The sequence below is a fragment of the Ahaetulla prasina genome, chromosome 2 (genome assembly GCF_028640845.1).
Source record: "Ahaetulla prasina isolate Xishuangbanna chromosome 2, ASM2864084v1, whole genome shotgun sequence".
Lineage (NCBI taxonomy): Eukaryota > Metazoa > Chordata > Lepidosauria > Squamata > Colubridae > Ahaetulla > Ahaetulla prasina.
Genome location: NC_080540.1, coordinates 138,260,450 through 138,332,538, shown reverse-complemented (window position 1 = coordinate 138,332,538; position 72,089 = coordinate 138,260,450). Strand labels below are relative to the sequence as shown.

Below are 72,089 nucleotides of genomic sequence, written 5' to 3'. Positions count from 1 at the left end.
ATGCTTGTGAAAAACAAAAGGAGTGTAACTGGGACTTCAGGATCTTGGAGCAAGAATAGAACCTCCTGAGATCCTCTACAGGGGAACCTTGAAGACTAGCCAAAAGCTGTAACTGGTCCAGAATTCAGCAGCACGTACAGTTTTGGGTTCCCCAGGATTTACCCAAGTAACACCACTTCTCAGTGGCCACCCCAGCTCTTTAGAATAACTTCTCATCTGAGACCTGTGGGATCCTTACACTTTTGACTTTCTGGAGAGCCATAAAGATCTGACTCAGAGGTGGGTTCTAAATTTTTTTACTACCGGTTCTGTGGGTGTGGCTTGATGGTCATGTGACAGTGGGTGTGGCTTGATGGTCATGTGACCGGGTAGGCGTGGCCAACTCAATGTCTCTCATGTCAAGGGGTACCTCGCCTGGCCCCTCCCCTCCCAGCCATTCCTTGTCATACCCAGCCTCAACGTATCTATAGTTCTGCAAAAATGTTGTTCACCTTTTTTCAACTTTATTATCTACATACTATAGATCAGGGGTCTCCAAACTTGGCCACTTTAAGACTTATGGACTTCAACTCCCAGAATTCCTCAGCCAGCTTTGCTGTCTTAAAGTCTTAAAGTGGCCAAAGTTAGAGACCTCTGCTATAGATGCACTTTCATGGACCACTGAAAGGAGGAAATAGCTCACATGCTTTGCCCAAGAGTGTGATAGGCAACAGACTTTTAAGGGGCTGCTAAAAAGAAGGTGGGGGGGAAGTATTTTCCAAAGTACCAGAAGGCAAAACAAGAAGCAATGGATGAAAACTCAACAAAAAGAGAAGCAACCTAAAACTAAGGACAAACTTCTTGACAGTGTGAACCTATATAGGTTTCAGTCATAATTTCACATATAAAATAGCCATTCATGTAATACAACCTGCATATTGTTCAAAACAATCATTAGTATTATGGCTGATGTTTGACAGCAAGCCTAAAATCCCCATTCTCTCCCCACTCCAGGGGAAGGTTACTTCAGAATCCCCATTTCCTCCCCACCTCACTAATCTGTTCTGGGAAGGAATCAAACTCCCCCCTCTTCATTTCCCAAATAAAATATCCCAGATAATTAAGGAATAATCAAGCTGCTAGCAAGGAACCTGCCTGGAATTAAACGTTCCTGCCAGCTGCATAAAGGAAACTTTGTAAGCAGAAAACAGTTACCGGTGCTTACAGATAATATAAAGTGGAAGCCGGAAGTTCAGCTCCATTTACAAGCAGGCAGAAAACTCATTCAAGACAGGATACTTCACAATGGAAATCGCCCAAACCTTTTTAGAAATACAAAGCCCATGTTGCACAAACCCCAAAACTTCAAAAAAATTGAACCATATAAGAATTCCTTCTCTTATCCAATTTGTTGTTCAGCTGACCCAGAAAGGAGCTTCTAGCCGCTCTGTCAATTTAAAACGGCAGCATTTCCGCCACCCCTTCTTCTTTGCCAAGCGATCTCCTGGCTGAGAAGCGAATCAATCAGTTGGGAGGCTTCTTGGCTTCTCAATTTAAAGGGATAGTGTCTTGTTGTTTTTTTCTATTCTTCCACGAGTGAGTCTTGATTTTTTCCTTCTAGCTGATCAGCTGGGAGTCGGGAGGCAGGAAGAGATTGGGGGCGGGGCCAGGCAGAATTTTTACTACCGGTTCTCCAAACTACTCAAAATGTTTACTACCGGTTCTTGCGAACTGGGGAGAACCGGTAGCAACCCACTACTGATCTGACCTCAAACATTAGACTAAGATGGGTGGTTGCTTGGTCTGGCACCCAAAAGAAGGGTACTTCTGTTTTTAACTGAATGATTATTGATTGTTGTGAGTTGCCTAGAATCATGTTTCACCATACATGTTCCTCAAATAAGTAATAAATGAATAACTGAGTTATTGCTATAGTGAATGATAGGAGACTCTGGATTGTTTGATTATAGTTATGGTTAAAGTTTCAGGTTTTATGTGGCCAGCTATGGATTTTGTGACCTCTTTAGTTTTGTTGTTGTTGTTGTTAGTTGCAAAGTCGTGTCGGACCCATTGTGACCCCTGGACAACGTTCCTCCAGGCCTTCCTGTCCTCTACAATCCTCTGGAGTCTATTTAAGCTCACACTGACTGCTTCAGTGACTCCACCCAGCCACCTCATTCTCTGTCGTCCCCTTCTTTTGCCCTCAATCTTTCCCAGCATTAGGCTCTTCTCCAGTGAGTCCTTCCTTCTCATTAGGTGGTCAGAGTATTTGAGTTTCATCTTCAGGATCTGGCCTGCTCTTAATTGCTGTCAACTACCAAGAATCCGGTTGATTGTGGCAGATAATATTTGATAAATACATGCATGCATATGTACCACTTGTACCAGAGACCATTGCCACTTCCTGCAGTAGTTAAGTATGCTTTTGTCTTAGATGATTCTCCAACTAGTTTCAGAAGAATGTTTCTCAGTTGTCATATTTTATTAAGAAATAAAAGTTAGATATCTTTATATATATATCTTTATATATAGGTCTTTGGTTATTCAGGTTTTCTCCCACGTAAAATTGGAAGTGTCTTGCGACGTTTCAACGAAGTCTCATTTGTCATCTTCAGGCTTCAGCTTCGTGCTTCTAGGAGCAATGTGTGATCGCAGCTGTTTCTTCCTTTTAACTGCTAGTGGGGGTTTGAACTGATTGGGTGGGAGCTTGGTTGTGCTCTGATTGGATGGGGATTGTTTTGTGCTCTGATTGGCTGGGTGTGTGTCCTGTTTGGGTGGGGGCTTGGTTGTGCTCAGATTAGTCTGAGTTGCAGGGGGATTTGAAAACCTCAGAAAACAAACAAACATACATACATACATACATACATACATACATACATATATATATTTATATATATATATATATAATTAATATAAACATTCCATCTTCCACTCAATAATCTGGGTACAAATATCTCTGTGCAATAGCCATCAAAATTTACAAAAGTATTCATTACATTGATAATAATTCTCTTACAATAGTAATATTGAGCATAATAAATATGTTCATTTTTTCCAACTAGTTTCAGAAGAACGTTTCTCAGTTGTCATATTTTATTAAGAAATAAAAGTTAGATATCTTTTGTGGTATTGGAATTGTACAGGTGTCTACATCCTCTCCATCAAATACTTTCTTTTTGTGCCTTTTGAGTCTGGTTTTTAACTGCTGGTGACTGCCTAAACCAGTCCCTGCAGTTTTCTAGGCAGGTTTTTGGAAGTGGTTTATCATTGCCTCTTTTCTAGGGTTAAGAAAGAGTGACAGGCCCAAGGTCACTCAGATAGCTTAATAATTAAGGTGGGACTGAACGCAGAGGCTGACTTTTGAGCAGCAGAAATGAGATAAACTCACAATCTTTTTTACACACAAAAAATCTGCTTCTTGGTTATCTTCGCTCTAATTCGGAAATGGCGATCATTTTGCTCTTCTTGATATTCCATTGCACTGAAATCCAACAAGCAGGAGTCACAAAGGCTTGTTCATCCTCTGCAAATAATTGCACGAAGATTCTGAACGGTGCATGTCATGGAGGCACCAAGGAGTTAAGCTCAGCTGTTGAAGAGGCTTCACTCTTTCCCCTGCTCTGTCAAGTGCACCATGTACTTGTTTGCACCCACAGATTGTCTTGGCTAGCAAAATGCATATTGTGTGAACATGAAGCTACGTTAGGCCTGGTGACTCACCCGAGCCAGGAAAGACAATCCTCTCCTTCTGCCGACATTCCTCTCATTCCAGGGCCAGCTGTATGTGTCAGGCCTACTTTCCTGTTGGTAAACTGGGCTAATTGTTTTGTTTTTTTAATTTTTTACAAAATGTAACCCCCACCCCACCCCTTTTCATTGCTGAGGAACAATCCCCAAACCTCCCATTGTTGGAATGCTGACATAAACAGCCAAATATAGAGAGGAAATCTGTAGCGGTTCCTATTTCATGACATCTGCTGTTTCGCACAGAGGCTGTGCCTACTGCTTATAGATATATTAAATCAGGTTCTAAACATGACAGGTTTAATCCGCATAACCAAAGACAAGAAGTGCATTATACTCCGCAATGTACAGTTGTACCCATTCTATCACAAACCGATCATGTTCAGCTTTATGTCTGGTACGTTATGTCCAATGCATTCAACATAATAAACTGGATAGATTACATTTGATGCCATACAATACACGAGATGTTAGGCAAGATGCCCTCCTGATAGAGTCTGTATCCAATGAAGCATATGGAAATCATGCCTTTGGCAGGGATGGCAGAATCGAGAGGTAGCATTCTTGAATGATTGGGATCTCTCGGTTCTATTTTCTGCAAGAAAACAATTTACCCACATATATATTCGCCAGTTGCGCCCCTTCCTAGACTGGGACTCCTTACACACGGTCACTCATGCCCTCGTTACTTCCCGCCTGGGCTATTGCAATGCTCTCTACATGGGGCTCCCCTTGAAGAGCACCAGGAGGCTCCAGCTAGTCCAGAATGCGGCTGCGCAGGTGATAGAGGGAGCAACTTGTTGCTCCCACATAACACCTATCCTGCGCGACCTGCACTGGCTGCCGGTAGCCTTCCGGGTGCAATTCAAGGTGCTGGTTATCACCTTTAAAGCGCTCCATGGCTTAGGACCGGGCTATTTACGAGACCGCCTTCTGCCACCGATAGCCTCCCAACGACCTGTGCGCTCCCACAGGGTGGGCCTTCTCAGGGTGCCGTTGACCAAACAATGTCGGTTGGCGGCCCCCAGGGGGAGAGCCTTCTCTGTGGCGGCACCGGCCCTTTGGAATGAGCTGCCTCCGGGGTTACGCCAACTCCCCGACCTCCGGACCTTCAAACGTGAACTTAAGACTTTATTATTTCATTGTGCGGGACTGGCCTAAGCATAATTTTAAATTGTAATTTTAAATGGGTTTTATGTCAGGCTTATGACCTTTTAGTTTTGATTCAGCCTATTTAAATAGTTGTTTTTAATTATATTTTAAACTTGCTGTTTGTATTTTGTGTTTTAAATATGGCTGTAAACCGTCCTGAGTCCTTCGGGAGAAGGGCGGTATAGAAATTAAATTATAAATAAATAAATAAATAAAAAATATGATGCTGTACAGAGAATAAGCAATCCGGTGAGTTTTGTTTCTTCATAGAAGCTCAGATGAGCTGGCGCTATTTTTCTCAGCCAGTCAAGACACAGAATGCAAAAAAGACTTTGCAACCTTCTTAGCAATATTATGAAGGAGGTTTTCAGGGCAACTTGTCTCCTCTGAATATCTCATGATCTTCATCCCCGATTTTGCAACCTTCTTAACAATATTATGTAGCAGCTTTTCAGAGCGCCCATCTCCTTTGAAGATCTCGAGATCTTCATCACTGATTTTTACATCTATTACTGTGCCCAATTATGATCAGAATGATCTTGCCAATGGTGGAGATTAAAAAGTTAAAAAGAAAGTCAACCTCCCTCCACTCTCCCTCCTCCAACTCCATCTTATCTTTGAAAAGTTTGGGGAGACAAAAAAACAACCTCCCTAACCCACATGCTAACGTCTAGGGGATTAGGGGTTTTATATTGTGGAATTTTAATGGGGAGTCACCATACAGCAGCCATATAAATGTGTTTAATAAATAAATAACAGGCTGCGGCGCTTAGGAACAATTAAACAAAGGAAGCAATCTCATACTGTGTACTGTTATATAATGTTTAAGAGGCATAGCTTAAGTTTTCCCAAAAAAAAGAAAAACCAACCGTTCATCATTTATCTTTGGAAGGAGGGGAACCTTGGGTTTGTGGGGAGGGGAAGGATGAGAATCCTCCCTTAGTTTTCCTTGCCAGGATGGACACCCCCTCCCTTGCCCTCAGGGCTTAGAAATGTCAACATGAAGGGCACCCAGGGGCCTTGTATCTCTGCAAAGATTCTCCCACAGAGGGGCCAAGTTCTGTAATGTTTAACATCCAAACAAAGAGGCCTGTCTTTGCGAAAGGAGCGGAGCTGCCCAAATGGTAACTACCTGGCCCTGTTATCTCTGCTTGCCTTCCAAGACCAGCCTCGGCAAGGTTGAGCGGCTTGTTTAATTTTTAACCATGTTGATTGCTGTTTGGGAAAAAAGGGGTCTTTAAAACACACATGTGTGCAGAACTGAACTTCCAAATCTTCAGACAGTGCTCTCCTATCACAGTGCTCAAACAATCCGGCGGGGAGGGCAGAGAATGGAAAACCTACAAGGACTTTTGACAAAGCAGCCCACCTCCATCTGCCTCAAAAACCTAGGAGGAACCTGCAAATCAAGAATCAAGATTATTTTCTATAAAATAAAATAGATAAAATTGTCTATAAAAAGTGAAGCCCAACACATTAAACTGGAGGGGCTGACCCCTTGAAGGAAAGTAGCCAACAACAACAAAAAAACCCACAGAATTTTGGCTAAGGTGCAATGGTCATTTGCTACCACTTGTTATTTAGTTCTAATGTTGGTGGATTACCATAGGTTTGTTCTTATTTTCCTGAAGGAAAAAATTAAGTCGCAAAAGTAAAGTAACAAAAAAATAAAAAACCTTTAAACCTTCCCTGAGTCTGGAGGAATAAAGGACAGTTTCATAAGGCTAATTAATGTTATTTGATTTTTGGTACTCCATATTTTGGGGCAAGCACCTAATCTGGAGAGACAGCTCCCAAAATTAAAGTAGGAGTAACTAATAACTTCCCCACCCTGCTAATTAAGGTACTTGAGAATCCAAAGAAATTTGAGTTATTAGGAGCAGAAGACAAGAACTGTCTTCTATCTATTCTCCCCACCCCAAATGAATTAAAAATGAACAAAACATGGGGCTTTCATAACCATCAAAGCTCAGTGGTTGAATTAGCCCATCTAATAGCAGGGCCAGTCTTGGCAGATAAAGACCAAAATGCTTAATCTCCCCACCCCACCCCCCCGCTTCTCCACCCCCCCCCCAACATCCAACATCAACCCAACGTTTTCAGACTTCATAAATTATTCCTCAGGAGCAACTCTTTTTCTGCCCAGTACCTTGTCTGACAATTAAGGAAGTAGTTATGCATGCCAATGACATAAATCATTTTGCTTTGTTTTGCCTTTTAAAAGAAAGTAATTGTTTGCCATGTGTTGGTAACATTGCTACCTATAAAAAAATGAAACCGCAACAAACAGTATTTGGAATAGCACCCCCCCACTCTAGCTCTCGTCATGAGGCAAATAAGCACTTGTACATAAGGCTCCTAAGCCATTCCCTTCCGCCTCTTTGATGGGGCCAGGATAAACCCTCAGGGCAGGTGGGAATTTGAATCAAGTTGAGCTTTGAACTTGCTGGATGTCCTTTCTGTGTCAAGGGAGCTGTCTTTGAAATTATCAGAGCTTAAAACTATTTCCCCATCTCCGCGGAAACCTGAAAAAGCGCTTAATGCTGTAATTACTCCCCATTTGACAGAATAGACAGGAGATGTGACAATATTAGTGCCACGCTGGAAATTTCGGCTCTATGTTTCCTAACCATTCTCAGTGTGACAGGAAAGAAATGGCTTGCAAAAACATGATTCAAAGAAGAAGAAGAAAATGCGGAGTGATACTAAGTTCTGCAGTTGTGGTTGATCCTTGTACCATCATTTCGTCAGTTTCCATCCCGGAAACTGTCACTACCTAGCCTTCCATCTCCCCCGCCAGCAGAACTGATGAAGCTTCTTCTTGGATGAGAAGTAAAATGTTTTCTTCATCTTACTCAAGGAAAAAAACGGTCCAGTTGCCTTTTAAAGAAAAAAGGACCTTTGAGACAACTATGACCTGTGTAAGAAAGGAAGGAGTTTCTGGGAGAAAATTCATAAATGGCTAGAAATGATAACTGAGCAACATACTGAGTTCAAACCAGAAAGGTGCCTCTTAGGTATATTGTCGGAAAGTTATGACAAAGCAACCAACTACTTAGTGTTACATATATTGATGGCAGCTAGAATTACATATGCTAAATATTGGAAAAATGTGAACACCCCACCAGATGATGACATAATTAGGAAAATTTGGGATTGTGCAGAAATGGACAGATTAACTTTAAAAATTAAAGATAAAGAAGACTCAAAATATTACAGGACATGGAATACATGTTATGAATGGCTAGAGACAAGAGGCAGAAATGAGAGGGAAGTTTATGAATGTCAGTACAACGAAGATGTATAAAACTATGGATATAATATGGAGAAATTTGTAAATAAGCTAATGTAAGTAGAAACTTAGTTGAAGTTTTCTTTTATTTTCTTCTGATGCTTTTTGTTGTATTGTTGCAATTACTGTTAACATAGTACAATTATAGTTATTAGCATGTATGTTATTTATCATTGATCTCTCTCTGGTTGTACTTTATTTGCATTGTTATCCTGATATGGCACTGTCTTTTCAATAAAATAAAATTTAAAAAAAAAGACAACTATGACCTGGATGACTGAGAACCTCCAGACACCCCCCCAAGGAAGAGTAGCAGAAACTCCTCCTGTGGGGTGTTTTTGAATCATGAAGCATAGAAATCTGGAGAGGTTGCAGAAGGACAGTACAAAAGCATCAGTAGCCTCTGCAATCTCACACTGGGAAAAAGTCCACCCAGAAACGCCACCCAATGAAATCCACATACTCTCAGAAGATTAAGCAAAAAAATCCCAAAGCCTCTTTTTCAATGGAAAAAAATGGTCCCTGTATGTAGAAAAGAGACTACAGGAAATGGGAGAACAGATTGGGGATTTCCCCATTACATTTTTTGAAAAATAAATGCGAAGAGCCATCTAAATAGAGATATAGCTATATAAAAGCCAGTCTCTAGTATCAACTTAGATTTCGTATGTTGCACAACCGCATGAGATATGCCAGCAGGGACTGACAGGGACAAATAGGAACAAAAATTGTGGGACAATTCGCCACGGCCAACTCGTTGCTGCCATCTCACCACGGCCATCTAGCCGCGGGACAATTCGTCACTGGCAATTCCACACGGGATAACTCAACACGATAAATGTTATCCACCACTGTTTCTTTGACATTATATCCCATTGACAAAAATGCAAATAATGTCAAACAAACAGTGGCGGATAATATTTATCGTGTTGAATTATTCCATGTGGAATTGTCTGGGTGAGTTGTCCCACAGCAAGACAGCCACGACAAGATAGTCACAGCGAGTTTGGCCGTGGTGAATTGTCCCATTCTGAAGAAAATGCAGTTTGTAGGGTGGGTGGGAAAAATCCAGGAGATAGTCTTGTGCCACTATTTTACTTTTTTATGAATCAATTAAAACATTCTGCCTCCTTTCACAGTTTTCTGGTTGTTTGATGGTGTTAGAGGTATCATTGCACGATGTAAGCTATTTCTCTATGGAGATTCTCAGTCATCCAGGTCATGGTTGTCCCAAAGGTGCTTTTTCAAGAGGCAACTGGACTTTCTTTCTCTCTTTTTTTGATTCAAGTTTTTTATTTTATAACATATAAAAATTCCATTTTCAATTAAACAGTGAGTTGTCTGGGTACAAATAGTCTTAGGAAATGATAATCAAAATGTTTACAACAGTATTCATTATATTAGTATTGATAATAATAATAATAACAACAACGATTTTTACTTAACCATTTTAACATATCTCCCTTATATCATTGATCCTTTCAATATATTTCCCTGTTTTTAGTTCCTGTTTTTATCGACTAACCATTGATAAAATAGATCCCAGGTCAAAAAGTACCATATTTTTCAGATTATAAAACGCACCTACCTTTTTTGGTGAGGAAAACAAGAAAAGAAATCTGCCTCTGCCTCCCAGCATTTATGCCTTGTTGCAGCAAACAGCAAATAACCCGCTTTACTTTCATTTTTGTTTTCGGCATAGCTTGATTAGCACAAGAAAAAAAAATCTGCTCCCAGCAATTTACCTCCTTGCAGCAAGCAGCAGAGGCCCGTGGAGCAATAGGCAAGGGCAATCCTTACAGCCTGAAACAGCTGAGAGTCAGGGACAATCAACTTGTGCTAATTAGGCTGTGCTGAAGCTGAAATGGGCAGTTTCTTCTTGCTGCTTGCTGCAAGGAGATAAATTGCTGGGAGGCAGAGGCCAAAGGGTGGGGGCCAGTGGGTGGGAGGGGTTACATTCGGTGTATAAGCCACACCCAAATTTTCACCCCATTTTAGGTGGGGAAAAGGGGCATCTTATACTCCAAAAAATATGGTATTTAGTTTCTTTCTTTTCCTTAATTGTAAGTGTTAGCCTATCCATTTCTGCACATTCTAGAATTTTTTAAATCACACTTTCATCTGTTGGGATCTCTTCACTTTTCCATTGTTGTGCAAATAGAATTCTAGCTGCAGTCAGTACAGCTAAAATCAAAATATGCATTCCTTTTGTTATACTTATCCAGTGCCCAACAAAAATATTTCTGGTTTCAAATCAATGTTGTTTTGATTTGTCATTTTTTCCAACCATGCATGTATTTTTGTCTAATATTTTTTTGCTTTTGGACATGTCCACCACATTTGATAGTATGAACCAGGTATCTAACATTTTGCGGATTTATCCTTAAAACATCTTTGCTAACCTTGAAGGTGGAAAATGCCATCTATAAAACATTTTATAAAGATTTTCTTTGTATGCAGCAGACATTGTTAGTTTATAATTTATATCCCATAGTTTCTGCCATTTATCTAACTCAATCGGATAGCCAAAATTTTTAGCCCATGCTATCATTGTCTCTTTTACTTGTTCATCTTCCATCTTAATACTTAACAAATAACTATATATTTTCTTTATTAGTTTTTCATCTGTCCTGTTAATATAAATTCTGTTAATTTTTTATAGAAATCATACATGTTAGCATCTTTCTCATATCTGAATTGTATCTGCACATGTGACCACCATATTATCCGAATCCTTTGACCACTCAATTCCTGTTTAGTTTCAAATTCCCCCTTTTCATTCAAAATATCTTTATATCTACCGTAGTAATATGCTCCATATCAATAAAATTTGGATGAATCAGTGGAGAGGCAACTAGATTTTCTGTTTTTTTCTTGGAAGACATTTTGTTTTTCATACAAGAAGTTTCTTCAGCTCCTAAAGGATGTAAGTTGTTCTGAGTAAAGCTGCCCTTTGCAATTGACTGATGATGATGATTTTGTCAATGCTGATGGTGTTCAGGGGTTGCTCCAGTTATTTTGGGATTGCACCTAAAGTGCCTATTACTATTAGTACTATCTTTGCTTTCTTTTGCCAGTCATTCTATTTCTATTTGCACGTCTTTGTGTTTTGTTATCTTCTCCAGTTCTTTCTCTTCTTTTCTGCTGTCTCCAGATACTGTCATATCCACTAGCCAGACTTCTTTGTCTTTTTTATTGAAAATTGTTATGTCTTGGGTGTTACATGGCAAGTGCGGAATTCTAAAGTCCCAGAGCACTTTAGCTTCCACATTTTCTATTACTTGCTCAATTTTATGATCATTATTATTATTAATTTAAATGCCACCCAGTGTTGTGGTCCACCAGCAGCCTGAGGAGAAGGCAGCAGAGTTGGACAATGAGGAGGCTGGGGAGGACAATGGGTCAATCCTGGAGCCAGCTTGGCCAAGGGTTCTGCGTCAGAGGCAGAGATGGGGCCAGGGCCCTCTGGGAGCAATGCATGACTTCGGAGCCTCTAGAGGCGGACAGCAGAGAGGCAGAGGAACAGGAGGAGCCTGTTCCTCGTGCACACATGGGAAGAGCTGCCAGAAGGCAAGAGCAGCTAAAGTAAAAAGGATGACTCAGGAGTAAGGTCAGGAGATGATTGGCTCCTCCCATAAGACTTAAAACAACGGCTCTTGGGCTCTTTGTAGGAAAGCAATGTTGCTACAATTGTTTCTTGTTGGCGTCTCCTGTTTCTGAACTTCATGGGGCTTTTCCAGTGGTGGGTTTCCATTTTTTTTACTACCGATTCTGTAGGTGTGGCTTGGTGGGCATGGCTTGGTGAGCGTGGCAGGGGAAGGATACTGCAAAATCTCCATTCCCTCCCCATTCCAGGGGAAGGATACTGTAAAATCTCTATTGTCAGGAAAAGCCTTTGGCAAGGTGCCAAAGAAGACAAAGATTTGTGATAAAGCTGAAAAACTTTTTCTGAAGCATTTGTTTTGGAATTAATTTGGACTAAGCTGAGAATGAAGTAATTCTCAGCTGTTCTAATAAACTACATTTGTTTAGGACTGATTGTGTCTGGTAATAACTACTTGGGCCTAGGTCACAACACCCATCTCACTATCCAAAGTGACTCTGGAAGGGCCCTTGTTAACCCATTTAGGTGCATGGCAAGTGGCAGATTGATCACACAAAAAAAGAAAAAGGTAGAAAAGGACCTGCCACGTGTCAAGGGGGAAAATGTGAAAGCTGCTTGGTTTCCTTCAGCATAGAAGAAAAGAGAATTGCGCTTTGAAAACATGTTTCCAACTTACTGCCCCTAACATCTGTTGTAAGAAGAGAGGTGGACATCTATTTTTTAGCTTTTTTTAAAAAAAAGGTGCACATAGCACAAAGAGGCATGGTAGCGCAGTGTTTAGAATGCAGTACTGCAAGGTAACTCACTGCTCACTGCCAGGAGTTCAATTCTGACCGGCTCAAGGTTGACTCAGCTTTCCATCCTTTGGAAGTGGGTAAAATGAGGACCCAGATAGTTGGAGGCAATAGGCTGACTCTAGAGAGGGCTGTAAAACACTGGGAAGCAGAATATAAGTCTAAGTGCAATTGTGACATAAATATTTGCTCAAATGTTCTTTGTTCATGTTCTTTATGATACTGTTATAGACAGTCCTCAAACTGGGACTCTAGAACAATCTTTCCCAGGCCGATGTTCTCTAAATGTACTAGATACATCCACCTGGGGTGGTTGCAACAGCTAAAGACAGATACTGGTCTTGGTATTTTAATCTAGTCTTGTTGTTTCAATATGTTTGATTTAACTAGATTTTCTTGTTTGCTCTATGGCGTCTTTGGTTGTCATGGTCTTCCAAAGGATCTACACCCATATTAGATTGCATTAAGGTTCATTTGTTATGCCCTGACTTGCAAGTCGTTGTACTGTACTGAAAAGAATCTTTATTCAATGTGCATCTAGCTGAAAGGCAATGCAACGTGGAAAGATAACTAAGGGGACCAGCACAAGCATTTCCCCCCAGTTTGCAAGTAACTCCAGGCCTCTGTGATCCCACGACGTTGCCTGTGTTCGATTTCCAAACCAATTTATTTGCAGAGCAGCTGAAATGGAAGTAAAGCTAGCGTTTTATTTTGTAACGCTTTCCATTGCTGCAATTCCAGGGCTCTTCTGGGCAGTCCATGTCGCCACTGGAAAAAAAACTGCCTAACTCCACTCCCAACTCCGGAGCTTTACATTTCATTCACAGGAAATCCTGGCTTGAGGGCTTCTGAGATCAACTACTTTTTGTACATGTGCCCAGACATATACACCCTTCATAAAATAGGATATGGTAGTGGCTACTGATGTTATTATTATTATTTTTTTATGTGGAATGGGGCATGGGTGAAATGCTGCCGGTTTGGACTGGATTGCGCGATCCGGTAGCAATGGGGGCGGGTAGTTTGGAGAACCGGTAGCAAAAATCACTGCCCACCCCCCTGCCCATGCCCACCCAATCGCCCGGTCCCCACTTGCCTACTTGCTGCTTCTTTCGGGCTCGCTCCTGCCTTGCTTTGCTTCAGCTGCTGCAATCAATTGCATCAGCTAACAACTGAATCTGCCTGCCTGCAATCCATCTCATTGGTGAGCAACTCAATCTGCCTGCCTTGTCCTTCGAACTGGGTAAGTAACTGGGGAGGGGGAGCTTTAAAAAAATAGTTAATTGGGGTTTTTTAAAGAGTTTTATTTTTTTTTTAGACATAGCAATTAACTTTAAATTGCTACGTCTAAATTTAAAAGGAAGTTTTAAATTCAACTGCTTTTATCTAAAAATATAAATAAAATAATAAAATATTTGTGCAGCTTTCTGAGATTTGGTGTGTTTCTGTAGTGTTTCACTCTAACTACACAAACACACAAAATCTCACGAAGCTGTATGTGGCATTTTGTGTGTGTGTGTGTGTCAGTTGTGTTGTGTTGTGTGTGTGTGTGTGTGTGTGTGTGTGTGTGTGTGTAAAAAATGAAAGTTGATTTTTGAGCTTTTTGTGGCTGTGTGCTTGTTGCAGGGGTCATTTTGGGCGAGGTGCAGCTGCTTTTACATTGTGTGTGAGTCAGCTGTGTTGTGTTGTGTGTGTGTAAAGTGTGAAAGTTGGTTTTTGGTACCTCTTATTGTTATGTATATTTTGTTCATTATTTTTATTATTTATTGTTATTGGCCACGCCCACCCAGGCATCTGACCACCAAGCCACGCCCACCAATTAAGCCACGCCCACAAAACCGGTAGGGAAAATTTTTAGATTTCACCCCTGGAATGGGGGAAGAATGTTTTTAAATATCAAGATCTGCAGTAGTTGGAATGAAACAGTAATTTATTGATATTCTTATCTCCCCATTCCCCTAGAAGACTAGGGATTAACCTAAAATTGTTCCTGAGAGTTGTGGAAGTGAAAGCATTGGCCATGTTCAAGGGCCATAAACAGTGGCTCTCCAGAGATTTAAGCAAGTATGTTCCTCATTATCTGGTAACTCATCCTTTTTTGACTGGAAATGCCAGGGTTTGAATCGGAACTTTTTGTACACAAATCATATGTTCTTCTGTTTCCATGCAGATTTCTTTAGTTTGATATCCTTCCCTCTCCCTCCTCCCTCCCTCTCTTCTTCCTTCCTTCCTCCTTTTCTTCTCTTTCTCTCTCTCTCTCTCCCTACCTTTTTCCTGCATCCTTTTGGAGTAGGATGTGGAAGAACCAAAATACTGTAAGTAGTCTCAGCCTCTCTGTCCCAGCCACTGCAAGGATGGAGACTGGATCCAATCCAAGAGCCAGACCCAATATTTCACCTATCTAAATTCAATGGGTGATGTCAGGGGGTCAAGTTTAAGGTTGACAGTCTTCATTCCACTCTGCCAAGAAAGATGGGAAGCTACCATTCTTAGTTTTTTGTTTTGTTTTCACACAGAAAAAGTCTCCTTGCAGGATAAAACAGGGAGCTGCTATCCTCTCCTATAAACTGACAGAAAGCACTCCGCCCTTACCTTGCATGGAGTGCCTTCTGCTTCTCTGTTTGGAGAAAAGGACAGGCAGATGAAGCAGAGTTGCCTTCACAAGCAAGCACACTTAGAACTTTGGCAAAAATGGCCTGTGTCGAGTCTGATGGCCATCGCCTTTCCTTTGAAGGAAGCACTGGGCGGCTGAGATAAAGCCTTGCCTGCAAGAATATCTGGGTGCTTGCAGGTAGCCTGCAGATGGGTGAAGCTGAAAGGTGGGGGGCGGAATCTTGCTGGAGTCCCAAAGGACCAAGAGATGCAATGAGGTCACATAGAAACTACAAATAGAGGGGGCAAAATAATATGGGTTTTCTTTATTATGTCAGATTTATGAGTGTGTTGTAAAAAAGATGACAAGCCAATTCAGATAAAGGATGCTCTGGATAATAGGCTGGGGTGGGGGGAAAGGTCCATGTTTGAGTTCACCCTTAGCAGTGGAAACTGACTGGTGGACTTAATTTTGATCGCTCTATCTCAATTCTGACTCATTTACAGGATTGTTTGGGGAGGGGGGAGATTTGTTTGACAGCCCTTGGCGTTCCTGGAGGAAAGGGGAACATACATTGAACAAATAATTAATAGATAATAAATAAACAATGAAGTAAGGAAAGCATTATCTCTCTTTCCAGTTATATTGGAGCAATTATTTTAAGTGAAATAATGCAGGAATGGTGCTGTCTGTGTGGAATTTTTTTTCAGATGGCCTGGAAAAGTTATCCTCTCTCCACATGCTCTGCATAAGCACGCCCTGGTAGTTAGCTTGCCTGCCACAGTTTCCTGTCGCCTCTGCTACTGCCTGATCCTACGGCAGAATTTGGCTTGGGTGTGCCAAGCACATTTGTCTGCCTCACTTCTGTGAAATGGGAAATTGTAGGATGTGGACCTCATGAAAGGTTTCTGAATACAATTCAACCTTTATTTTTAAAGCCTTTGCATGCATATTTTGTAAATAATGGTATTGTGTATTTTATATTGGGTTGTAAAATAGGATTTAAATGAGTTTGTCAGTAATTTAATTAAACATCGCAACTAAAAAGAAAAAAAGCTAATACAAGTTTTTTTAAAAAAAATTAAAAACAAAGTGCTGAAAAGAAAAAGCAGAAAAAGAGAGAGAAAAGAAAAAAAGAAGAATATAGTAAAGAAGAGTCAGTTTGGTCTTAGTGATTAAGGCACCAGGGTACAAATCAGGAAACTGAGATGTAGTCCGGCCTTAGCTATGAAAGCCCGCAGGGGACCTTGGGCCAGTCCCTCTCTAGGAGGAGCAAGTTGTGTTAAATCCTGCCTTGAATTACTTGTAAAAAGAAGGACGGACGGACGGACGGAAGGAAGGAAGGAAGGAAGGAAGGAAGGAAGGAAGGAAGGAAGGAAGGAAGGAAATAAGAAGAATGACTTCCCCTTTCATAACAATATGTATACATATTTTAGTAACTTAGCACTTTCTGAAATGATCTCTTCTTCCCATATCTCATTGATAAACAACTCTTTAAATCCTTCTTGTTCAGTTCAGATCAGCAAAACTTACATTAAGGGTTACCAGAAATAGTAACATATTCATTTTAACTCTCATCAAATAAACCAACTTTATATTCCTTCCTTGCTTTTAACAAATTTCACTTCTTTTCATTTTTTCATTCTCTTCCCACAAATTCTTCAGTTTTAACAGTCTTTTTTTTTTTGTAAATCCAATATAAGAAAATTATCCAGGACCCATTTTTGATTTGTTATTTGTATATATCTTTTAATTATTAAGACATCATCTGGTTTCATTTGTATATTCAGTATAGTATCTTTTTCCATATTATTCTTGTATTCAATAACTTTTTAAAATCCATTTTCAGATCTGTCTCTGTCTTATCCAGTCACGGCTTATTCCTCTTCCATAGCATATTTTAAACATAATCTGTCTATAATGATAAGACTCTTAAAATTAATTTTGGGTGCATTGTTCACAAATATACTTCAGTATATCTAGTTTAAAATATTTTGCTTCATTCTGAATTAGTAAGTCAAATTTAAATGTTTTCCTTTCATTGTAATCTTTAGTTCCTTCTGGTTCCCTCTACTGTCCAACCTTCAAAGTCCCATCCTATCACCTTTTTAAAAAAATTATTCAAAGTAAAAGCATTTTCCCATTAGAAAGGTTATAATAATTAATTCCAAACTCTTAATTCAAATCCAGCTGGATCCTTGGTCCATGTGTAAATTTCTAAAATCAACATTCTAATCTCCCTTTTACTGATTTAAAACAAAATAAGCCCTTAAACATATTTAAAACTTCCTTCATTAGACTGAAGGAAACTCACCTGGTATTGTAAAACTTATTGATCCAAGGTTCCCCATAGCGGAAAAGCAGTTAGCAAGCAGTGAACAAGCAAACCCAGTGTCTTTAAAAGTGCTTACCATGCTTTGAACAGGATGGCTATTTCTTCATCTCCCAGAACCCTGCTGGAGACCACTATCTTGTTGTCTCCTGGAGCACTTGTGGGTGATCTCAGGTCCTCTCCATGTCCAAAGAGGAATTAAAAAGAGCTGGTCTACTTGCTGAATTTTCATTCCATCATGGTCATCATTTCCACTTTGTCTTCAGTTTGCCATTTCATCCCCAGAAATCATAAGATTAAAATTTGGCAATGAGACATTATATTTCCAGCAGAAGGAAGAATTTCTCATTTTAGAAGCAAAAATCTTCAGCCATGGTGGCAGGTGTAGCTTTTATTGCCAGCTCCATCTAGAAGTTGTATTAAGATCAGTTCTTTGGATGGTCACATGGCCAATTTGGCATTTTCTTCATAGTTTGTTAGATAATAGCCAACTTTCAGTTTCAGTTTCCCATGAGCTTGAGTTAGGACTATGTTTTCTCTAGTACTGATTCATATTGACCCTCCAGTGATGTAAGAAAGTGAAGAACTCTCAAATACCGCCACCTTTAATTTGTCTCTAGGGGAAAGCTTAGAAGGTCTCCTTCAAATATTCTCCTAGCCATTAATTTCTTAGAAAGTGTTCACCAACCACCTATTTTGCACCTCATAGTGCAATAGAGGGGTAATAATTCTAACCTACTTTACAGGGTTGTGGTTAGCATTCCTGGCAGGGTAAAGATGAGACATCTTGAGCATAACAAATAAATATTAAAAATTAATATTAGCCATGCCTGGCCACTTAACAACTGCATTTCAGAAATGCTATCGAAGCCAAAAGATGAGAGCTGGTTTTTAAAAAAACAAAACAAAAAGCTGACAGTTGAGTATTGGATCACTGCACAGAAGGAAGAAATGAAGAGATACCGTATATACTCGAATATAAGCCGATCCGAGTATAAGCCGAGGTCCCCAATTTTACCCCAAAAACTGGGGTAAACTGGGGACTCGAGTATAAGCCGAGGGTGGGAAATGAGGCACCTACCGGTTGGGGAAACCTTCCCTCCCTCAGCTGAGAAGGCTGGCGGCTCCCCCGCCCCGCCCTCTCACTGCACCGGCAGGGCTTCCGTCCGGTAAAATGTGAAAAAAAGAAAAAAAAAAAACTCGAGTATAAGCCGTATATACTCGAGTATAAGCCGAGGGGCTTTAAAAAAAAAACAAAACTCGAGTATAAGCCGTATAGACCCGAGTATAAGCCGAGGGGACGTTTTTCAGCACAAAAAATGTGCTGAAAAACTCGGCTTATACTCGAGTATATACGGTAGTTAAATTACTTATTTATTTACAGAAATATGTTTGCCAGTGAAGTGCCTTTCCCAAGCAGTGTATTGAGGACGGTTATGCTAGTTGCACAGACGCTTGTGGAAATAAATATCCTGTATCTATAGTGAGGGCATATTTGGAGACTATTCAACTATTATTTTTATTTTTCCTCTTAGTAGTATGGTTGTTGCTGCATCTCCTACTAGATTTTAGAGTTAAATAACATGATGCTAATAAAAGTACTTCAGATCCATGTGGACTAATAGTAACTTCCTGGATATATATATGTAGTTTTCTGGCAATAAATTAAAATAATTTGCTGTTGTCTTCTTCTGGTTTTTGGCTTCACAGCATAGACTACAGCCTTGGCTATCCTGATGATTCCTCTATTCAAGTGCTTACCATATCTAACCCCACATAGCTTTTTGAAATAGGTTGACTTATTAGTATGCTAGTGACATCAAATTCCTAAACGGTTATGGGCTGGACATAAGAAAAGAAATCTAGATAAGACAGAAATAATTCTAGTGGTGAGCTATAACTCTAGGACTGTGAATGTTCTGACCTGTTCCAGATGGTGGTCACACACTTTGCCATCTTGAGATTAATTCTAGATTGTTCCCTCATCCTTCTACTCTGAAGCCAGAAGCACATTTTATCAACTTTAGCTGATACACTGGCTGCCTCCAATCCTAGATAATAATGACCTAAAACCAGAGATTCATGTACTGATAACCTCCAGGTTTGATTTCAATTATGTCCTCTGTATATCTTTCAGAAATTTCGATAAATGAAAATCCTAGACCGCTAGCGTGGTGTCTGAAATAGTCCCTAAAGACCATGTGACAGCCATTTTGAAATCCTTACCTTGGGTATCAGTTTGTTTCTAGGTACGATATGAATGCTGCTTACTATTCTTAAAGTCCTAAATGGCTTGGGTCCAGACCATCTAAAAGAACCCTTTCTCCTGCAAGAGTCTTAACCACCCACTAAGATCCACCCAGGGAAGCTCACCTTCCAGTTAGTCCTGACTGGAGGGATATATGGGGTCAAGCCTTCCCTTTGATTATGCTGCATCTGTGAAATCCATTCACCAGTAGGTATGTGCCCTTGAAGAGGGCTTTAAAAACACATCTTTGTCAATTGACCCACATTCTTTAATTGTTCCATTTTTTTTAAACACTTCTGACCAAAATGACAGTATTTGTTTATTCATTCATTCAATTTCTATAGCTGCCCATCTCAGTCAACGATTCTGAGCAGTTTACAAATCCAAAGGTATAACAACAATTGAACAATAAGAAACATCTTAAGCAATTAAAAAATTAATACCCACTCCAGACAATTTTGTAAGATTTAACATTTTTAATATATTTTATCTATTTAAAATTGTTACAAATAGTCTTTATGCAACCATCATCAATACATGCCAGTTGCCAAGCATCTGAATTTTGATCATGTGACCATGGGGGAAATGCAATGGTTTTAAGTGTGAAAAAACTGTCACAAGTCACTTTTTTCAGTGCTTTTGCAACTTTGAACGATCACTAAACGAACGATTGTAAGTGAAGAACTACCTGTACTTGGTTTTGGATATCCTACACATCATGAAGGGTAGCCCAAAAATCAAACCAAGGCAGTCATTTATTTGTTGGGTTTTTTAATGGATCCAAAATGCATTTTCAAATCACTGGCTCAGGAAAAAATGCCGAGTGAACAACTTTCTACATTAGGGATGGGAATGCCTTTGTGAGGGGTTACAAATGGTGTTACTTCGAGGTATAAGAAATGACACATTTGAACTTTTCTGATTATTATTTTTTGCAGGTTTTAAAATATAGTAGTTAAATCTATTTTATTGTTTTTGAGGCATGAACTCGGAAACTTTGAGTGGTGGTCTAAAAAGGGATACAGCTATCACCTGCCCCTTGTCCTGTGAACTTCTCACTAATGCCTAAAGAGCAGCAAAAATACAGATCTCTGTCTCTGATATAAATCAATAATTGGAGGGATATATTAGCTGGAAATAATATAAATTTGAGTGATGCCAAGTGGCACCTACTGGTACAAGTGTTGCGAAAAAAGGAAAGAAAGACTCAAGGCTGCATTTCATTGGGAGGAGGATTTTACTCACATCCCTGGGTCATTTTTCTTGTAAGACCTCTCTGTATTTCACCTCTACTCCAAAGCATCTTTCATTGCCAGTACGGCCCAACAATTGTATCATTCAATAGCTTAAGCAAAGGACCTCAATTCTTTAAGCTACTTTCTCCCCAAGCCATTATTATTATATTTTTTGGCACTCATGTGGCCTTCTAGATGCCTTGCCTCCTACAGTGATTTTGGACCCAGTTTCCCATGTGACTCAGAAATCTGGTAAACAGATTTGCTCCTCAGAGGGAGAGTGAAGGAAGAGGAAAATGATTTTCTCAAGACGTCACAGTCAGTGGAACTAGAAATCAGGGGCAGCTCTATCATTAGCATTTGTGTCAGAGAGCAGCTTGGAAAAGGGACCAGGTGCTGGAATGCTCTCCTTGATACCATTTGCAAATGGAAGATACAGTGGACTCTCTGTCCTATAGTCAGTACTGAAATAAAATCTAACCAATCAGCTTTGAGGCATCGAATGAAAGTTGGGAAAGCTGAGTTCTTTTGTCTTCTTATGACATGTTTTGGGCTGGTCTTTGCACTTTCAAAGCTTATGTGCCTCACAAAGGGTTAAGAAGGAAGGCAAGCAAATGCATTTAAAATTGGCTGCAACCTAGCTAAGTGAAACAGAAACAGGTGTGCAATGAAAGAAAATGTGCCGGCAAGTCTATTTGTGCACATCCATTTAGGATGCTCAGCTGCTTGAAACAGGTGCACACCTCAGGTAGATATGCCATTTTGTCAAGCTTTGGGCTTCATTGCATAGCAATCTACCCCAAGGATTCTGTCCCCAAACTTTCAAATAAAAAGGAGTGAGCCTATATCAAGAACACTGGGGCAAATTCCAGAGTCAAACGGCAGAGCAGGGTGGCATTATATGGTGGCAAGAAGATGAGGGTGGTTGAAGGTGAGGCTGAGTTTGGATTCCTAATTCAGTAGCCCAAATGTTTGATTAAGGCCAAGTCTGGAAGCCATTTGCAAAAGAAATGATTTTCACCTTGATACTCAGGTTCACATGTGATATCAAGGTTCATCCCAGTTTGGCTTTACAAAGAAAAGAGCTTTCTTTCTTTTTTTTTTTTTAATCAGCTTGTCTAAAGACACACATCATATTCTATTTTATGGAATGGTTGGGATTTCGCTCATCCAGAAATTAAACTTCTAGTGACCCATTTAATCTGCTGAAGTGAACCATCCTAGATCCAAGGGTTGATGCTTCCACCTGTGCACTAAAGACAATGGGGGGGGGGGGGAAGGAGAGAGACAATCCGGAACATCCTCTCACCTCCTTGTGTTTAAACTTCAAAGCCCACAATTTGCAGCCAGGCAAACAAATTGGGAACACATCTGCAGGACATGAAGTTGCATAAGATGGATGGTAAGCAATCAGGGTTTGGCCTGCTGGTTTTGATCAACCAGAACTGAAGCCTCAAATTGCAGCCGTTTCTGGCCGATCTCTTTTGGTGGAGCTGCAATGAAAGGCACTAAGTTGTTTTTCTGCTGGGTGCCTCTAGATATCATCCTCAACTGTAGCTGGAAATAGGTTAGCTGTGATGGTTTTTCCCAAAGGGAGGGACCATTTCAAGGATGGGAACTTTTGCTTCTTAAGAGAAAAAGAGCAGAGTTGTTATTTTGTTTCAAAAGCCTGCCAAACCTGTTTAACCAGAAGATGAGATAACTATGGGTGGGCGTGTATGTCTTATGTGCAGGGTTATGGGCCATGGATATTCAGACCTCTGTCAATAGCTTTTCTTCTGCTAAAAATGCCAATAGCATTTGCTGCGGAGTTTCTATCATACCCAAAACAAATTATATAAAGTACAGTGTGCTTAGGCAAATAAAATGTAAGTACATTCCGTTGCAAGTTTAAAATAATATTGCATGTATTCCTCCTTCGCTGTGGTGGCACCGTATTTTCCATGGTTTTCTTCCTCCAAGCATTTTCAATGACTTTTGTGTTAGCATAGAAATTCTCAAACTATGTGTTGGGAACCTTCAGGGAGTCACAAACAGCTGAGAAGGGAGTCCTGTTTTAGAAATGACAACTCACTTTGGAGTATTACTAACTTCAGTGAAACCACTAGTTTATTGGGCGAGAGGGAGTATGGATATATGGATGCATCAGTTTAGATTGCAGCAGAATCAGAATTTAAGAAAGGCTGCATTAACGTTTTTAGAAAGCTAGTCTAAAAATATTCATTAGAAGATAAGCCCCATTGACTTACATAGCAAGTATTAATAATTTCGCCAATCTGCCCTTCCATGTACTCCTCTGATTGTAAGACACCTCTCAAGTACCTATGTGCAACTTTCTTTAGCTTGAGAACAATTCTGATGGGAAGATGACTCTGTTTACAGGTGGGAAACATTTTAGATAATTTAGGAGCATTCAGGGAAGGAATAAATAAAGTAGGATTTACATCAAAGCCTATTCAGAACAAGAGCACTACCGTATTCCCTGCTAATTGGAAAGGCATTGCTTCTATAGGACAAGAATTGGTAATCTATTTAAACCAAGGATCAGATTTACTGCAGGAATCTTGGAACTGCATGCTTTGAGTGGGTTGGGCCACAGTTCAAAACAGGCATGGGTACCACACTGAGTGGTTGCCTCTGCCTTTTCCAACAATCACATGTACGCTCTTCATTCACTCAACCACAGACATTGGAAGTAGTTATTAAATTCAATTAAGAAGACTATTTTAAAACTTCATTACAGAATAGAGGTGACTTTTTGAGGGGCATCCTAGCTTTAGAAACTGGAAGGTTTCCATGATGACTCTGGATGCCCTGAAATCTACTGCTTTGTGGATGTTCTCAAATTAATCAATTTAATAATTTATTAAATAATAATAAATGCCCATGTAAAGAGAAGTCTCATAATGCCTCAACTGTACCTATACATCACAATAAAAGCCTAATTATATCCTTGTGGAATTTGGTGTACACATTCATGATAAAATTTTGTGCTTCAAGCAACAAACTAAAATAGTAGAGCTAGGAGAATCAAATACTGAGTAGGAAAGATGCAGAGTATCATACAGCATTTTACCTTAAAAAAGATACAGTGAAAGATAATATATGTGTATAATTCAAGTCTGTTTCTGAAGTTTAAATATCTGGCTATCCCACACAATTTTCCAATACTCAAAACAAATTAAATATAAAAATAATAAAGGCAAGGTAAAAAAACCCAAATATGCCCTGAGGTTGAGGAAGCAGAATAACATTGCATCTATTAGAAGTTGTATATTCAAAGAGCTGTGAAAACCTGGAGAACCAAGAGCCACGTTAATGCTAATCTCAAAATGAAATTATTCAAATTAATCAAGGCGACCTATAACTGGGAGGGGGGGAGGCATAGAGAGACAACAAGTCTTTACTATGAAAAAAAGATGACATTTATTTTTATTAACCAGGAAAGCAGCAGTCTCTTTTGCTTCTTCTTCAAACCATGTCAAGAAAGAAAGAAAGAAAGAAAGAAAGAAAGAAAGAAAGAAAGAAAGAAAGAGAGAGAGAGAGAGAGAGAGGGAGGGAGGGAGGGAGGGAGGGAGGGAGGGCATGGTCTTAAGAGATTGGGGAGCAAAGGAACTTTACAACTCTCTTCATGTTGAAGATACATGTAAAAAGCGGTGGATTTCTTCTAAAAGGCAGCGTTTCTTTATATGTTTAGAACTGGCGCCTCAGCTCAGGATGTGTCCTAAGTGGTGGTGGGGGGAGGTGGGGTTGGATTTTTTGTTTGGCCAGAGGAAAGCTGACTGAAGCTATGACCTTCTGTTGGCCTAGCCAATAAAACCTTTTGGACTTTCCCCACTCCTACACACAAGAGTGGACCTGTCCTGGCGATGTCTTGAGACCTTCTTCCTCCAGTCCCATGAAGAAACAGCAGCAGGAGCATGTAACTCCTTGAGGGAGATTGGAACCTGAGGCCTCAGAGGGTTGACCAGTTATTGTTTTTTTAAGGAGCTTTTGTATGTGTGTCTGTCTATATGGGGTCAGAATCTAAAAGACACACCTTTGGGAGCAGCAAGGAGGAAAAGGATCAGCAGAGTTCTTGGAAGACCGTGAATAGTCAACTCAGTGGACGTTCAGGATCCTTCCAGGTTTCAACAGAATCTGGAGCCCATCCACCTTCCTTCTTGACTTCATTCAGTAAGACTACATGGCAGGCAGACAACTGATAGGATTCTCTAGTGAGGGAGCTTAACAGCATCTCTCCAGTGCAGATCTGCGAGGAAGCCTCCCTGTGCTCCCCCCTCCCTTCTCCCCTTCCCTCCCACCCCAGCTTCCAATTCCACTTTGTGTGTTGCACAGAGCTCAGCATCTGCATGAATCAGTAACAGCAAACTGCAAAAGGGGGGGATGGGTGCATACATGTGAACTTTGATCTGCAAATTCTTAGCAAAGTTGCAATTCTTCTCTATAAACACACTGTGCACATGCATGTTCCTGTACCAAAATGTCCTCCACTAGAGTTATTTACTGTAGTGTTATCAAATTAATAAAAATCCTATTCCCCTCTCCCCCAGAAAAAAAGAGCCATCCGGACAACATTTTAAAGATTTTAATCGTCTATGGAAGCCAAAGGGTGGGAAATTGAGAAATAAAGGCAGTTTCACTGGCCCACCAAATTGCAGAAGACAACGAGGTGGAAGCATTCTTGTTTTGTGTGACCTCAAATCGCGGGGTTGCCCCTTGCCAGGCACGGACAATAACACCGCACCTCAGTTTTGCTTTTCAGTGAAGGGCACAGTTCTTATGGCTAAGTTTCTACGAGGTGTTTAGAAGTTGCGCTTTGTGGCGGGTGAAATTTAGCGCACTCAAAAACAAAATCGGTGCTCAGTTCGTTCACCTCAACAAGGGCATAAACCTGCTTCAATCGGTACTTCGCCTGTATCGGGGAAGGGAAGGGCGAGAGCGCAGCTCAACCGAGAGCAAGAAAGCGCGCGGAATCAGTCCCACGAGCACGAAGGCCTTGTGCCTGGCCAGGCGGGGCGTTTTCTCGGAGAAGACGCCGGTTCCTTTCCAGTTCAGGCGCGGAGATCCCTTCCGCCTGCCTCTCCTTTCCCAGCCGCGGGATCCTTTGCAGAGCGAAGCGATCGGCGAGGCTCGGGCTCCGCGCGCGGCTTCTCAGGCGCTCGTCGCTACAGATCACAGACCTGGCGGGCGTCCCTCGGCTGGCTCGTCGCTCAAGCAGACAATGCTCCGCTCTCCCGCGGCGGGGGCGACGGCGGAGGTCAGGCGCCCCCCAAGCCTGGCAAGGCGGCGGCGGCGGCAGCGACTCGGGCGAGCCCTCGAGGGGCGCGGCGGGAAAAAGCCCTGCAGCTCCAGACGGCGAAGTCGGACTGAGTCGGCGCGCTGAGCCCAGCGGGAGAAGGCGGGGGGGTTGGGGGTGCTGGCCGTTAGACCAAAGCTCCCTACCTCCTCCAGGAAAGCAGGTTGCCTCCGCGGCTTCCTTTGGGGGCTTCTCGGAAGCATCTGGCCGGCTACCGTTGGAAACAGGCTGCAGAGCCTTTCGGGGGGAGCGGGAAGGCAGCTGGGGAGAGTGGTTTCCTTCCTAGGGGAAGCGGCACTCGGGCGAGGTCAGCCTTGCGCTCCGCGCTGCTTTCATTCCACAGTTTCTGTCCTTGCAACCGAGACGGAGCCAAGCGAAAAGGACTCGAAAACCTTTCCTTCCTTTCTCCGATCCCGAATCTTCCTTTACAAAGGAGGAGGGAGGGAAATTGTGTGGGGGGGGGGGAGGGAGAGAAGGAGGGAGGAGGGAAAAGTGCATCAAATCTGTCGGCCTCTTGGTACTTGGCCTAGCGGTTCTCTGCGCGCTCGGAAAATAAAAGATGTGGGCCGAGATTTGCACCAAATCTCTGTGCAAAAGGCACTTTAAAACCCGTGCCAAATGATTTTGTTCCCATTAATTCGGGCGAGAGTTTCAGACATTGCTCTTAAAAATCCACTGAGTGCAAAAGTGTTCCAACTTGCACTTTTTTCAACTGGATTTTTTTTTAAAGGATTTCTCCGTCCTCTTAATTATTTTAAGAGTCTTTTAACTCTTTTTCGACGAAAGATTAGAAAATCCACACAACCGTGCAAATAACCTTTGGTTGAAACAGTAGGCCGGTCTTTTTTGAAAATTCCCAGGCCTAGAAGTTACCCCAGCCGAGTTGTGGTGGAAACGGAGAGAGGCCAAAATAACGCTGTGTGCTGGGTTCTCCTCGGATTCTTTTAAAAAAGGTCTTTCCGTCTGGGAAAACGTAAATGAGGCGTGGAGAGGACGGTTCTTTTCTGCACGCTTCTACTATGAAAAATAGAAACAGGCACCTCCTGTAACTTTGCTATTTTCGGAAACTCAGGACAATGACTTTTTACAAAAGGCTGTCTGGCTTTCCTTATACGGCACTGTGCTTCCACGCCGTTTAAAATGGGGTTGCCACCTTCCACGTCTCTTTAAAAGAGGGAAATTAAAGACTGGGCTATTCACTAAATGTTGCCCGCCGGACTGGAGCGCTGGCAGCGGCTGGTCAGTTTCACGACCCACTCAGAAAAGTCTAGGCTAATTTCACTCCACTCGCCCGGATTCATCTGCAAGTGTCTCGCCCGCTCCGCCGACCTTGGAGCGGGCTACGTCCTGACTACACAGCCCCCTCGATTTCTTTTCCCCACCTCCACCTCCGTCTACTTTTCTTACTTTAAAAATTATATATCTTCATGTCACAACCGTTTTCCCTTTAAAAGCACAAACATCCAATTTGGCTCTGTAATAAAATCAGCCGGAGATCCTTAAACGCTACCATTCCGCTGAATTAAGTTGTGAAATCTAATCTATTATATCCATAAAGGAGAATGCTTTCATTGTAAATTCAGGTTATAAAGAAAAACTCTACCTGAAGCAGTCGAGTCTTTCACCCCCACCACCGCCGAATCCCCCCTCCCTGTTCGTATTTGTTACTGGATGGCTTATCAAATTACTTAAAAACGCCGGCCTCTCCCCCCCCATATCTCATTGGAACCAAAATTAAATGTGGCAAGACGTCTCTTTTAACAGCATGAAAAGGTCATAAACTGGGAACAATAACACGAGAAAACATAAGATACGAAATTATTCCAGCCCCTCACAAACGATGTTCTGTGATTAATTTGGAACTCAGCTTTCCAATATCTCAGCATTCATTTAGTCAGTCAGTCAGTCAGTCATACACACACACACACACACTTTCAAAAGGGCTGGAATATATGGATCTTCACCCACAACAAAGGTGCAAATAATTTTCCGGACCTAAGAATGTGGTGAAACCGCATGGCGATGCAAGTGTGGCTACCAATTGAGCTTCCCACCGCAGACAAAAAAAGGGGACCAATTAAAAAAAAAACTCCTGAAAATAAAAATATCTTGGAATTCTGAAAGCTTAAAAAGAACCAGGGAATATAGAAGATAATGGTGGGGGAGAAGAGAAGGGAGGCAAAGGAGATGAGAAACACCCCCCCCCCATATTTGAATAGACAAAAAAGAATTCCAATTTGGGACCAAGCTTTTTTTAATAATTTTTTGGAAAAAAGAAAAAACAACAACACCCAAATACATCCATAGTTAATATCTCTCAAAAGAAATTTAGAAATACAGAAATTTACAACACAGAAGAAAAGAACCCTGTCTGGAAGCTCCAGATCAAGGCATAAGCGCAAAAATAATTATATAGCAGATCCAAAGTTTCTCTGAAAAGGAGGTGAAAAGGGGGGAGGGGGTTGGTGTCTGTTGGATGTAGCTTTTTGTCAGATCTTGGGAGATTTATTAATGTGTGGCTAATGTCCCCAGTGTTTTATCCTCCTAAAGCCCTACCCTATTTCCTAGTCTAATCTTTTATTTTCATCTAATTATTTTTTTGCACTGCCACTTCCAACAACTCATGCCTTAAGAAAGAGTGAGGCAGAAAGAGAATGGGGGGGGGGATGGACAAGGAGGCAGACAATCACAACTCATCATAACATTGAAGAAGTCTAACACCCAGTTACAGAAATCTAAGCAGGTTTTTGGAAACAATCCTGGCCACATATAACTGGGCTTAAAAAAAGGAAGATCATCAAAATAAATTTAAATAGAGAGGGGTAAACTTAAATAGAGGGTGGTGGGAGAAGCAAGACCTGAGACCAGGATAGGATAGGATAGGATACCTTAGCCACAGTCAGGAAAATCCATAAAAAGAAAATCACTTACTAGCTAAGGGCAGGCAACAAAATCTTGATTTCTGAAAGAATAATACCAGTACAAAAACTCTGCAAAATAATTACATGGACTAATAAATGGAAAGCAGAGACTGGCACAAAGAAAAGCGAGGATGGTACAGAAACACCTTTTCTTAATTTAAGACAAATGTTTGTGGAACAAGGAAAAGTTCTAATCATGCATGGTTCTGAAGAGCAAGAACAAAGTTGCAACCACACACAATTGAAAGCAATATTTTATATTTCCCTCCGTTAAAGGCACCCAGAAAACGTTGTTACTTTTCAGGGAGAAATAAAAGGGCGGGAGCTAGAGAGCCATCATTTGAACAAAACAAAGCAAAGAACGGTTGGCTTCATTTGCATTTTGGGTCAAAAACATAAAGTGGGAAAGTAGGATTTTTTTTAACAAAAAAATATCTACAATCTCATCTTTAAACTGGAAGCAAATTCCATTCAAGTTTTTAACTGGTTTTATCTCCGTAATTGGATTCTATAAATGTTCTATTTCTTATTGAGGGGGGGGGTTATGAGGGAGAGTTCCCCAACCAGAAACTGTGTTTAGAATTGAAACTGCAGCTCTTATATATTTTTTAAATTCAAGAAGGGATGAAAACCAATAAACGTAAAATAAAATAATTACTTGCTTGCAAATTCTCAAACGTTACGTAGTTAAAAAAAACAAAAATCCCTCTTACAGTTTTGTACTTAAAATGGGATTTTAGTCTAGATAAAGAAGAATTAAATAATCTGAACATGGTGCAATCAATTCTGGTGCAATAAAATATTTTTATTTTAACATAGTTAGCTAATACAGTGCTATAATTGAAATGTTTTTATTTTGTGATAAAATACATTTTAGTAGACTGCCTACTTCCAATTTACAAACACTGAAGAATTCTAGTAATATTAAGTAATTTCAAATTGAAATACACTTGAGCAGATTTTTTCTTGCCATTAGGAAAGACAATCCCTTGAAAATAAAAAAGGAAAATAAAGGAAAATAAAAAAAATAGGCTGAAATATTTGCAAATTGTGTTGCTATTGCTGGCCATACAATTATTTTTATTCCAAAAAAAAATCTGGAAACCAACTGTGGGCAGTTTCCAAAGACAAAAAGTGAGCATGAATGAATTTATTGCATATAAAGCCCAACTATTCTGAAAGTCTTTTTTTTAAAGGAATATCTACGCAATATTTCTTTTCATTCAACTCATTACCAAGATTAAAAAAATAACTAATAGTCTTACAGAAAATTATATCCCTTTCCAGGGCAATGGACTTTCATTTAAATTTAGGGAATTTCTAGGCTATCTAGAATGCCAGTCTGTCATTAAATCGTTTCTGTACAATTTAAGGAAACTGGTTTTATATTTAATACATTAATAAACTGAGCCTATTTACAGATCTATTTGCATTAAACCACCATCTTGCAAATATTTTTGCTTTTGTTAGTCACACAGGAAGCCTTCTTTACTCTTTTTATTTTAATCATTTCTAAGGGAAAGTGGGGGAAATTAGATCAAAATGTCGACTCTCATCTAAACGTTACAATTTTATATCTTACTAGGGTAACTAACACTGCAGAAACTGAAAATATGGTTCAAAATTTGACCAGGCAACATTCCAAAACCAGCATTTAGGTATTTCTTATAACTATGGACATACTAACAGATACACATGATATCCAGATATGGATAGCAAAAAACAACAACACCTATTCTAAACCAATCTTTTACAAAGTTGTCAAGAGTTTTTAAAAAACAGTCAAAAATATTTTCGATCACCAGCCTCTAAAATTTTAAAATTCTGGTTCCCGATGCCTACTATTTTCTTGTAATATTAGCATTATGGCTCGATTCTGCATTTGAATATAATCCTAAACATCGCGGCGGGATTAGAAAATACTGTCTCGTTTTGCATTATAGCCATATCGATTCACAGTATTTAAGATCTTGGGTTAAAAACCTTAAAAGTTTGGAGCCCTCAATTTTGGTTCTTTGAAAATATTTTTCCCCCAATTAAATGGATATTAAGGATGTGGAATGATTACAGGACAGGGAGAAAGGATATTAAAAAAAACACGTACCTGCAAATCCAGAGCGTCAGGCCCGTTTCTCCCCCCGCCCCCTCCAAGAGCTATTAACACAAAGAGGTTCGGGAAAGGCGGGGTGAAATCTGCACGAGGTGGGGGCGGTCACCTACCCTTTCCCCACCCGCCCTGCCCCGAGAAAACATGCAAATTCAACGCGGATTCGCTCCGCAACCTTCGAGCAGGAAGGGCTGCTTTCTCGTTGGGGTATAGCCTCCGGCTAAAATATTCTGCAGCTCCAGCTGGGAGTGGTGAGAGCCGAATTGGAAGCCGCGCGGATAATTAGATCTGATCCGACCCTCTCCCCTTCCCATCGCCACGTGTTCGTGCAGCCCCCCTCGCCTTCGTACATCCGGGTATGCCAGCCTTTCAAGCGCGGGGCTGGCCGCAGGATCAAGAGCGGATCGTTTCGGTTGCCGGGTCTTTGGTTCCTCCGATCCTCAATCGCGGAGCTGCTCTCGAGCAGTCCAAGCACCAGCGCTCCTAAATCGGTCCTAACCACCAGTGGCGGCACAACCGATTTCCATTTTGGTGTGGGGGTGAGAAAGGTGCAGGTTTCCACCGAAAGCTGCAAGCCGAGAAAGGGTTCTCCAAAGCGGTTCTCCTGCTTTCAAAGCGGCCCTTCGGTTTTAGAAAGCGACCGAAGGGACGATTCCTCCTCCGCCGCCCCGAAGCGTCGCGATTCCTCTCGAGCTCTCTCGTGTCCTTAGCCCAAAGCAAAAAGTTCTCTGGAGCAGCCGATCCCGGCCAGCTTTTCCTCCGCCTGTGCCTGGCGACGCTTCCCCATCTCGTCTACGACTTCTTTCTCCGTTGCAGAACGGAGGAAGTCACCTTTCGCCTTCCCTCCTCCCTTCCCGGGCTTCGCGGTCTTTTTTTGCCTCCGTCCTCGGCGGCTGCATCGCAACTGCAAGAGTTCCTCCGGATCCACGCCGGCTTCTTCGGGGCAAAAGGAGAAGAATTATCTTTCGACTATCGTGCATATAATGGATCATAATAAATAATGATCCGCATTGAACGCTGCCCGAGAGCCTTCGCGGCCCGCCTCTGCTTCGGGTCTCACCCCCAGGGACAACGAAACGAGAGAAGCAGCCACAGATCTGCGGGAAGGAGCGCCCGGGGCGGGCAGGCAGGCGGGAGAGGGAGGGAAAGGAGGGAGATCCAGAGGGAGGGAGGGGGGGGCTTTGCTGGAAACTGCCTCCTGAACCTGCCCTTCCCCCTTGCTGGAGGTTTAATCAATGGGGACGCTGCCGCAGTTCTCTTAAGGCGGGACGGCTCCACTCAGGTCCGCGATTCTGTGTCTTGTCAGCTGGAACTCGCGCGGCGCGCGTTCTTCTTTGCCCTGCCGGGGAAACCGGCTCGGGATTCCTCGGTGCTTCTTCCACCTTAATGCAGACCCGACCGAACCTCGGGCTCAGAGCCCCGGAACGCACATCCACCTTAAATCCTCGCCGCCGCGCTTTTCTCACCCATTCCGGCGCTGGGCCAATCAGGGAGACGTTTCGCCTCCCTTGAATGACTCGCTCTTTGTTTGCAGAGGGAGGATCGAAGGGGAGGCCCGGCGGCTGAGCCAATCAACGACCAGCCCTGCCTGGGTGTGCGTGCTCTGAAATTCCAGTCTGCGCTCGGGGATGCCCTTACTAGCCAGGCTGAAATCTGCCGCGCTTTGCTTATTTATATTGGCCGTTCCAACTCGGCTCATCTACGGAGATATTAGTCTATCTGTCTAGACTACGGCAATAATGTTTGAACAGATCTTGCGATCTGTGAGCGTTTCAAGGGGAAGCGTATGATTGATAATTCAAATGCGTCTCTTAAAAGAGGTCACACCGCCGGGTTACAAAAGTAATGGGGGGCAGGGTGTGTATGGAATCGGCGCTCCTTTGGAGCCGCTCTCTCCAGCGTGACCTTCCAGCCTTTCCCGAACCGATCAAAGCGGAGAAAACACAAGCGCTGGTTTTTTGTTTTGATGGGTCAAATCCAGATCAAGCAGGTTCCCCAATTTTACTAGTTAAAGACTGGGTAATATTTCCAATTCAATCTATCATCTTATTCTATGAGTGGTGTGTTTAAGAACAACATGGTACTGCAACCCCTTAATAGTTTTAAATATACTGGTTTCTTAAACAGTGACTTACTGTTAATGCTTGCTCAGAAGTAGACCTGATTGGTTCCAATGGGAATTATTCCCTGCTAAATGGGCATAGATGTATAGCCTTAATCAGTGAGAACAAGAAGCATCAAAATAGGGTATTTTGAATAAAATTGCTGAGAGTTCCTCTTTTACAAACAATAACAGAGTTGGAAGGGACCTTGGAGGATTTACAATCCAACCCCCTGCTCAAAGTATATAGTATAGGGCCTACATCCTTTCAGTTAAGTGATTGTCCAGTCTCTTCTTAAAAACCATTGACTAAAACTTTTTAAAAGCATCTGAATAAAAGTATATAATTTTATTTCCTGTGATAAGTAAAATAACAAGTGAATACTCCCTTGCTTTTTATGTTCATGTTATGACATTTTAAAAACAAGAAATGGATTAAGAGATGATATATAGCTATATATCATGCAAAATCCAAAGAAACAGTATTGCAGTAATTCTGCTGCTTCACATTCACTAAATCTATCACAGGAAACCTGAGCATATTTATTGAGAAGTAAATCCCATTAAGTCCTACAGAACATGACTTCCACTAATTAAACAGTAAGCTGAACTGGTTTCACTAGCATTTACTTCTAAATAACGATTCATGGGACTGGAACTTGAATTAATTTAGGGCAGCCTCATCATAAAGAAGCCTTTAAACAAGCAACAGCATCTTGTCAACTTTTCTGGAGCTGAGCAGGGTTGGTGTGATCAGTACACAAATGGAAAACTATTTTGGCAATCGCAGGACTTCTGGCTAGATCAGTGGGGGGTTGCTACTAGTTCGCACCAGTTCGGGCATACTGGTGGTGGCAATTTGGTCAAGTTTGTAGAACCAGTAGCGATGACCAGCTGGCCATGCCCCCAAACCGATCCCCTGGTCGCTGCTCGCTCGCCCTGGCCACCATGTTCGTCATCATGTTCTTTGCGCACACGCATCCTATTGCCTTGCTTCACCCTCCTTGCCGCCACTGCCCTCTCCTGCCACCACCAATGACTTTCCTTTGGAGGTGCGTGGAAGGTCTAGAAGGTAAGGCTGACGCAGTGGGGGGAGACCCTCTGTGTTCTGCCAAAGAGCTGCCTTGGGGGGGGGACATGGCAAGGGTCACTAGCCTTTTGGGCCTGGAGCGCTAGGCCTCAGGGACGCCATGCGGCTAGAAAGCTTGCCGGGCCAGCCAGCCAGTCTCCTTCCCGTTGGCCAGCAGCTCCCAAAGTTTCCACCTTAGTAGCTGCAGTTGGGACAGGTCGGGGTGGCCAGACAAGCTTCGTAGCAGCTACGGGGCTAGAAAGCTTGCAGGGCCAGGCAGCCCCATTCCCACTGGCCAGCGGCTCCCGAAGCTGCCGCCTTTGCAGCCACAGTGGGGACAGGTCAGGGCAGCCAGGCAAGCTTCGGAGCAGTTGCGTAGCTAAAAAGCTTGCCGGGCTGGGCAGCCCCCTTCCTGTGGCCAGCCAGCCCCCTTTCCGCTGGCCATCAGCTTCTGAAGATGCCTGCATTGTAGCCGTGGTGAGGATGGGGGGGGCAGCCTGGCAAGCTTCCCAGCCGCGTGGCTATGAAGCTTGCCCTTCCTGCCGCCCATCAAAAGAAGTGCTATCCAGGAAGGACAGAAGAAGCCGGCTGCCGGTCCACGGCTCCTTGGCGGAGCAGTTCCACATGTCCCTAATGCCTGATTCCGCCGTTGCCACTGCCCCTGCCCAGTTCACCCCCAGATGGCTCCCGAGCTAGGAGGCAGTGGTCAGTTCCCCCTGCCCTCTGGATCGCCAGCATAAGCGTAGCTCTCCAGGAGTTCAGCAACAAGATGACTAGACAGCAGCCGCCCATCCACCCACTTTTGGTCAAGGACAGGCTTGTTTTGCAAAAGCACAGCGTAGCTGAGGGCCATGCTCAACTGGGCCGGGCAAAGAAACCCTCCCATCCAAAGGTGGGGACACTTTTTGGGGGGAGAGGGGAGGTGGGACGCCATGCCCACAACTTTTATCCCTCACCTACCCAACCACTACTCATGTCCGGGCATTAAATTGGTGAAACTTGGACGTGATTGGTCTTGAACATCGGGACATGCGCCCGCCCACACCAGCCTCCGCGCTTTTGCAGGTTGGGGAGCTATGGAGCATGCACCCTTTTCAAACCCACCTCAGCCAGCTTGAGTCTTTCCTTGGGATGGGTGCCCCGGACACAAGGGGCACAGACTAGGACCGGGTGCCCTCATCCATTTCTCCCAAAAAGGTGCTTTTTTTTTTTCCCTCCAAGAGGCAACTGGACTTTCTGGTTTTTCTTTGAAGATGTTTCGCTTCTCCAGGAAGCTTCTGAAAGGAGCTGAAGAAGCTTCTTGGAGGAGAAGCAAAAGGTCTTCAAAGAAAAAGCAGAAAGTCCAGCTGTCTCTTGGAAAAAAAAAAAAAGCATCTTTGGGACAACCTAGATGACCGAGAATCCCTGTAGACATTCCTCATCCTAGCCTTCCTTTCTGATACCTCCTAGCCTTGCTTGCCTTCCATCCCGTGTGCTGCCCACTCTCCCAAAGCCCATCAATAAGTTTTCTTGTGGCATCAAGGGTGGCTAAGGATTCGGAGGTGGCACACACCCATGGTTTCCTGATTGCCAGGACTAATTGGGAAATCTAAGCTGGAGACACCTGGTCTGTCCCAAACTTTTGGAGCTGGTGGGCTCTGGGTTTGATGCTGACCTAGATGTTTTTGTTGGAATTCTGGTTTTAAGTTTTGGAGAAAGACTTAATTCACCCTAAACTTGTGGCTGCTTTCATCAAACCTTAGAGTGATTTAGAAAGAAAGAAAAGAAAGAAAGAAAGAAAGAAAGAAAAGAAAGAAAGGAGACAGAGAGAAAAGAGAAAGGAAAAGGAAGAGGAAGGAAGAGGATAGGAGAGAGAGAACTCTGTGTTATTATTTTCAATTGTTCCATTATTTATCATGAGTTAATATTTTACACTGAACCTACACCTAGAGTGATTTTACTGCCTTTCTTTTGCCCAGGGCTACCACATTTTTCAGGGATTTACATGCATTCAATGTCTATAGTCCAGAGCATAAACATGTGTGTGTGTTTATTTTGTACATCAGGTTGCATAAGTCCAGCTTAATATGCTATTCCTGGTATGTGATGTTTTGTATGTAGAGAAAGAAGCACTCTTGTGATCTTTGACTTTTAGGCTTGCTGTCAAACATCAGCCATAATACTAATGACTGTTTTGAACAATATGCAGGTTGTATTACACAAATGGCTATTTTATATGTGAAATTATGACTGAAATATTTCTGCACCTATATTGGTTCTCACTGTCAGGAAGTTTCTCCTTAGTTTTAGGTTTGTTCAGTTTCCAACCATTGCTTCTTGTTTTGCCTTATGGTGCTTTGGAAAATGCATTGTCCTCCACACTTCTTTCTGGCAGCCCCTTAAAAGGCTGTTGCCTATCACATTCTTGGCCAAAGCATGTGAGCCATTTTCACCTTTCAGTGGTCCATGAAAGTGCATATATAATATGTAGATAATTAAGTTGGAAAAAAGGTGAACAACATTTTTACAAAACTATAGATACGTTGAGGCTGGGTGTGACAAGGTATGGCTGTGAGGGGAGGGGCCAGGCGAGGCCCCCCTTGACATGAGTGACATTGAGTTGGCCATGCCCACCCAGTCACATGACCACTAAGCCACACCCACCAAACAAGCCACGCCTACAAAACCGGTAGTAAAACAATTTGGAACCCACCCCTGGGCTGGATGCAATTTAAAAGGGCAACAGGAAACTACTTCCATATTGCTCTTAAGAAAAGAGCATGATTGTATCCATTAAGCAAATGACAAACTCAAGGGCTCTTTCCCAAAAAAAGCAGCTTGTCTTTCATTTCTATTTTCTATAGATAGTAAACCACTGCTTCTGTGATAAGGTGTTAATTGGGGCCTCTGTTTCTACATGCCATGTGAACCTCAAAATGCCCAAGGAAGAAAGCAATAGTACAAATAGTGCTTGCTATATGACCAGAATTGACCCCAAAATTTCCATTGGTAAGCAAGACAGCTTTTAAGTGAGTTTTGCCCCATTTTATGACCTTTCTTGCCACAGTTGTTAAGTGACTCACTGCAGTTATTAAGTTAGTAACACGGTTATTAAGTGAATCTGGCTTCCCCATTGACGTTGCCTGTTAGAAGGTTGCAAAAGGGGATCACATGACCCTGGGACACTGCAACCATCATAAATATGAGCCAGTTGCCAATGGTCCAAATTTTGATCAACGAGACCCATCAGGATGTGCAACAGTCATAAGTTTGAAAAACAGTCATAATTTATTTTTTTCCAGTGCTGTTGTAACTTTGAACAGTCACTAAATGAACAGTTGTAAGTCAAGAAATACCCTTGCGTTTGCTACAAACACAAGGCCATAAACCAAGCACTTGGCAATCGGCTGACTTTGGACCACATGGGAGCTGCTGAATCAATACTGTCTAGATTTTAACTGACATTCAAATGCTGTTTTCAGCCAGTTCCACATAAAAGGAAGGACAGGGAAAAGGTTGCAGTTTGATTCCAACTCATCTTGGAATATACCTGCCTGGAGACAAAGGGACTTGAACATGTTCCTTCAAAAGCAAAGAGCTCTCTGTTCAGTCCTTTACACTTTCCTGGAAGTAACAGCCACTAAATTCAATTTAGTAAAAAATGTGAAGGATTGCCTGACACTTTTGATCATCTTATCAGATGTCATGGAGAGGATGACGTATATTCGGATCCCAAATTGCTTATAGTGCAATTAACAACAGAGAGGGAGGACAGGAGGAAGGAGACCAAGTTTACGGAAGCATTCCAAGGAATCCACAGTTAATCAGTCTTAAAGAGTTTTGCTTTTTAATTATCCCCAGAAGGCCTGGAGCTGGCTGTCCAGCCTTGTGAAGACCTACTTCCTGTACACATGCTTCAGAATGGCAAAGAGAGCAAAGCTTGATGCTGTCGGCAGAGTGATATTGACTCAGTACTGTCATCCTTATGTCCATGTTACAATCACCTTTGCACATGTTTTCTTGGGGCGCTCATGCCAAATTCAGAGTTTCCCCAGTGGTTGGGTAGTTTGGCGTTCACCCTTGAAGGAGATCTGAGCCACCTGATGTGGGGAAGTCAGCCATAAACTTCAGAAAGCATTTATTCCAACTATTTACAGCAGAAGGAAATTGGGTCACCGGCACCCCGGGATCGTGTTAATCTAGAACTCAAGCCCTCCTCTTTCCCCCCACCCCCAGCCTGATGTGTTGGACTTCAACTTCCATAATTCTGGGCTGAAATAACACCAATTGGATGATCAGATTGAGAGTCATCTGGACAGCTTTAAGAGTAGTTAGAGCTGCAGCCAGGCAAGGCACTGTGGCTTGTCTCGGAGGAGTATCTTGAATATCATTAAGGAGCAGCAAATATTCAGTGTCTATGTTTTATTTTATACTAGTGGGAATGGTGATTAGGATTTTCTGCCTCCGGCACCAGAACGTCTTAAGCTGTCTTTGGCTATACTTGTTCAACATCTGCTGTTGGGTGTATCATTACTGTCTATATGTACAGCTATATACACAAAACGTATCATTGGCTATACATTCTGCAATCCACACAGCAGCTGCCTCTTATTTTAGAAATTAGGCACTGGAAGCACCAGAAGTGGCAAAACAATTCCAGACAGTTTGTCACTTTGGAGATTAGCTATTGGCTGGGTGTTTCCTAAGTATTTAAATATTTCCTCAGGTTTGTACAGGGCTGCTGGCTAAATATTTGATACTCGTTCTTTGGAATTTGAAGCATTTTCCCACCCCTGGAAACATGTGGTGTCCCTACATTCTAAAACATGCCATTGAAAATCTATAGATCATGTATCTAGACCAATGTAGATGTTCCCCCCACCCCACCCCACCCCCGACGTGGCAAAAGATGGCAAATCATTAAATCTCTTGCAGCCCAATCATGAGCAACAAATGCATTATGGTATAAGCATTAATATACCGCAGACCACTTCATCAGACAAGTGAAGTCATAGACGGTAACAATTGCCTTCTTGAGAGTGGACATTTTCCAAATAATTATTAAGGGTGATACAGATCAAGCTGTGCCAAAATACAGCTCTGCAATTTTTTTTTCCAAGCTCATGTAATTCGATAGAAAATAAATTGCTTTAAAAATAAAAGAGAAGGGGGAAAAAACCCAGTGACATCCTCATGGGTAGGATATAAGATTATTGCATTTACTTTACTTATAAAGTGTCCCGGTGTTGCGTAAATATCCTGTTTTTCATCCCACGATCAACTCTTCAGTGGTTTGCAGTCTCTCTGGCTTTCCACATTCCATCTGGTCCTTTAGAAAAGGCTTTTTAAGGAAACTGCATGGGCCTTTTGGAAAAAAAATTTTTTTTTATTTTGTCACAACAGTATATATAAGCATAAGCATGAAAATAACTATATAATATATAAGCATATATATAAACATAAGTATGTAATAACTATATTAATTGGATATAATGAAAGGAAACAATAGGACAGGAATGGTAGGCACGTTTGTGCTCTTATGCACGCCCCTTACAGACCTCTTAGGAATGGGGTGAGGTCAATAGTAGACAGTTTTTGGTTAAAGCTTTGGGGATTTTGAGAAGAGACCACAGAGTCAGGTAGTGTGTTCCAAGTATTCATAATTCTGTTACAGAAGTCATATTTTCTGCAATCAAGATTGAAGCGGTTAACATTAAGTTTAAATCTATTGTTTGCTCTTGTATTGTTGTGATTGAAGCTGAAGTAGTCTTCAACAGGAAGGACATTGCAATAGATGATTCTATTAGGGGACAGTCAGGTGGCTGCAGGATGATGAACAGATCAGTGGTGGGTTTCAAATTTTTTTTACTACCGGTTCTGTGGGTGTGGCTTGGTGGGTTGAGATGGCTTGGTGGGCATGGCTTGGTGGGCGTGGTAGGGGAAGGATACTTAAAATCTCCATTCCCACACCACTCCAGGGGAAGGATACTGCAAAATCCCCATTTCTTCCCGATCATCTGGGACTCAGGAGGCAGAGAATAGATGGGGGCAGGGCCAGTCAGAGGTGGTATTTACCAGTTCTCCGAACTACTCAAAATTTCCGCTACCGGTTCTCCAGAACTGGTCAGAACCTGCTAAAACCCACCTCGGAACGGATGCATAATAAGGTGGGGAGGAATCAATATCTAATAGCAGCAACCAATAATGCATGTAGTCCTCAACTTACAACCATTTGTTTAGTGATCATTTAAAAAATACTTTTAAAAAATGTAAATCACTCTGAAGATATAGAAAATGGAGAAAACATTTGGAAATGGGGACCCCAACTTTTAATACAACCAAATTCTGGTGAAGGCTCTTTTCTCACAAGCATTTTCTAAGATCACCAAATTCTCACTGAAGGATATCAAATCCATCCTCATTTCTGATGTCAACACAAGGAATGGATGGATGATGCTAGATGGCCCTGTAAGTTATTAGGGAGATCCTGTTTAATATACTTAGAATCATTGGACTGGAACAGACCTTGAAGGTCTTCTACGTCAATAATCAAATTGTTTTCCAACCTTTTCTTAAAAGCCTCCAGGGATGGATCTTCCACAACTCCAGGAGGGAAGTACTTAATAGTTCTTACTATCAGGAAATTCTTATTATCACATTGGATCTGCATCTGGCAAATTCTACCCATTGCTTCTTGTCCTACCCTCAGGTGCCATGGAGATTAAAAGGATGCCCCCTCCCTTGTAGCAGCCTTTCAAGTATTGGAAAACTGCTGTCATATCACCCCTCAGTCGTCTCTTCCTTAAGCTAAACATACATACTTCCTTAGCCGTTCTTCATAGGATTTAGCCTTCAGTCCTCTAATCATCTTTGCTGCTCTTCTCTACACTCTTTCTAGGACCTTGACATCTTTTTTGTATTATGGCAAGCAGGACTGGATGCAGTATTCCACATGTGGCCTCAGTGGTACAATATAAAGTGGTACTATCACTTCCCATGATCTTGATGCGATCCTCTGTTGATACAAGCATGTGTTGGTGGTTTTGGCAGCTGCAGCACACTTGCTGTCTCATGCCTAAGTGGTCATCCACCAGGACACCTAAATCCCTCTCAAGCACTACTGTTGAGCCAGGTATTGTCTACCCTTTATTTATGCATTTGGTTTTTCTGGCCTAAGTGTAAAACCTTACTTTTCTCTCCACTGAACTGCATCTTGTTGGGTGGGGTCCAATGCTCAACTCTTGAGTGCCCCTTCGATCTTCTCATCTAGATCATTTATGAAAATGTTCAAGAGCACTGGGCCCAAGACTGAACCTGCCCCATGGCATGCTTCCCTCTACATAGAAGTGATGCCATTGAGAACCACATGCTGAATGTCAGTTGGTTAGCAGTTGGTCGGCCAACTGTAAATCCATCTGGTGGTGGCACTATCTATCCCACGTTGTTCTATATTACCAAGAAGAAAGAACTATGATCCAATTTATCAAATGCCTTACTGAAATCCAAGTGTGCTATCCACATCATTTCCTTGATCCACTAATTTAGTCATTCTATCAAAGAAGGCAATAAGATTTATTTGGCAAGACCTGTTCTTAACGAACCCATGCAGGCTTCTATTAATCGCCTTCTTCATTTCAAGGTACTCACAAATTTGCTGCTTGATTACCTTATCCAGGATTTTCCTGGTATCAATGTCAAGTCGATTGGTCTGTATTTCCAGGATCTATTTTTTCCTCTTTATGAAGACTGAGCTCACGTTAGCTCTTTTCCAATCCTCTAGCACAGCGATTCCCAGCCCTTTGGGCACAAGGAACCAATTACACAGAGAAAGCTTTTTCCACCGACCAGAGGTGGTGTGGTTTTGCAAGCTGCCTGCATCTTGCGAATGGGGCTATTTGCGTGGGCCAGTTGCTGGCATAGCACAGCCCAGTGCTGGTCCATGGACCTGGGGTTGGGGTTGGGGACCCCTGCTCTAGCAGTTCCCCTGTGCTCCAGGAGCTTTCAAAGATTTAATTCAGTGGTTCTGAGATCACATCTGCCAGCATTTTCTGGGATGTAGAGTTCCTTCAATATTTAGGAAAGAGGAGAAGTTAAGAAGGTGTTCTTTCTTACTGTTTACTACATCACCAGCCCAATCTTGGATATATTGTATAAATTTGCTATTTTGCAAAGATGCCATAGCATTTGATGTTTTTTGCTGCAAGCAGCAAATACAATTATTTTTCTGGAAACCACAGCACATCGTAGTTTAAGGATACAGAGTGGGTCATTTTACACCTCCTAGCCTCTATCATAGCATACCCCAGACTTGCAATGGATGAGAGCCTATAATATCTCCCTCGGCATTCAAATGAAAGTTTTTAATCAGTTCAGTAATTTTAGGGTTGCATTGATGGATTGTTCAGAAAAAGTTGACAAGGTCAACAAATTGAAATACCAGAGGGATACATTCACAGGCGCGCACGCGCATACACACACATATATGCATATGTGTGTAGCTGTCAGTATCAATCCTGCAAGGAGATAAGACATTTCCAGTGTGAGCAAATTTTAATGTGTTAATCGCTTGTTTAAGATTAAGCAAACACTTTGTTTGAATTACTAATTTTGTCTTGGCACAGCCTACAGAATCATGTCTTGCATCCTACAGAATCATGGATTACAATTCCTATCCCTACCAGCCATTGGCCATAGGGCAGGGATGAAATGCTCCCAGTTCTGTCTGGTTCATTCGAACCGGTAGTTTAAAAGGCTACTGGTTCACTGGACCGGTAGTAAAAAATGTAAAAAAAATTCCAACGATCAGGTGAGTGACACCTGATCATCGGAAGTTTTTTTTTTTTTACTTTTTAAGCATTTTTTTACTACCGGTAAAAAAAAAAAGTTCCGAAGATTGTGCGTCGCTCAGCTGATCATTGGACCTTTTTTCTTTGCTCTTTAGGCATTTTTTTTACTTTTTTAAGGCTTTAAAAAACTAAGGCTTTAAAAAACTAAGAAAAAAAGGCTCCGACAATCACAGCTGTGCTGCGCAATCGTCAGCCTTTTTTTTACTTTTAAAAGCATTTTTTTACAACCTATTCAGCTGAATAGATTGTAAAAAAATGCTTTTAAAAGTATTAAAAAAAAGATTGCATGCCACAGCTGATCACCCCCCGTGCACTGTTCTACTTACCCCATGCCTCCCTTTGCCATGCACTGCACGCACGCATACCTCCCAGTTGGTGCGTGGTGCGCACTGCGCATGCATGCACTTAGGATGTGTTTGGCGCACAGTGCGCATGTGCAGCCAGCAAACCAGTACTAAACCGATTCAGTTTTCACCACTGCCATAGGGGCAGGGGATGATGAATACATCTGGAAGACCTCTAGTTGGGGATGGCTGTTCTGGATGACTGGGGGTGGGGGAAAATAAGACGGTAATATGCGTCTTGGACTTTTACGTTATTTATCGTTCTTTGTTCTTTTTTAAAAAGATCAATGTTCTAATCTAACTGGATAGCTAGTTTCATATCATTCTTTCCCCATTTGCATGTACTGGGATAATCTTGGAATCTTTGGGTTGGGCTAAACCGCTGTAGGTCGAACCCATCCCAAACTATTTGCATCGAAATGAATGTTAAAAGGCCATTAAACAGATCCTGTTTGGCAATCTCCACCCACACTCTTATTAATTTTATGAGGAAGGGGGCTATTCAAAGTAAAAGAATAATGAAGTGAGTCAGCCCACAGAGCACTAAATTGAATATCCTATCCCCAGTTGGGGGAAAAACATTTTGCTATCTGGCACGCAAAGCATGATGATCGAGTTTATTATGATACCGCAAGGAGACATACACAATCAACTTTCTTCACTGGGAAGAAAAAAAATACAAGAATAACAGGGTGGTATCTAAAACTTTCCTTTCTTTTCATAATACAATAGCAATTGAGCACAAAATTTCCATTGCTAAGCAAGATAGTTGTTGAATGTGTTTTGCTCCCTTTTACGACCATTCTTGCCACCGCTGTTAAGTGAATCACCACAGTTGTGAAGCTAGTAATGCAGTTGTTCAATGAATCTTGCTTCCCCGCTGACTTTGTCATAAGGTCGCAAAAGGGGATCATATGACCCTGGGACGCTGCAACCATTGTAAATATGAACCGGTTGCCAACTGTCTGAATTTTGAACACTGTATGGATGCAGCAATAGTTATCAATGTGGAAAACAGCCCGTTTTTCAGTGCCATTGTAACTTCAAATGGTCACTGAGCAAAATGGTTGTAAGCTGAGAACTACCTGTACCTAGATTCACCTGTCTAAAGTAGCTCTCCAGTTATCCCTGCCTCCTCTCCTTTCCAACTGATACAACTGCCCATCTCAAATACATGATCTTTGGCAGCTTATAGCAATTAAAAACTGGTGGGGTCGAGAAGGAGAGTCTTAACTGCCACTGTGCCCACTTTGTGGAACGTCCTGCTGCCAGACTGAGGAAAGCTCCCAATCTCTTGGCCTTCTACAAAGGGGTCAAGGTCTGTGGCCTTGCGTGGGAGGCACAGAGTACCACACAATCGTGGGACCGGCTAGTCCTTTGAGAGATCCCCATGTGTAATACTCCCAACGTTAAATGGCCATTGTAGGATTTTTTCCTCTTTTGAGGTTTAATTGTACTTATTCTACTACTGATGTTGTTACCTAGTTTGGGTAAAGCAATGTCTGCAAGAAACCAAGCTCAGAAAGCATCAAGGTCCCAGATTTTTTTAAAAAAAATTAACCCTAATCTATTTTTAATGTTAATTTTTATATATTTTTATTTATTGGTTGTATGATATTGTACACTGCCCAGAGCCCCCTGAGGGACATAGGCAATTTAGAAGTATGAAAGATAGAGACAGGCAGACAGACAGACAGACACAGTGCAAAAATATAATATATAAAAACCAAAATGTGCAGCTAAGATATAAAAAATAACCAACATAACCACTGTGATGGTAGTATTGTAAGGCTCATGCAGGAAAACTGGGATTGTGCAGGTTAGCGACTATTTTGATTATTCAACAGTTGGTTCAGGCATAATTTCTCCTTCTGGAGCAAAGAGGGCATTTAACCATTCCCAAAGGAGAAGTTGCACAAATTATGTGACAGCTCTCTATTGCTTGTAGCAGCAATTTCCTAATTTCAGGAAACATGTCCTTGTTAGATAAAACAACTCTTATAATCTAGAATCCAGAAAATACGTCTCAGGGAAGCCCATATGTTCTTTCAATATTTTGTATGAAAAAAACATAATGTGATATTTGAATTGGCCTCTAGGCACAGCTTTCTACAGCCTGCTACCCTCTGGACGAATAATCAGGGAGGTGATGTGGGATGTTCTTACAAGGAAATGCATTTGAAAGAAACCCGGTTGGGAAAAGCTAGTTTGATACACCTTAATCTTGGGAATCTTTTCTAAAGGTGTAGCTAGCTTATTGCAGCAAAACAATGAAAAATCTTCCAGCACCTAATAAAGTTTTATGGAGTACGCTTGTTCCCATAATCCACTGCTCCAGTATTTTTCTTGCATCAGTATAGAGGGTGCCTGTCACGTTATGCCAAGTATTCATTCTCTTCTACTGTCTCGCAAAACAGGAGTACCTTCTCATATATCTTTCCCAGGTGGGCTATTTATACTGCCTTCATGGTTCACTCAGACTGCTTACCAGCTTATATTGTTATCTCTGACCTCTGCGAATGTTACTTCCTTGAGACACTTTTATATCTGATTGTTTAAGTTATGTATCAAAATTATTCAACATGACCCGAGTTTCAACTTCAGTGAAGAACTAACCATGCTTTCCTTACCTTCTCTCTAAGTTAGCTGGTTTCTTTGTTCTGGCTTCAGATTTAAAGGGTTTTAAATTATGATATGTATTTTTCAATCATTGAATGGATTTCCTTGAAACCAACATGATCCACCCAAAGAATTTATCTCAGGAAAGAAAGCTGTGTTCTTGCTTTCTTTTTGTCTTCAGATTTAGAAGGCTTAGAAGGATACGCATTTTCTCAAAATAAGATAAGCAGGACCTAAATGTTAGATACAAGTAGACATGGACTTTTGATCACATGACCATGGAGATTCTGCAACGTTCCTGCAATGTTTTCACACAAACTCATAAATGACATTTTTCAGTGCTGTTTTAACTTCAAAAGGTTATTAAACAAACAGTTTTAAGTGGAGAACTACATGTATATCATTTCATTATGCTAACTTTTCTTGCAGTAAGGTAGCTGATTCCAGAACATGCCACTCTCTTACTAACAAAGTTTTTAAAATTATTATTTTAGTATACCAACTTTTCATTACTAAATCTAGTCTCAGTTGAGATCCCATCTGCCTGTGGAATGTGTTGCAATGGGTTGAGAAATGCCTAAAGGTTAATATGTGTCACAGTAGCCTTCCTCAACCTGGCACTCTCTTCAGATGTGTTGGAACACAACCCTCCAAGCTCCCAGCCCAACAGGGTGACCATACTTGGAAGCAATTCAGCTTCAGCAGTGTATGGGAAAACTTGCTTAGATTTTGCATCAGCCAAATTAATGGAAATGAGCAACTCTAGTTGCACTCATGTTCGGAAGCTGGACTTAGCCTTTGGCCAGCTAGTCACAACACAAACATGAGATTCAACAACCTGATTGGCTTCATGCCTTCACCAAAGGTCACTGTGTGAAGTTTTGGCTGCAAGAAATGTTTGTATAATGTTAGGGGTCTCCTCTTGAAGAATGTGAAAGCCACAAACCATTTGCTTCACATGTATGTCAGTTCCAGGCTCTTCTGACTCCTTGCCTTGCTCTTTGTTCCAGCTGCCTTCCTGATCTTTAGCCTCTTCCTGGCTCTTATTCCAACCTCAACTTGATTTACAACTCCTGTAGTTTCCTATCTCTGATTTTCACCTCCCACTTTCTGACCAAAAGACAACAGGGTTTCTGACTTAGTTTTTCCTTGACATTGCCTAAATTTCAACCTTGCCTTCCCTGTCTTACTCTACACCAGGAGTCTCTAACCCTGGCAACTTTAAGACTTATGGACTTCAATTCCCAGAATTCCCCAGGAATTCTGTATGATAAATTCTGCATCAGGAATTCAGTATCTGCCAGGGGTGAAATTCAGTCGGTTCTATCCGAACCGGTAGTGGTGACTGCAGGAGGCTCCGCCCACCCGTGCGGATGTCATGACGTTGCTTTTTTTGGTACAGTTTTACGCTTCTGGCGCATGCGCAGAAGGCTTTGCACATGTGCAGATGACGGCGTGCGCACATTTGCAAACAGGTAGGGAAGGAACATCTTGCTGCTGGTACTGCTAGAAATGTAAATCAGTAACAGTTGGGGAAGTATAACCAGGAGAATTGAATTCTCCATCCCTAAGGAAAATGTCCAGATACTCAGATAATCTTTTGAATTCCTTCATGGCTACCTTCAAAGAATAAGCAAGGCATATTCCATTTCATTACTGTATCATTGAAATACTTGTCCTATGGAATTTATCTGGCACTGAATACTAATTATTTTTCATTTGCCTTTTCTTTTTTGGTAAGAAGCTATTCTTACTGACTTGCTATGCTGCTTAACTTTCTAAAAGATGCAAATCAATGCCACGCTTATGGTTAGTTATTATAGTTATTAGTATAGATCTCCATTCATGATTTGAAAGCTCTTTTTTTTTTTTTTTTGTACAAAAGCAACCAAACTGTTGATGTCTAAGGGTGTTTTAGCTGATTTGGGGAAGAAAGACCATGCCGGCAAGGCGACATCATAACTGAAATAAAGTCAAATTTTTGTTCCTGTCTGCACATCCAGTTTAATAGAATTGCTCATTTTATGGGAAGGTAGCTTAAATACAGCCTGCCAAGGGAGGGCAATATGGCCTCTTTAAGACCTGTGGACTTCAACTTCCATTATTCCCAAGCCAGCCATGGCTGACTCAGGAATTCTGGGACTTGAAGTCCACAGGTCATAAAGAGACCATAATTGCCCACCCATGTGGTAAACTGATTTGGATATACAAAGGCTAATGGCCAGATGGGATGGGTGTCCTCAATTCTTGCAGCTGGGAACAGCATACTATGACACTCAAACAAAATGGATGCCAGGAGAGAATAGAATAGAATAGAATAGAATAGAATAGAATAGAATAGAATAGAATAGAATAGAATAGAATAGAATAGAATAGAATTCTTTATTGGCCAAGAGTGATTGGACACACTAGGAATTTGTCTTGGTGCATACGCTCTCGGAGTACATAAAAGAAAGATATATTCGTCAAGAATCATAAGGTACAACACTTAATGATAGTCATAGGGAAACAGTCAATATAAATCTTAAGGATACCAGCAACAAAGTTACAGTCATACAGTCATAAGTAGAAGGAGATGGGTGATGGGAACAATGAGAAGATTAATAGTAATGCAGATTTAGTAAATAGTTTGACAGTGTTGAGGGAATTATTTGTTTAGCAGAGTGATGGCCTTCGGGAAAAAACTGTTCTTGTGTCTAGTTGTTCTGGTGTGCAGTGCTCTATAGCGTCGTTTTGAGGGTAGGAGTTGAAACAGTTTATGTCCCGGATGTGAGGAGTCTGCAAATATTTTCACAGCCCACTTTTTGACTCATGCAGTATATAGATCCTCAATGGAAGGCAGGTTGATAGCAATTGTTTTTTTCTGCAGTTCTAATTATCCTCTGAAGTCTGTGTCTGTCTTGTTGGGTTGCAGAACCAAACCTTGCCCATTTGTCTATTCATTCAATGGGTGCTATAGTAGAAACAGTTAATTATAAAATACTGATTACTTGAAGGGAATATGTAAGGATGCTTTCCCCAAAAATAGTGTCCTTTGAAGTTTCTCTTTGTAGTTTTTATCAGATCAATCATTCTTTCTATGTGTTTTATAGGGAGTGAAGGGTACGCACCCTTCCAAAAAGAGCATTGGACTAGAGTCACCTAATGTTTGCCTTGTAAGAATAACTACTGGGCCTATCTGGAGTTCAATACATAGAATACATATATAGAATACTGTTCATTTCTAATATATATGAATAGTTATGATGCTGGAGATTGGTACTTTACAGGTAGACCTCAACTTACGTTCACAATTCAGCCCAAACTTACTGCTGCTAAGCGAGGCTGTTGTTAAGTGTTGCCCCATTTTATGACTTTTCTTGCCATAGTTGTTAAGTGAATCACAGCAGTTAATAAGTCAGTAACATGGTTGTTAAGTGAATCTGGCTTCCCCATTGACTTTGCTTGTCAGAAGGTTGCAAATGGTAATCACCTAACTCAGGGACACTGCAACCATCATAAATATGAGACAATGACCAAGCAACTGAATCTTGATTATGTGACTGTGGAGATGCTGCATGGTCATAAGTGTGGAAAACGGTCATAAACTACTTTTTTCAGTGCCGTTACAATTTTGAACAGTCACTAAATGAACCTTTGTAAGATGAGGACTGCCTATACTTTGATTTACAACATGCCAGCTTGCCAGTGACTTTTAATAAATAAACCAATCTATTTTTTTTATTAAAAAAAACCAAAATTATCATCTTCGGCATAGGACCTAGAAGGTGCTAAAGGCTGGGTCTGTAGCACCATGCTGATAAACTGTGTAAATTTAATCTGTGTAGCTCCTGAATAGGAATCAGAAAATTGCTTGAGCCCTGTGTATTATTTGTCTTGAAGAGATTCAGTGCAAGCGTGAAGAAACTGGTTCAAATTCAAAGGTTCTGGTCTGAATTATCATTGATAATGTCAGGTCAACTATTCCATTTACTTCAATGTTAATGCTTCTTTCAGGGTTTTTTTCCCTAAATAATGCACAAAGAAGTTGTTCTATGGTCATTTTATGTGGTACAAGAATGTTTCAACAGTATCTGGCAAGTAGCAGGAACAGAAGGGCAATACATCATAGCGGGAGTGGGGGGGGGTCTTTTGACGACTGTAAAAGAGGATCATTTCATAAAAATCTGGTTCTTATTCATATTATAAGGAGATGAAAGAGCCCATAATTTGCACCCACCCAAATCCCAGATGTCCTTCTGGAGAAATCTGTTGTTTGAATGTAGCAATACAAAATTCACAGAAGGGGGGGGGGGAAGAGTGTTGGTTCCAATTTGTCCTTTTTCCCATAGTGCAAAACTTATGTGATTCCAAGTCATTATACCCAGCCTAACATCGAAGTGTATTGTTAGGAACCACACTAAAATATGATTACAAAAACCAGACTTCTTTCCTCTGTTCTTCTGTTTTTGTTTTTCTTTCTTTCTTCCGTGTTCTCTCTCTCTCTTTCTTTCCTCTCTTTCTCTCTCTGCCTTGCTTTCTTTTTTCTCTTTTCTTTCTCTTTTTTCTTTCTCCTTTCTCTCTCTCTCTCTCTTTCTTTCTCTCTCTCTCTCTCTTTCTTTTGCTTTCTTTTTCTCTTTCTTTCTTTCTTTCTTTCTTTCATTCTTTCTTTCTTTTCTTTCTTTTTCTTCCAGCCATCTTTTACCCCCTTTGGCATTTTAGTCACCCTTTTTAATACCAGTTCTTGACTGTAATATCCTTTTTAAAGTCTCCAGAACAGTACATTCGCCAAAACGTACCGCAGGAAAGCATTATGCAAAAGCCTAATGAAACTTACTGGCTTAGTGCCTTCCCCTTTTCTCAACATCCCCAATGCCAAATCATGGTGACTTACAAAAATGTGAATCTTTACAACACATAACAGAACTAAGAGGCAAGCTGTTTAAAAAGTTGTTGAATCATTTCAGTGAATTTAGTAATTTCCTTCTAGGGCAGAAATAAGCTACTCTGGTTGATCTTTTTGGAAAGGCAAATACTTACCCTGTTTCCCCCCCAAAATAAGACATCCCCTGATAATAAGCCCAATCAGGCTTTTGAGCACATGGCAATAAAGCCAAGTGCTTATTTCAGGGTTCAAAAAAATATATAAGACAGGGTCTTATTTTTGGGGAAACATGGGACTATCAAAAGACATTTAGGGGCACTTTATGGCAATCTGCAGTCTTGTTCATTGTAGTCAGATGAGGAAGGAATAAAATAGCACAGTAGGTCCAAGGAACTTGCACTTGATAAAAGTTCATCAGTTCATACCTTATTTAATTAGCCACCTGAGCGAATTGCTGAAGACAATGCAAAGTCATTTGGTTCTAATATCTCACATTTGTTCTGTTTTTTGAAAACATTTAGGAAATAAAGTAAGACTAAGGGGGAAAAGGCCCCAAGGGTATCTCTAGTCATAGAAGTGCACTGGAATTCCTGAAGGAAAGGTGAAATAGAAAACTATCTATGTGTTACATATTTAACACATAGATAAACATAACCAAAAAGAAATGGAGTCTGCTTCTTCAGAGTGGATCTTGCAGAAATCAAAATTTCTGAATCAAAGTCAGAATAATTAGTAGGTACACAGTAATGACTTTTATGTAAAAATACTGGAATTTACAGTAAATTTCATAGTATTATCTTTGAAGCATATTACTACTCAACACAGTTGCATTAACCTGGAAGCATCTTTCTTTTCCATAGAGGGACTAGATAGATGTTTATAAGATAATAATTATGAAATTCAAGCTAGCTCTGTGTACAATTTGTATGCTATTAAAATACTTGACTTGATCCAGGTTTCTTCCCTTAAGGATAAGGAAGATCCCTTGGCTGAAACTGTGGGAAATTGCTTTCTTGTAGTTCAAACTAGAAGCCCACAACACAGGAAAAGCAACACTATGGGCAATGCTACATTTGTGGAAGCTACTTTGATGCTGTTCAGTCTCCTTCACCCTACCACTTTCTAGCACATGGCTAGGTTGCTACTATTACCCTAGGCAACAAGGTGATTAAGTTTTTGAAGCTTGAATCTCACTATGTATTGTATTTCAGTTCTTGTTTATTTTTATCTCACAACTGAGTCTCCATTATTCTTCTGGGAAACAGGTATCAAAGCAGAACCTTCAGCTCATCTTCCTACCTAAATTATATATCACATGTAAATTTAATAATCATCTTCTTAAACGTTTCCTGGCTTTAGCACTGAGCCAGGATATGGACAAAATTCAAATGTATAAGTTAATTAAATAAAGTAGCTACAGTGCAAGCAGGCAAAGTATTTCCACATTTGAAACTAGGATTTCATTTTAAGCTCAGTTTTACAAGATCCTTGTTCTATTCAGAATGCTATTCCTGTTCAGAATGCGTTTTGCTTTTGAGGAAATATGTGTCAGGATCTCTCTTTTGGAATCAAAGTTATCCAGAGACTTTGGCTTTACAAGTACAAGAAAATGGTCTTCCGGGCCCATGAAGAGCTAAAACCACTATATTCCCTCTTAGACAGGCTCCTAAGTCAACGGAGAAGCCATACTTTACATATTGCCATGATCAGGGAGCAAGTGATTAAGGTGAAAAACCATCAACCTGCACTTTGGGAAAATTGTTTCCAAGAAGCATAAGAACATATTCTGTGTCAGAACCAATGAACACATTATCTAGAGTCTAGATCAGGGGTGTCAAACTTGTGGCCTGCGGGCCGGATGCATCACGTACTGGCTCCGCCCCCGCCTGGTTTATCGAAGGGAGGAAAAGTCCCGATACTTCATGTGACGCTGCCGTGATGATGCAAGATTGACACCCCTGGTCTAGATCAACATTTTGTTCCTAAAATGGCCGATTAGATACCTCTAAGATCTAGCAAGAGAAGCTTGCAAATAGGATGCGAGCTTAGTAGCACCCTTCCAGCCATCCTCTCTAGCAACTGAATTCAACAACTCCATTACTGGATTTAATATATAGCCAACATGACTAGTATCCATTAATAGTCTTAACTGTCATTAATCTGTCTAGTTCCATTTAAGCCCTCCAAGTTGGCAGCCTTCACTGTATCTCGTGAAAACAAATGGCTCATTTTAACTATACAGTATGCTGTGTGAAGGATATTTCCTGTTTTCTGTCCTTAATTTCCCACCATTCAACTTTATTGGCTGACAGCTGGGTTCTAGCATTATAAAAGAGGGTACATGGTATATGGCAGTTTCCTATGTTCCAAAATAGGAAAGCAATCCATATATCTACTGCTTAGCTGTATCATTTTTTAAAGAATACAAGAGGGACTTTCATAAATCTGAATATTTCCCACATAAAGCAGTCCCTATGCCAAGAAAATTAACATGTCGGAGAGAAGTATCTTTTCTCCTAACATGTTTATTGTGCAAAACTCTAGAGAGAGTCTATGACATGGGTGAACATTCAATATTTCATTTCCCATCGGCAGTTTGAAATAGTGCACTGCAGAAAAGCAACGTATTTTTAATTCCTCCAGTAACAAGAGCGGATCACAAAACTTTTCAAAGTAATAAAAGCATCAGAAGCACAACAGAGGAATATAATTAAAACCACACTCCCATTATAATGTAAACACATCCCAAAGGTAAATTGCTATCGTAAGAAATACCTGGGAAAATTATCACAGCTTGGCACTAAAAAAAAAAAAAAGTGGGATGAGTCCCAGACAAGCCTCTTTGGGGAGAACATTCCCTCAGTGGGCTTCTAAAACTAAGAATGAACTCTTCCTTGTGAACCTTTGACAGAGACATTTGGAGAAGATTCTCCAAAGAACATCCAAACTTCTGCCCGTAAGGGTACGACAAATTCCAAAGCCATAGCAAAGTGAAGTCTTTATTAAAGCCAACCAATTAAACAAACAAACAAACAAAAAGCTGTGTAACTTTCTGAATTCTCTAGAATTCTTCCTCGGCCCTATAGATGAATACCACCTATTTGGTTCTCATAGCCACTGAGGCAGGGGTGAAATGTAAAATTTGTTACTACCGGTTCTGTGGGCGTGGCTTGGGGGGGTAATTTGACAGTGGGCATGGCCAACTTTTTTTTTTTACTTTTAAAAGCATTTTTTCTACAACCTTTTTGGCCAAAGAGGCTGTAGAAAAAATGGTTCTAAACGGTTCTGGTGATCCCAGCTGAGTTGTCTGATCCCTTTAAAAGCAATTTTTTTACAGCCTCTTTGGCCCAAGAGGCTGTAGAAAAAATGCTTCTAAAGGGTTCTGACGATCCCAGCTGAACCACACGATCATCCGAGGCTTTTTTTTTACTTTTAAAAGCATTTTTTCGGTGGAAGAAAAAATGCTTTTAAAAGTAAAAAAAAACCACCAATCTCTGATGATTGCGTGGCTCAGCTAGGCATGGGTGGGGGGGCGCAGGGATTTTTGCTACCGGTTTTCCGAACCACCCGCTGCCATTGCTACCAGATCGGGTGATCCGGTCTGAACCAAGAGCATTTCACCCCTGCACTGAGATCATATATGCCCCAGAACCATGATGGCGAACCAGAAGTGGCATGCAGAGCTCTCTCTGTGGGCATGTGTGCCATTGCCAGCTGATCTACTGGTTTCCACTGCGCTGGCCGACTGGTCTTCGCAGTTGCTGGAGCACCAGAAAATGGCCTGAAAACAGCCAAACGGCCGGTTTTGGGGCCGTTTTCCAGGCTGTTTTCAGGCCGTTTTTTGGGCCATTTTAAGGCTGTTTTGGGGCAGTTTTCCAGGCCATTTTTGGGCCTGAAGATGGCCCCCCAAATGGCCTGAAAACAGCCAAAACACAGGCATGCATGCGCCGGCCAGCTGGTCTTCGGGTTTCTGGCGTGCCCACACACACATGCACATGGGGTTTGGTTTGGGCACCTGGTGCCAAAAAGGTTCGTCATCACTGCTCCAGAACAATGGCAGTACAAGAGCATTTTCAAATTTCAGGTGTGATCTTTTGGTAGAAAAGTATCCTTCAGAACAGGGGTCTCCAACCTTGGCAACTTTAAGCCTGGCGGACTTCAACTCCCAGAATTCCCCAGCCAGAAAAGAATTCTGGGAGTTGAAGTCCGCTAGGCTTAAAGTTGCCAAGGTTGGAGACCCTGCTTCAGAAAGAAGGATACTCAAATAGATGGAGTATCTGCCATAAAGTCTTCTTTTTCTGTGGATTAAGTTTTAATTTCCAAATTATATCAACAGCGCCTGGAGCTTTAACTGAAATGGCAGTTCTATTGTATCTCTTCTTGAGGTCTGTTTTAAGTAGGCATATGTCAACTAGAATAAACTATATTTCAATAATATAAAGTATAAAGGAGTTTCTACAATATATAGAAGCCATATTAGGACTAAACCAAAGTCTACTCTTATTCTTTTTAATGATGATGAATAATCCAAAACTCTCTCATTTTTGTTGAGCCCTGGAGATTTAAGTGGTCTGAATATCTTCTTATTGGACTAACATGCACTCATAATCAGTCCATCTGTTGAAGTCTGAATACCATGATGTTGGAAGCATAAACCCTTTGAAAAGGTGAAGGAAAGTGCGAGAGGCAATATTGACTATGCAGGATCTAGCCTAAATGAGGAAAAGCAGATCCAATTAGTCCTTGACAGATGGGCAAATGAAAACAGAGACAGATCTGAAGATGGATGAAGATACCTGGATAATAAAGAAGAAAAGCAGCATTGATGAAAACAGCCCATTAGACGTAACATGCTCAGAATAGCCCACCTCTGTCATGTTCTTCATATCTTCAACTCGTTTTTGTTGTGTTCCCTAGAGAAAAAGAGTTACATCCCTGCAAAGATGTGGTGGCTCACTTGATGGCTGCTAGGTTTAGGTCTGTTATGATCTAGTAGGACGATAATTTAAACTCTCTGATGGACTATGCCTTCCAAGAATTCCCTGATAAAAGCTAATTATTACCAGCTGCCACTAGCAGGGGTGGGATTCATCCGGTTTCGAACGGTTCGGGTGAACCAGATGCTAATTTTACATCTGGTTCACCGAACCAGTAGTTGCAAGGACTGGCTGGCCCCGCCCACCTTGCCCTGCCCCTCTCAGGAGTCTCCACGCAGCCCATTTTGGATGTGAGGTAACTGCAGGGCCCATGCAGAGGGTGAAAAACGAAAGTTCGAAAATGGGCCGGTTTCCTGGAGCCCAGGGGAGGCTGCTTTTGCTTTCCCAGAGGCTCAAGGAAAGCCTCTGGAGCCTGGGGAGGGCGAAAACGATCCCCACTACCATGGTGCAGGAGGCTTAGTAAGCCACCCCCCCATGGCCACACCCACCAAGCAACCGGGCAGAGAACAGGTTGCTAAAAATTTTCAATCCCACCCCTGGCCACTAGCCATGCTGAACTTCCTGAATCATCCTAGTTTATGCAACTGAGATATCCTTAGCCACCTCATCAAGAGCTTCAATAGGAAGGAAGGTGTTTCTAACACTAAGGCAGAAGCTATGCAGCCATGCAGACTGCAGTCAGGCTCACAGGGAAGGCTTTCATGACATTTGATGGAAGTTTTATCTTTTTAAATCAACGATGCCAGATTACCAGATAGAAGTCATTTACTAGAAAAGAGCATATTTCATTCATTTTCATTTATTCATATATCAAATTTAGAAATTGTCCATCTCGCTCACAGAGTGACTCTGAGCAGTGTACAATTAAATTCATAAAAGCCATATGACTACTATATCCCACTGGGAGGCAGTTAAAACAGGGAGAGAATAATTGTCGTGATGTGGAGACCATAATTTGGTCCTTAACACCAATAAGACTAAGGAGCTTATAGTGGACTACAGAAGGAATAGATCAGATATCCAGCCTTTGGTTATCAATGGAGACCAAGTGGAGCAAGTGGCCAGTTTTAAGTTTTTGGGTGTTATCCTAAAAGAGGACCTGACCTGGGGTGCTCACATTGCAGCACTGGTCAAAAGGGCCCAGCAGAGATTATACTACCTGAAACTTCTCAGGAAACAACAACTGAATGAAAAATTGCTGGTGACCTTCTACCGCTGCACTATAGAGAGTATTTTAACTTACTGCACCTGTGTATGGTTTGCTAATTGCAGTGGCAGATAGGACAGCACTCCAGAGGGTCAACATCATTGCCCAGAGGATCATTGGTTGCCCTCTCCCCTTCTTGGAAGAGTTTTATAGCTCCCGTTGCCTTAAGAAAGTTCAAAACATTCTTAAAGATCCATCTCATTCTGGGCACCTTTTTAAAAAACTATTACCATCTGGCAGACAATACAGGATAATAAAAAAAAAGGACAAATAGCCTGAAAACAGCTTCTATCCCAGAGCAGTAACTATACTGAATTCTACTTTATAGTGTAATATTAAAGCAGTACCAAGGGTTTTTAATTCAATTGTATAGAATGTGAAGGATGTGTGTTTTTGTTTTATTTTTTATAGTTTTCTTATGTATGATGTACACTGAAGATGGCATTTAATTTCATTGTATGAGGTGAAATGACAATAAAGTAAACTAATTAAAGTTTAAAAGTTGATTAAAAGTTTAAAAGATGGAGGGGGCCCAAACCAACTCTAAGACTTATGGCCACAACTGAGCTCAAAATTTCTGTTGCTAGATGAGATGGTTGTTAAGTGAGTTTTGCCCCATTTTACGACCTTTCTTGCCACAGATGTTAAGTGAATCACTGCACTTGTGAAGTTAGTAACACAGGTGTAAAGTGAATCTGGCTTCCCCATTGACTTTGTTTGTCAGAAGTTTGCAAAAGGTGGATCACATGACCCTGGGACATTGCAACTGTCATAAACATGAACCAAGAATCCAATTTTTGATCATGTGACCACGGGAATACTGCAACGGTCGTAAGTGTGAAAATCAATCATAGGTCACTTTTTCAGTACAGTTGTAACTTTGGCCACTAAACAAATGATTGTAAGTCAAAGACTACCTGTGCTCAAAGACTTCAGAAGATTTTCTGGTAGCCCAACCCACCTTTCTATAAGCCCTGGGCTAATAAAAGGCATCAAATATTTTTATCAGTTATGCTACCATATAAAAAGAGACTTTTGGGGAAACAAAGCATAGGGTAGTCCTCAACTTACAGCCATTCATTTAGTGACTGAGGTTACGACGACACTGAAAAAAGTGACTTATGACCGGTTTTCACACTTACGACCATTGCAGCATCTCCATGATCACACAATCAAAATTCAGGTGCTTGCCACGTGTTTATGACTGCTGCATTGTCCCGAAGTCATGTGATCACCATTTGTAATCAACCGGCTTCTGACAAGCAAGGTCAGTTAAGCAAAATCAGATTTGCTTAACAGGATGATTCACTTAACAATTGCAACGATTTGCTTTACAACTGTGGCACAAAGGGTTGTAAAAATGGAGCAAAATTCACTTAACGACTGCCTTAGCAGAAATTTTGGGGTCATTTGTGGTCATAAACTGAGAAGTACCTTACAACAGATTTCTATTTACCATATTTTTCAGAGTATAAGACACACTAGAGTATAAGTCGCACCTTAATTTTTGGGGAGGAAAATAAGAAAAAAGCCGATTGGCTGGTGGATCAGCCTCCCAGAATATCCCCAATCAGTTGTTCTCAGAGGTGAATTTTAGCAACAGGTTCCTTCGTTGTGAGCTCTGTGCCTTGCTTTTTTTTTTTTTTTTTGCTTTTTTTTTCTGTCTCTGAAACTTTGTTTCAGAAAAAACTTTTTTCTGCCTCTGAAAGGCTTCAAAACAGAACTTCAGAAAAAAGCCTCTGAAGCTCTGTTTGGGAGCTTCTTTTCTGAAGCTCCGTTTGGGGCTTTTTTTCTAAGCTCCGTTTGGGGTTTTTTTCAGCCTCTGAAACTTCCGTTTGAGGAGCTGGGCGGGGCTACATTTGGAGTATAAGACACACTCTTTTTTGGGGGGGAAAAGGTGCTTCTTATACTCCGAAAAATACAGGTCTTTGACTGTAAAATCAATTTAGCAGATTATTAGGTCAGGATTGTGAAAGTATCTTCTGCAAAACCATAACATTCTGTGATTACTTGATGGCATTCTATGAAGGGGGGGCAAACATTTACTTAAACAGAACCAATTTTCTATCATTAGAGTTTTGCCTATTGATGGGAGGTTTCATCTTTTTTAAAAAAAAAAACAGTTTCAGTGTCCTATTTTAGAGGCACGATTGTGCAAAAAAAGGAAGCAGAATTTCTTACAATATCAAAATGACTGATTTAACTAGTTCTGGGGATTATTACTTTTCCCCAGTGCTGTCTTATGTCTGTTTACCCATGTAGTATGGCTGTGTTACTTTTATCCTCATCTTTTCTACTACCTTCTCTTATTAGTATCATTATTATGATTATTATTACTCTGTTGTTTTGCATGTCCACCGAGACCTTATGCACCGGAGACAAATTCCTTGTGTATCCAATCATACTTGGCCAATAAAGAATTCTCCTCTCCTCTCCTCTCCTCTCCTCCCCTCCCCGCCAATACCCATTCCCTATTATATTCCATTCCATTCCATTCCATTCCATTCCATTCCATTCTTTGGATTCAATGATTCTCTGTTATTTCTGGGGCATCACTCTGCCCAGATTAGAACCAGGAATGTTACCTGATAACCGCTATGAGATCCCAATTGTATCTTTTTAATTCTACCATTATAAAATTCTCCCCAAAGTATAGAAAGATTTGTGGGGGAGAGAATTCCAAGTACAAATGTAAAAAACAGTTGAAACCAGCAGATGGTTCAGGAAGTGAGATAAGGTAACATGAAAGAATTATGTGAACCATATTAAAAGAAACAGCAAAATGGAAATAGAAAGGAAATGAGCCATCCTTGGGGCTTCCACCTTTTCTTCTCCACTAAATGTTCCTTTAAACTTCAGTTGCTCCATAGTATTTTCAGGGACTAAGGTAGACAGTATTGTCATGTGTTTTTGGAAATTTCAAGCTCGGTGACTATAATATTCAGTGCCTAGGTGCTCTTGGAGATGATCCAAAAACATTTTCCTTATGGAGACTGGAAGGCTAGGTCTAGAGATGTATCAGTTATACTGACACTGATTTAGCTCCATGTCCAATTGGAGGTGTTGGAGTTTAAAGCTTTCCATGGCCCAGGTCTATGCTAACTGGATTTTCTCTGAATCACCCCGATTGCAGCTTCAGTTGTCTAACCAGGTTCTACAGTAATCCTTGACTTATAACCATTCATTTAGTGACCATTTGAAGTTACAATACTGAGAAAAATGACACATTTACAGCTGTTGCAGCATCCCTGCGGTCATGTGACAATCAACATTGAGATGTTTGGCAACTGGCCTGTAGTTATGATGGTTGGCGTGTCCTGGGCTCATGTGATCCCCTTTTTGCGACCTAAGCAAAGTCAATGGGGAAGCCAGATTCATTTAACAACCGTGTTACTAGCTTCACAACTGCAGTGATTCATTTAACAACTGTAGCAAGAAAAGTCGTAAAGTCTCACTTAACAATAGAAATATTGAGCACAATTGTGGTCGTAATTTGAGGACTACCTGTACTTCCTATTTTTAGTTTTCATTGAAGATCTGCTAGAAGCAAATCATTATAGAAATAAGACTATGTGGACTGATTTGGCTTCCTCTGTCCTGATTATGTCCTTACTCTGTATAGCTTACAGAGAGATAAACCAGGACTGAATTGTATTTTCTCTTACAGCTCCAATCTGCCTTTTTCCAGGTGTTAATTTAATATCTCTGGTTTATCCTTCATTGTTGTCCCATAAAGAGTTAATGAATTGGTGAAACCATTTCTGCCAACTGCACGAAGACAAGCCAATTGCCCATCCATTATCATTCTGCAATTTTTTTTTAAAAAAAAGGTACAGGCAGTCCTTGACTTACAACAGTTTGCTTAGTGACTGTTCAACGTTACAACGGCACTGAAAAAAGTGACTTATGGCCATTTTTCACACTTATGACCATCGCAGGATCCCCATGGTCATATGATTTACAGTCGGATGCTTGGAAAGTGGTTCATATGTATGATGGTCACAGCGCTCCTGGGTCACGTGATCCCCTTTTGGGACCTTCTGACAAGCAAAGTCTTATTAGGAAGCCAGATTCACTTAACAACCTTGTTACTAATTTAAGAACTGCAGTGATTCAACCTAACAAATGTGGCAAGAAAAGTTGTAAAATGGGACAAAATTCACTTAACAGCATAAATTTTGGGCTCAATTGTGCTCGCATGTTAAGGGTTACCTGTATATCTCCATATTTCACTGATTTCCCCATGATTACCACCACATGGACAAGTGGTTTCTCTTTCCCCTCCCTCTCTTCCCCCCCCCACTCCCATTTCTTTTGAGGCTTAGGTGAACCACACTTTGCTTCTGAAAGTCCCAATCCTTAATTCAGCACCCCTCACCTATGTTACCTCAGTCATTTGTACCACTTCAAAAATCCATACGGCTCAAAATATGGAGGCATATTGAGACCTGGGAGTGACTTGTTCAAGGCTACCACGTGAACTCAAGACCGGAGCTCACCCTGGTTATTACACTGCATGGTCTCTGAGCTCCTACTGTGTGAGTACAAGAAGAGGGCACAAATTATAGCCAGAAATGTGGACCTGGAATCCACTGTGCAGCTCATTTACACATTCTCGCTCTGACCAGCAGAAGTACCTTATCCAACTCAAATGGTATTCATAAGCTCCCTGCTGAGCTGCTATCAAGTGGAAGGGGGAGAAGAGAGAGACAAATATATAATCCGAGACATGCATTGAACAAAGGTTATTCACAGTTTAACTCTGAACCTGACCAAGGAGTGGCCCCTGAACCTTGGTGGCTATGACATCTGCACTATCTCCTTCAGTGAAATTTGAAACAGTGAGTTTGGTACTGGTAGTCCTTGACGTACAATTGAGCTTAAAATTTCTGCTGCTAGGCAAGACAGTTGTTAAGTGAACTTTGCCCCATTTTATGACCTTTCTTGCCACAGTTATTAAGTGAATCACTGCAGTTGTTAAGTTAGTAACCCAGTTGTTAAGTGAATCTAGCTTCCCCATTGACTTTGCTTGTCAGAAGGTCACAAAAGGTGATCACATGGACCCAGGACACTGTAGTTACCAAAATACAAGCCAATTGCCAAGCGTCCAAATTTTGATCATGTGAATGTGGGAATGCCGCAATGGCCGTAAGTGTGAAAAATAGTCATTTCAGTTTTTTCAGTGCCATTGTATATTTGAAGTCATTAAATGGATGGTTGCAAAATAAGGACTACCTGTAATCTCTTGCCAGCTTCCACGTTTTCTTCTGTCGGAGAAGAAGCTGTAGGTCTCTGCAATTCATATGTGAATCCACAGCTGAGGGAAGCATTCCAAACCCAGCCAGGATATTGGTAGGAAATACTCGGCTATAAATCAGCAGTGAAGAACTGTGGCCTTCAATTCAAGAGGCCCGGTTCCTTTCCAGGAGCTCCAAATAGCGAACTCTCGATACCTGAAAGAAATTAAGGACAGTCAACATTGGAAATAGCTCAGAGGCCAGAGGGGGAATGCCCAACCAAGGGTGGAGGACAATCCCGGTGCTTGAAGACTTTTCCAAAGATGATGTTGAAGTCTCTTTGGCTTCTGTGCAGCCTTGCCTTGGCTCTGCCAACTCAGCATTATGAGAGGCAGTGGAGGGAAGCCAGCAGTGAATGCCACACAAAGACACCTGGCTCAAAAACCTCCGTTCTCCAAAGCTCGTCAATCACCTGGGGGAAAACACTGCAATTTTCCCAAATCAGAGCAATTTTCCCAAATTAGCCGAGACTTTGTTGTTATTACCCCCCATCCGTCCCATGTTTCCCCTTCTGTGATGGATCACACAGGAGAGGCCTGCTCAATTAATGGCACTATTCCCTGGCAGAGGAATGGGGTGGGTGCCAGGATTAACTCTTTCAGCAAGGCAGAGGTGCTTGTGAGGGTTTGGCTGCCATTTATATTCCACAAAAGCCTCTTTTGTCTTGACAATTGGCAGTTCAAAAGTAAAAGGAGGATTCTGAGCTTTTATCCAACCATGGGCTAGTGTGCAGTTAGGAAAGGACCGCCTACTCTTTTTTCCCTTTCTTAAAAGGTAAGAATAATTATGAAAGTCTTTTCTGCAAACTTTTAGATTTCTTGAAACCAAGAAAATTAAAACCAAAACTGTTTTATTTGTCTGGAAATGAAGACATGCATTTATTGAATACTACAAATACATCATTTTAAAACGCAGGCCGCTGTAAGGTTATCATTTTCACTTACAGCAGGGGTGTCAAACACACATCGTCCTGTGACATATCGCGACTTCCCCCCCCTTTGCTAAAACGGGAGTGGGGTGGCCAGCATGTGACGCATCCAGCCCGCAGGCCCCGAGTTTGAGAACCCTGGTTTAAAGTTAGTTTGTAGGAGTCCTTGATTTATGACTGCGCTTGAGCTCAAAATTTCTGTTGCTCAGCAAGACAGTTAAGTTTTGCTTCATTTTGCGACTTTCCTTGCCACAGTTGTTAAGTGAATCACTGCAGTTGTTAAATTAATAACACGGTTGTTAAGTGAATCTGGCTTCCCCATTGACTTTGCTTGTCAGAAGGTTACAACCAGTGATCACATGACCCTCGGACACTGCAACTGTCATAAATACGAGCCAATTGGCAAGCATCTGAATTTTGATCATGTAACCACGGAGATGCTGCAACGGTTGTAAATGTGAAAAATGGTCGTAAGTCACTTTTTTCAGTGCTATTGAAACTTCGAACGGTCACAAAACAAAAGGTATGTCGAGGACTATCTGTAGCTACTGATGTGTAAAACAATCTATTTCTGAAACACACAGAGAACAAAGGAATATCTGGTTTTCTCAGCTGCAGGGAACAAACAAAATGAGGTCCCCCTTTGTAGTCCACAGTTGCTGTTATAACAACTACAAGGAAAAACGATTCTACTCCATTAAACCTTCAAGCCAGCTGACAGAATGAAAGGCTACGGGTGAGGCCTACCTACAGCTGGCACTGACTTTATCGTCCAGATGTGCTAAGCCTCTGAGCCCTAGAATTCTCAGCCTGTATAACTCATATACATCTATTCTGAAATCAAACCTACTGCGTGTGATCGGATATACACCTGCAATGCAAGTTGTTGTCGGAGTGTTTTTTTCCTCATTACAGGTCCTGCTAGAGCCAAAGGCAAGTGGCGAAACAGCCCTGAAAAAGCCCAACATGTCTGTGTGTGTGCTGCTCAGCATCTCCTGTGGGACATGTTCCAACAATGCACTGCAAAACTGCGGTCTGAAAAGGCTCATGAAAATGGAAGATGCTTGGTACTCTTGACACTACATTTAATTTTCAGAAACAGGATTGTTTTGTCTGCTAGTGGAAATATGACCCTGACAAAGATTCTCTGTAGAAAGCAAGCTACAGAGTTAGGCCTCAAGAATACCCTGCTCATCTACTTAATTCTATTTATAAGGCTCCTATTTCTGAGGCAAAAACAGTAACAAAGAGCATGCAAGGAGAAGAGTACAAAATGTGTTTTCATGTTGCCCACCCTCTTCCTAAAATTTCTATTTACACAACCACAATGTTTTCCCCAAATCTGAGCCTCAGAATTATTTTATTATTTACTTTAATTTATTTTACTTACAACGCATATAAGCTATTCAAACCAGATTCTTAGGTGTGCGTGTCTCCTTACATTTCTAATTTGGGTTAAAATAAAACAGATTAAAAACACACCTTGCAAAATTAATTATATAAAAACTGAGAATTAATAGTCAAGTTAAATAAAACTGGTCTGTTACCAGAGGAATAGTTAGACTTCATGAAATACCCAAGCCTTCAAAGCTGTTCAGAGGAGACCATATGGGAAAATTGGGAAAATATAATCCCTAATATTTATCTCTCTCTCACACACACATACACACACACATCTCAATACAGGTAATCCTCAACTTACAACCAGTAGTTTAGTGACCGTTCAAAGTTACAACAGCGCTGAAAATTGTGACCTCTGGCCATTTTTCACACTTATGACCATTGCCACCTCTCTGTGGTCATGTGATCAAAATTCAGGCGCTTGGCAACTGGCATATATTTATGACAATTGAAGTATCCTGCCTGGTCATGTGATCACCTTTTGTAACTTTCTGACAAGCAAAGCCAATGGAGAAGCCATTCACTTACAACCGTGTCATTAACTTAACACTTAAGTTAGTGTTAAGTTAGTGATTCCCTTAACAACAGGGGCAAAAAGGTCATAAAATGGGGCAAAACTCTTGTTTTGTTTAGCAATGGAAATTATGGGCTCCATTGTGGTCATAAGTTCAGGATTATTTGTGGTTGGAACTCTCCCACAAAATGATGACATGGCCATAAAAGTATAAATAATGTACAGTGTATGTCTCTTCAAATATTGAGGATAATGCCTTTTCCCTTCTTTTACTGTGACAGACATCACAATATACTTACATTGCTAGGACCATGCATTTTGGCTGAGACAAATACTATGTTCAAAACGGGTGAAATTCAGCAGGTTCCTAACAGGAGAACCAGTAGCATAAACTTTGAGTACTTCGGAGAACCAGCAAAATACCACCTCTGGCTGGCCCCAGGAGTGGGGAGGGAATGGGGCTTTTGCAGTGTTCTTCCCCTGTCACACCCACCAAGCCATACCCACAGAACCGGTAGGGAAAAATTTTGAATTTCACCTCGAGTTGAAAAGTTAAATATAAAAATATAGTGGGGGGAGAAATATTTGTTAAATAATGAGGCAGATAACTGTGAGTTTGAATCCACAGAAGATAATCATTGCTGGGTCAAACCTAATCTAAGATCTCATTTCTAATGGCAAACAGATGGCCATTAGCATGCTGAATATCTAGAATCCTTATTTTATATATATTCGCTGATATGATATCTAGAGGTATATTGGCGGAGAACCTTTCAAAAACCAGATATATAATAGAATTGATGATGGAATAATTTTATTATGACTACTAACCTGTCAGTGTTTATAACTATAAAACCATATTCCATATGCTATTTGTGATCACAACAGATGCACTATTACAATAGGAATGCTAGGGGGGGAAAACCGGGCATGTCCTATGAAGAAAGGTGGGAGGAGATGTGTATATTTAATCTGGAGAAAAGATAAAGCAAAACCAGCTGATAGCCATCTTCAAATATTGAAAGAGCTCTCATGAAGATAAAACAAATTTATTCCTGTTGTTCCAGAAGACAAACCTGAAACAGTAAGTTCAAGTTATAAAGAAAACAATGTTAGGTAAACATTTAGAAATCATTTCCGATGGTGCAAGTTTTTCAACAATGTACAGAATGAGTCAGACAATGGTAAACATTTTTTCTTCGGAGATTATTGGCTACAACCTTTCAGGGACCCAACATTCTGGACCAATAAGGGTTTTCTGTCTCAAATATATATTTGAGGCCTCTTTTAACTCTATGGCTTGTCTTTGAAATGAAACATCCGGTGCCTTGACTACAATTGAATAATAGCACTGCGATTATCACTGTAAGAACAATTGGGAAAAGCATTCATTTTTTATGACATGCCATCGCCACCTCAAACTTTTCTTCTCCAAAGCTTTCTTTCAGTTTTGACTACTGATTATTCATTCCGAATATTTGTTTCTTCCACACTTTTTGCTTCTGAATTCCCTCCAACCTCTATTTTTAAAAGTTGAATATCACAGGTGGAGGGAGACCTGACCAGGTTTCCAAAATAATTCAGGTCTTCTGGGGACAACATTTCCACTCATACCTGTTTCTTGACTCCCCTGCCTCGGTCCTCCACGACTAAAAGGAAATAGCGATTTGTGCTTTGATCTCTAGTATCTGAGAAGTAATGTTTTTCAGGGGCTGTAAGCAAAACACTATAATTTAGTACTAGACACAGGAAAGAATTGATATCTATGATTATAACGGCCCTGCATGGGTAAGGTATAAATTCTTTCTTTAATTGCGCTTCCTTATTTTTTGCATATGAGTTCAGCTGCTGCAGTTTTCTCTGTGTTGTCCCATTTCCTGCCCCCTCCTCACCCTCCCATCCCAAGCAAGCTGCAAGATGAGGTTGTTCTTCCATTGCTATTGCGTACAATCAGACTCTTTGATCAGCCACACACAGAAGAAGGGGAAGGAGGGACAGACTCAAAAGAACAGAGATCTCAGTTTCTCCATGAAAGTCTTTCTTCTTCTTTCCCCTTATATATTTTGTTCCTGTTTTCCCACATCACCCAGCTTCCAAGCACTAAGCATGAGAGGGGCCAACTTGCTAGGCCAAACTGAATTGGCCTTTAATAAGACCTTTCTCAGGATTAGCACTGAGGACAGGAGGGGAACAATCCTTTACTTCTGTGCATTGGGGATTCAACACGGGCTGGAACTAAAGAAAAGGAGGAGAAATAGGAAAATTCTCTCCCTCTCTGTAATGCCTGTCACTTTAAGAAACTGTGCAGCAAAAATTCATAGGGCCATGAATATGGATTAATTATCACTCACATTTCTGCTTTATGTTAAAAGTGCTAAAGCCAATAGCCTGGCAGGACACCATAATAAAAGCCAGCCATTCTACCCTGGTCCAGTTTCATACCTCATGTTTCACAGCTAGCAACCTTCAGTACATATGGTTCAGCCTAGAATCATGATGTCATTTCAGCTGTTACCATTTCCTCATTATGCTTTTTTTTTTATCCCTTTTGACTTGGTTAACTCTTGGCTTTACTTTAGCTTTGCTCCTCAATGTCTTCATTTGTCCTAGACAGGTGTGTCTGCCAACATGCCTGCACTGATTCATTACAGCAAGATCTGAAGGAACACGTACCAGCCTCTGCTCTCCTTGAGGTTAAGCAGTGATTAGAGCTGCAGAATGAAAATTTAAGGAAAGAGTTTTCAGCTCAAGTTTGAGACTCTCCTGTTGCCAGGGGGCATGCAGATCAAGGTCAGCGCAGGAAAAGAATGGGTAAAGTCTGTGCCCTGATTAGTGCTGTAAAGCAGAGTATGAATCTCTATAATCACACATCACATAAGGAAGGTCGTTGCTCTGTGCTAGAGGACAAGCTTTGCATTCAGCAGATCCCAGAACAATCCAATCTCTGACATATCTAAGTAGGGCAGGGAAAGAGTCCAATCTGAAAAGAAGCCACTTCCGTTATTTCAGAAGGTAGCAATAAGGACAATACTCTGATTTGGCAGAAGGCAGACATGCCAATCAGACGTTCTTTGCAAATTAAAAGGCACAACATTTGAGGTTTAGCTTTTCTCTAGATACTGTGACTGTATTGATGTCCTTTTCATCTATGGGTTCTCTCCAGTAAAGCAACCAGGATGTTTTGTTTGTTTGTTTGCTTTGTTTTTGTCTTTCCAAAGACACCTTGTATCAAGTTCAGCAAGAACAAAAGACATATGAATAGTTTCTCTCCAACTGTTGGGTCTCGTATAGCCAAGTTAATACAGGCTGGGCCCTGGTGATGGATCAAATGTTAAGGTAGATGATGAATTTCAGTAAAGAGGGGAGATCAATTAGAAAGCCAGCAATTATTGTTGTCAAGCTAAAGTAGAACAACAACGGGATGGGGGGTGGTTTGGTCAGCCCAGGTGAAGTTAACTAAGGACTTCCCAAGGATATTTCCTATGATCTTTGCTTCTTCATGCAATTTAGTAATAAGCCTCGTCTTTGCAGCGTACAAAACATAAGGAACAATCAGTGATATCATGGCCTGCAGAAGAAAACCAAAGCATGCAAGACAGATTCAGAAGTGTCTGGCTGAAGCAGCTGTGAGTGAACAGCTGGAATCAGTTGGAAAGGAAAGGGTTATAGAGGCTGAAGCAGGGCAACACATGTAGTCCAGCTGCTCTGTTTCTCATTAACTATTCACAAGTAGGTAGTTTACAGTTGGAAGTGTATGTGTGTTTTACAGCCAGGTCCACCTCCAAAGAAATGCAGAAAGGGCCCATGGATGCTTGAGGACTTCTTTCATTTGAGGGCCTGGTGGATGGATGGTTCATAGCGCTACCAGTCAAGAGACACTGTACAGCTTATTCTGCCATCCCCTCCTTAATGGCTTCTCAGCGGTTAGGAGGAAAGAGGGGAAAAAACTGTAGGAAGCGGCCACTACCGCAACTAAGCACAATCCCAAGATTGCAGGAGTGAGGATTGCAGTATAAAAGGCTGGTCTGGAAGCATTCTGGAAGCCATGCAGATACGATCTGCACTGAGAACAACCCACACACACCCTCGATGGACAACCTCGGTCTCTCAAAGCCTACCTCTTCCACGCATTCATTATGTGGCCTTGAGCAATTGCCCTTCTCACTCCCCGGACTCTTTGTTCAAGCAGAAACACGGTCACCAAGCTTCACATGACGAATGTCAAAGCGCTGCAAGAGCTGGGAGCCCACGAGTGGCCCAAAACCGGCCAAGAGACAGAAGCTCTTCCCCCGGTCGTCACCCTTGTTTTAGGACATGGATCATCAACCTTTCAGACCTCAGGGAACACTGAATTCATAATTTTAAATCCTGTGGACCACTAATATGATCCACCTAAAGACCAGCTGGGTGGGCGTGGCTAGGTGGTCATATGACTGGGTGGGAATGGTCAACTTGATGTCACTCACATCAAGGGGTGCCTTGCCAGCCTCAACTCACCCCTCCCCTCCCAGCACTCACCGCCTCCCCACCCGGGCTCCTTAGGGCCCCAACAGGAAGCAGTTGTTGGAGTGAAGCAGCCACCATGAGAAAGAGTTGGCAAAACAGCTCAGTTCAAATTGGATCTGACCAAGAAGGAGGCTCAGTAGAAGCACCTCACTGAGGACTAGGAACATAGGCTTTCCAAGCAGAGGGAAGACTTGAGGGAACGCAAGGCCAGGTACTGGTGCCTGGAGGCTCAGCGGGCTGAGATGGTCAGTTAGTTCCAGGCCATGATGCAGTCCCACTGGAACAAGGCCCTCCAGCCTTCACCCAAAGGCCTGCACCAGGAGGCTGAAGCAGACCCCAAGTCGGAATTTCTGCCCCCCTGCAACCCACACAAGAAGACCCCGAAGGGGGAGACTCTCTGCAGCAACACAAGCCTTCGTTCCACGTATCCAGCCCAGGGGCCGTAGTTTGAGGACCCCTGATTTAGTGCAATATAAAAAATGCAAATAATTTTCCTGTGGACCACCAAAATTTTTTCACGGACCCCCAGTTGGTGACCGTTGTTTTAGGAGCACTCAGCCGCAGCGGGAAGGCTGGTAAACCGCCGCTAAGCATTTGGAGCGCCTGGGAAAAAACACCACCACCACCAGCTTCCCATTATTTGGAGCGGATCCGCTCCCCTCGCGTCCTGCAGGCTCTCTGGCTCGGCCAAGAGGCCGCCGCTGCCGCCGCCATCCCACTCGACACTCCAGTTGGCCCCGCTCCAACGTTAGCCTGGGGGAAACTGGGGGAGAGTGGGTGTCTCTCGGGGACGGCTTCCCACCTGTGAGGAGGAGGCGCTGGATGCCAACGCCCCGGGCGCCCGCAGCCCAGCCGCCGCGCCAACACGCCGGCTTGGGGGAAAGGCGAGAAAGAGAGACCCGGGAAAGCCAGGCAGTTTCTGGCCGCCGAACCACGTGTTTGCACAGCGCTCGGTTTGTTTGCGGACTTTTTGTCAGGACTTGAAAAGGTTCCCCGCTTGATACAATGCTCGCTTCCTGTTCCTGCCCCGCAGGACAGGTTTACCCGGGGAGTGTCCGTCGCCAGGCCGGGGTTGGCCCAAAAGGGGTTGCGGCGGGGGGGGGGGGGGAAGAGAAGGAAGTTTTTTCTTGCAGCAGCTTGCCTCGCCCTGCTGGAGGGGAGGGGAGGGGAGGGGGAAAATAAACGCTCAAGGCAATTCAGACGTTTGTCCAGGAAAGGGAGACGCGAACTTTCTTTTTATGAGGAACCCGAACGCGCCGTCCCCTTTTTCTGCCGGGAGCTTCTCAGACCCAGCCGGGGTGTGGTTGGGTACGTCCGCCGTATGAGTAAATATTTGAGAATTCGCGGTCGGGAGGAGAGCCATTTTAACAAGGCATCCTCTGCAAAGGACGGCGATAAAAAATAAATCCAAGGGGTCTCGCTCTGGAGCAGGGGTCTCCAACCTTGTCAACTTTAAGCCTGGCGGACTTCAACTCCCAGAATCCCCCAGCCAGCTTTGCTGGCTGGGGAATTCTGGAAGTTGAAGTCCGCCAGGCTTAAAGTTGACAAGGTTGGAGACCCCTGCTCTGGAGCACCCTTTAGCCTCCGGAGCGGGGGGGGGGGAGGAAGCTGTCTGGTTTGTCCTATGAATGGGAAGCGGCTCCCATGAGTCCCAAACTTACTTATTAAATTTATATGCTGCTCGTGTCGCTGTTTTCTCCTCATGAACGCGACTGTTGCTGCGCTTTTCGTCGCAGCTCTTGTCCCTGTAGCCGGGGGTCCCCCTGCTTCCTTTTCCCAAACCTCCCTATGGCTGCTTCCCCACACCTACATCCAAAAACCGAGGAAGGTTTCTAGCCGAAAAGGGGGGGAAAAACAAAACATCACGAAGCTCCCATCCATGGATATTTTTTTGTTGGATGCTTTTACGATATTTAACGTTCGCAATTGCATAGGCGGCGAAGTCTCGACACCATTGAAAAGAACGGGGAAATGCTAGTGGAGAAATAGGCTGACCCAGGGCTCCAAAAAATCCCAGTGTTTCTACTGGAAGTTTGGGAAGAAACTGAACTGGAGCACCTCTGAGTTAAAGAGTTTAGGGTTAACCTGAAAGTGCCCAAAGGAAGGAGAGTTCCAGGCTTTTAAAAACATTTTCTTCCAGCTTTTGCTTACCCAAATGCCATTTAAAAAGAATCCTA

At 41.8% G+C, this 72,089-nt stretch overlaps 1 long non-coding RNA gene across 1 annotated transcript; it reads right to left on the bottom strand.

Moving 5' to 3' along the window:
* Positions 1–55,428: 55,428 nt before the first annotated feature.
* Positions 55,429–70,892, bottom strand: LOC131191014 (uncharacterized). Its single transcript, XR_009153396.1, has 3 exons — positions 70,715–70,892; positions 62,502–62,719; positions 55,429–55,918 (listed from the first exon to the last, which is right to left on the bottom strand). It is a non-coding gene; the product is annotated as an uncharacterized LOC131191014 (long non-coding RNA).
* Between the last annotated feature and the right edge of the window lie 1,197 nt (positions 70,893–72,089).